Source organism: Apium graveolens, chromosome 11 (assembly GCF_009905375.1).
Source record: "Apium graveolens cultivar Ventura chromosome 11, ASM990537v1, whole genome shotgun sequence".
Taxonomy (NCBI): Eukaryota; Viridiplantae; Streptophyta; class Magnoliopsida; order Apiales; family Apiaceae; genus Apium; species Apium graveolens.
The window spans coordinates 143,985,223-144,057,311 of NC_133657.1; the positions used below are offsets into that span (position 1 = coordinate 143,985,223).

General features: G+C 35.3%; 1 protein-coding gene and 1 non-coding gene across 2 annotated transcripts; one reads left to right on the forward strand and one right to left on the reverse strand.

The window, feature by feature from the left end:
• The first annotated feature begins 25,806 nt into the window (after positions 1-25,806).
• LOC141696744 (uncharacterized) lies at positions 25,807-27,796 on the forward strand. Its single transcript, XM_074500874.1, has one exon. The coding sequence runs from the start codon at positions 25,867-25,869 to the stop codon at positions 27,556-27,558; it is 1,692 nt and encodes a 563-aa protein (XP_074356975.1). The 5' UTR covers positions 25,807-25,866; the 3' UTR covers positions 27,559-27,796.
• Positions 27,797-68,148: 40,352 nt separating this feature from the next.
• On the reverse strand, positions 68,149-68,255 carry LOC141699150 (small nucleolar RNA R71). Its single transcript, XR_012565633.1, has one exon. It is a non-coding gene; the product is annotated as a small nucleolar RNA R71 (small nucleolar RNA).
• Between the last annotated feature and the right edge of the window lie 3,834 nt (positions 68,256-72,089).

Below are 72,089 nucleotides of genomic sequence, written 5' to 3' on the forward strand. Positions count from 1 at the left end.
GCTTAAAAAATCTGTTCTTTTCAAGTTTTAGATTTATATCTTGTTGGATCAAGTTTTCTTGAATTTTATTCACCTTGTCATGAGTTATTAAGTGTTGACCTTGAAGGTGCCTTATACTCAATGCAGTAACTCTCAGCTGTGCCTTGAAATCATCATTTATCAGTATTTCATTAGCTTTTGCAAGATGCTTAGCAAGAATCTTTTCAGAAGGAATAAAATTAACTGAGTTCCATTCTTTAGTCCACTCCTTTCCTCTAGAATTTTCACTCCAAGGTACTGGTGCTTCCCCTATAACAAACTTCTTGACTAAATCAGCTTTATGAACAGTTTGTTGAGGTGCATGTCCTGATGGACCAGCTGCATCAACATCTAAATTACCAGCAGCTTTATATACTAACACTTTTAGTGTAAACTCTATGCCTATGTTTATATACTACACAGTTACAAGATAATCTTCTAATTGATATGGAATATAATTCTGCTTCCTAAAATATATCATCCACTTATCTTTTCTTCCAAGTATTCTATTCTTCATAGAATTCCTTCTTCATGCACAATTCTTTCTGTCTTAGTATCGATCTTCTTTCCTTTCAATCAGCCGCCTGCCTTATCTGAAAGTCATCTTAAGTCCTGATATTATCTCCTGATAAATATCTTCTGAACCTTAAGTTCTGATAACTTAAGTTCTGATATCTTGAGTTCTGTCTTCAGTATAAGTGCTGATTTCCATTTAAGTATTGATTTGTCCTGTAAGGTAAGATCTGAAAACTAAATACAAATCATATTACACATGACATTATCAAATATATCTAACATCATTCATGGTCTTGAAGTTTAGATGGGACAGCTTCTTGTGCCATAGCCAACTTTCATCTTGACTTGCTTTACTGAGAAGACAAGTAACAGGTTCTACATTTGATGAGTTGAAGTCAGCTAGGTGCACATTTCCTTTTCTCACTCTAGTGAGTGTTAGGCACAAAGCATGTGCTAATAATTTACGCAAGTATACGCGTTCGCAAGTAATATAGAATAATTTCTAGTTCGTTCCCACAGAGACTCAAACTAATTATATTTAATTAACACTTACTCACCAATGTATGATTACTTCTCAATGTCAAGACAATAACGCTTAAGGTTGATTAACTAATTAATAACTAAGATTAATTACGAGAATTCAACACTTAAATTAACACTTGAATTTAAGAATATTAAACACATATGATATCATAACTTCATTACTACTTCCTTCAATAGTCATTGTTATTACCCTTAGCATGTAACGGTGATGATATTAATCGAACAACACAAAACTGATAAAAGCCAACTTTTGTTGCACAAATACCATTCTACCAAGCATCCACAATTAAAATAGAAGTTGAATAGGCATCAATTATGTTGAGACCCTATATGTCTATGGAATTTGATAACATAATGATTTAAGCGCAAATTATTCATTATGATTACACAGGGCAAGTAAAACGGTTAAAGTTACCCACTAATCATGGATACAATACATGAACCTATGCTAGCATGGAAAGTTCTAAATCTCAAGATTCACTGTCGCTTCACAAGAGATTAACAGGCTATCTTATATGTTCGCGATACACATAAGACGAATAAGCACAACCTATACTAGATATCATACAACCATCACATACCAAGATATTAAACAATTAACCAAAGAAATCCATAGTAAATCCGCTACGACCCCATGATCACGATTAGCCCATGATAGAACTCACTGTCACCATGGGTTCATATGAAAACATGATAATAACATGACAATATAAACTAATAAAAATACTTATTAAAACCAGAGTACGTTACAAGAGTATTAAGGTTCAAAGTAAAGAAAACTAGCATCCACTGTTATAACGAATAAAAGAATCACAAGATAACATATGCTTCCTCTTATTCGTTGCGGTGTGCTAAAACGGTCTTCTTAATCTTCTCTACTTGCTACTTGCTTGCTTGATAAAATAGCAGTATGTGAGGCTATAGAGGCTTCAACATTTTCCTCTAAAGTCTGATCTGCATCTAGGTTCTGATCAACATTCAAAAGTGATGTTGTTGGTGGAGTGAGTTGAATTGGTAGAGCTTCCAAGTACAAAACCTCAGGCACAATCAGGTTATGAATATCAATTTCAGCACTTGTACCTGGTTTTTCAGTATGTACTGGATCAACTATAGGTGACATAGGAGGTGTGGGTATGTTAGCTTGAGCAGTTTCTGGTTGTGCAGGTTCTGTTTGTGCAGAAGGAAGTAATTCAATAACAACTGGTTCTGTTGAGATTAGAGATTCCTGATCCTCTTCCTTAACTGCTTCTACTACATCTTCTGAATCTGACTCAACTATGTCCCTATGAGCTCTCTATTTCTTTAATTTCCTCAAAGATGGAGACACTGTAGGAGCTTTATCATCAGAATTTAATTTTCTAATCCTTTTGAGGGGCCTAGAACTCCCAGTTATAGTATCTTTCTGAGAAGAAACCTTCTCAGCTTCTACAATAACAGGTTCCGATATTGGAACCTGTTCCTCAGCATCTGATTCACCTCGCAGAATAAATCTCCCTCTCTTCTGTTGAGTCTGAGGTACTTTCTTAGTCCTCTTGGGTTTGGAAGATGAAGGCTGCTCTGTAGGATCAGAAGGTTGAGGTGTTTGTGTAGAGGTGGTAGGTACTGATGGATGAGTTCTGATGGTTGGACATCAGGATATACTTCAGTATATTTAACCGGATCATAGGTTATTAAGGCTTGTTTAACAGATAAAGGAACTAGGAGGGGTCTTAACACAGCCTTCTTATTATCAGTAGATAATAAATCATTAAAAGCTCTTTTAGCTAGTCTGAATGGTGAAATTAATTCACTAGCAGATTGGGGCTTATCATCACAACAAAAACTATAGATAAGCTGACAGAATCTAGCAAAATAAATAGTATTTCTGTCTTCTGTCATTCTATCCCCAATAAAACCTAAAACAACACTTGCATAATCAAAATCAGTTTGATTAATGAGAGCATACCCGATTTGTTGGCTAAATATGGGGATTGCATCAAAATTAGAGCATTTGTTTGCAAAAGCCTTGGTTATGCAGTCAAAGAAGAAACTCCATTCCCTCCTTATGAAAGATCTCTTCAACTGACCCAGCTTTGCCAATGTCCTCTCATACCCCAGACCGTGTAATAACCCCAAAAATTTTGGACTTTTTGTAACCCTAATGAATAGTGATTTTGCCGATTATGCTAAATAAGAAAACTTTTCATGCCACACTTTGTAGAGGTTCTTTTATTGTTATTCTAAGATCTTATTAGTACTCTATATGGTATATAAGTGTATGTAATGATCGTTATAATCCAAATTCGAAACACTTTGATTTTTCCCGAAAATCCACCAGATACCGAAAGAATTGAGTATAAGGTAACAGGATAAAAAGGATTTAAATTCAAGGAGTATAAGAGAGGATCATAAAATGAATATAATGTATTGAGAAAGGTTAAGGAAACCCAAGTAATAAGATCCCGGGTATGATCCCTCAAATGATAAACGAGAACGAAAGTTAAGCGAACCGTATAACAGATCAGCGGTCATTAGCCAAGTAATTAGGAGTTAATCAAAGAGGTTAGTGATGATGATGTCATCACACCAACAAGAAGAGGACAAGTGTGGGAAGATGACATAGGAGGATGACATAAGAATAACCACAAGGGAAGGAAGTGTTAATTGATTATAAACCACACAAAATTTACCATGGTAACAATTCAATTAATCACAAAAATCAAAAACAACCAAAACAAACACATTTTCTTCTTCCCCCTTCTTTTTGCCTTGGCTTTTTGAAGAAAAGCAAGGAAGAAAATTCCAAAACCCAAGCTCCACTTAATCATAATTCAAGAGGTTTGTTTCTTTAGCTTCCATAATTCATAACTTAGATGAGCCATAAGTTTAAGCTCAAGATTCCATGTTTAACATAGCTAATCAATTCATCAAAGTTCTTGGTGAATAGTGTTTTCAAGAAACTAACTTTGTGTTTTCTTATATTTTCTTCAAGATCCAAGCTTAGTAGAGATAGTTAGTGGTTATTTAAGGCTTCCTAAGTGATTCTCCACTCTCCAAGGAAGGTATAACTTCTCAAACCCTTAGTCTTAAGTTTTGTTGGTTTGGATTTCATAATGTTTAGATGATGGGTTAGTGTAATGGGTGTGTACTCATGTTTAGAGCTTTGTTTAGTAAGTGGTTTTGTTGATTTTGGAGTTAGGAGTAATACTTGTTGGATTTGATGTTCTTGGTCACATTTTGACTAGGTTTAGATGAATAAGTTGAGATCTCGAGTTATAGTTAAATGATCTTGTATTGTGGTTGAATGATGGTGGAATGATGTTGATTGGTGGTGGTTTGATGTTGAATTGATTTGGTAAAAATTTGGGAATTTCTAAGTTATAGCCGTCGTAATGCCCAATTTTCCTTAAACTGTTTTGTGCTTAACTTTTGCACCCGAACACTCACTGCCATGAACTGAACATTACCATGTTTAGATAGTTCATGTTACGAGCTTTGTTTTGATATGTGGTTCGCTTGAATCCGATGTACGGTTTAGGAGAAACGACTGTTTTAAGTAACGGCGTTTCGCGAACGAACCATTACCCCTCGCCTTACTTTGAAACCTTGGTTAAGGCCCTTAAATGACTAATTGGAGTATGAAACAATTATTTAAAGTGGATTAGGCAGTTGGTAGGGTATTCGCGAAAGAATCGCCTTAAAATTCTTAATGGTTAATTTATAAAAAATGGTGGAGCCGAGGGTACTCGAGCGACTTAAGTGAATCGTTAAGCGCAAAAGTGAACGTTAGGGTCTAATTGGTTAAAGTATAGATTCTTAAGTGACTTTGGTTTAATTCCAACTTATATGTTGTTCATAGGTTACCAGACTCGCCCCAAGCCTTTCACCACCCCCAGTCGCTCAGGCAAGTTTTCTACCCGTTATACTGTTGTGATGTAAATATATGTATATGCATTATCTTGTGATAAGTGCATGATGGTTAATTAACAAATTTTGTGATATATTGGAGCATGCTTATATAGTATATATGCATGTCTGTTTCGTAATCTTGAAATCTAATTGTTGATTCAATTGCTTATAAGTTGCATAATACCTATGCTAGAGATAAGCAGTAGTTGCGTATACCCTTAGTATAGGGGACCCAAAGGTGAACATTTTTCTAAATCGGGAGTCGATGTTCCCGAGTATAATATATATATATATATATATTTATATATATATATGAATAGTTTTCAAAACCATTAATCGAATAAGGTTTATTCGATAACTTTATTTTAATTAATGAATATTAGTTTGAATATTCATTCGAGGACTTATGACTCCGTTTATTTTATTTAATGAATATTATTTTGAATATTCATTTGAGGACTTATGACTCCGCTTATTTTATTAAATAATATTCTTTATTTTATTAAAAAATAATGTTTCGATAATCAAACTTATTTTTGATTATTTAAATAAAGATCGTATATCTTTGGTTATTTATTATTTATTTCAAGTATAAGTTTTAAAACTTCTACTTCAATTATTTTTATAAGGATTATCCTTTTGGGAATATTATTTAAATAATAATATTCAGATATTTTCTAATATATCGGGACTGATTTATTTTATTAAATCAGCATTACTCCAAACATTCTTAAAAATGTTTTCGAGTCTTCAAAATGATTTTTAAAAGTTAGAGCGGATCCCAAAACTCATTTTTATATTTAAGATCTTCCTTTCGAAGGGGATTTAAATACTCGCTCAAAACCTGAGGGATCCGGCTCAGTGGTGTATTTTACATTCGTAACGTGGTTGCTGTTTTGAGAAAATATATTGATTACTTGCCCATCGTTCGGGAAGTAAGTTCATCTATTTGAGTCGGCATAAGCAACATGGGCTCAGCGGGCGTCCATAAAAGTGTAAGTGGCTCAGTGGGAGTCCATCAAATGCGTAAGTGGCTGAGTGGCAGTCCAGCATAAGGTCCTATTGCGGCCATGGTGATGACCAGTGGGGAATTCGTCCATCTACTAGTAGAAAAGGTTACTTATTGGTATCTTTGCCTGATCAGCAAGATATCAGGTTTATGCCAAGGTTTTCTCCTTTCCAAATTCATTGGATATTACAACTCTGTTTATAATTTTCATAACATAGGTATTCAAGGAGTGTATGAAATGTATATATATATATAGGTGTATATATATATCGGGACTTAATGAAGTATCTCGTAACTTTATTATTTATAATGATATTTCAAGGATTGAATCTATTCAAATCTTATCTTGTAGTCTCATCTATGTGATGAACTTTTGAAATGGATTATACCTTGAACGGTGGTAGTTCAAGTAGTATTCGGAAAAGATATAAGTATATTGGAGTATCTCGTAACTTCACCTTTTCAACTTATATCTGGTTAATGATCATCTTATACATGACAAAGATTTTCAGAAAAACGTTGAGACAAGGTTAGATATATGAGATCACCTTGCAACGATATTTTTATACAGTTATAAACTGGAACTATGCGTGTATTATGCATGGCAGAGGATTTCAAAGATTTTGAAAAGTATATATACATATATACTAAATATTTTGCGACTTGGTCGCATTAAGAGGTCAAACTTGGTTCATTTCTTCTTGACCAAGACTTTCATGAGTACTATGAGAATGCTCATATATTGTTAATTATTATACATATTATTTCGGTGGGTTTGTTGCTCACCCTTGCTTTCTTCTTTCATCACATAACAATAGATAGACAAGATGAACAGGATCAAGCTCCCAATTCGCGAGCGGATAGAAAACATTCCGCAGTTTCCTGTAGGCGTTGATGCCGTTGTAGCTGAGGTAGGATCTACCAATAGGCTAGGCTTTCAACTTTTGATGTACCAGACTTATGTATACTTATGAATTGTAATAATGGCAAAGAATATGTAAATTTATTCAGAAACCCTTTTAAGGTGTAATGGTTTATAATTGTGGAATAAAATGACTTGTGTTATTTTTGGGTATTCATCTCTGAGACTATAACTTGTGGTGTGTGTGTATATTGTGGGGTCACAGTACGCAGTAGTTGGTTGATTATTAAGATTACGTATTATTAAGGGAAACGGAACTCGTGACAACCCGGATCCCCGACCCCGGATTTGGGGGTGTTACAGACCGGCCATCATGTTTTGAAGAACTGGCTCTTCAACAGTAGAATAAACACAGTTCTCAGGCAGCTGCAGTGCTTGTCGGACCGTAGCCAATGTCATAACATACTCATCCTCCCCAGATAAAAAAATAATACTTGGGGACCCTTGAGCACCACCATCATCATATGCTCCGCTTCTCCAGAACTCCAGCACTTGAGTACTAGAGACTACATCAGGTGTGGTCAGAGCCTACCCAATATCAGAACTAACAAGAAAGTCTTGAATGAAATGAAGTTCTGATGGGGCTTCTGACTTGCTTAGAATAACGGAGAAGTTATTAGGAACAAACTTAGCTCCATCAAAAATTACATCTTTTGGTGCCATCTCTGTAAGAAATAAGTGAATAAGAGAATGTTTGCAAAGTGTTTGTAAAAAGTCCTGAGAGAAAAATGACTTCAAAAAATAAAAGAGAGAGAAAGAAAGAAAAAGAGATTTATAATAAAAAAATAAGTAAAAGATTAGAAAATCTTTTACCTATCATATATATACTCTCTCCACTCAACAGTCATATTTTTGAAGTATTGGATACACTTTACACCTGACACCATTTGAACAGTCAGTAAACGGTTAGAATGAGAGTTGATGGGCACGTAAAATAAACAATAATTACCGTACACATGCAGTTTTTCAGGACATACACGTTAACCACTAACCCACAATCATTGTGACTGTTTTATCTCACATTAAACAATATTCTGTAAAAATATTATCGTTCAAGTAATGACCAAAAATAAACCAAGTAAATAAATACTGTCACGTCAGCATTAAAACTTGATTATTATCAGGATTTAAAAGTCATCAGAATATGGTTCCTTAACTCGAAAGGTGAATGTGTATTCCTGTAATTCTTCACACAAATACTATATGATTTCATCAGAACTTAATCATCAGAACTTCCATCAGAACTTATCCTCAGAATTTATGAAAACTGACACATAGACTGTTGTAACGACCCGCACTCCCTGACCATTAAATCTAAATCAAAACTAAAAAAAAATACAATTTACTAATCGAAAATTCAATTACAAAGGAGACTATTACAAAAACGCAGCTAACAGAAGTCTAAAAGTCAATCTACTCCAAAACTAAGGTCCTCGAACTCCAATGCTATACAACTCGAATCTCGGACGAAACCTGAAATTGTAAGTAATGAGCTATACAGCCCAGCAAGAAAATAATCGATCCAACTAGTAGGCCAAGTAACACATAGCACATAAACAACAATAATTCAAAATCCATAACCCATGCCACGACCACTACAACCCGGTGATAACGGTCCTAAATTTTCATAAAACTGTCACTACAATCCGGTGACTGCGGTCCTAAGTTCTTATTCGATATTTTCACAAACCATGGCACAAATCAGAGATCTAAAATTATCGTCTACACACCACATATATACAACAATACGTATACTTGTAACACATAATACATTCAAAAATATCATCACTTAGCCCATATTTTGATAATCAAATATAAACGCATAACATACAATTTTGAAAACACTAGTAAGATCGATCGAAAACTTACCTTAAAATCTGACCAGATCTGAATATAGCCTTTTTGACCTACTAAACGACGTTATATTAGAAAATACGAAACACGAAAGTTGAAGATAACGAAAAGACCTCTCCGAAAAGTCCAGAATCACTGAATTCCGACTTACGATGAATTTTCTACGAATTTTACAAGATTGCTGATTTTTGAAGAAAAGCCCCTACGAATTTTAATAATTAAAACGAGGAAGACGAATAGGATGTATTTATAACGATACAAAACCCCATATCTTAACCTACAAGTTATCCATATTAGAATTGGATCCAAATTTTAGGCCCATTAGTCTAACTCAATTCTAAATCCTAGTCCTTGTCTAATTTTAATATATTTTTTTCTATTATTCTATTATTGATCGAATTCTAAAAATTACGGGATATTACATACTACCCTCCTTAAAAAGAATTTGGTCCCCAAATTCCCAACAAACCTATACGTCTACTCTCGCTAATCTCCTATAGGACAAACTTAAACTATGGTCCACAAGATCGAATCCTAGGGAATGTACTAGTCCCACAACTAACACACTCCGAAGAACAACCTGCTCTGATACCAACTGTTGCAGCCCGCACTCCCTGACCATTAATTCTAAATCAAAACTAAAAAAAAATACAATTTACTAATCGAAAATTCAATTACAAAGGAGACTATTACAAAAACGCAGCTAACAGAAGTCTAAAAGTCAATCTACTCCAAAACTAAGGTCCTCGAACTCCAATGCTATACAACTCGAATCTCGGACGAAACCTGAAATTGTAAGTAATGAGCTATACAGCCCAGCAAGAAAATAATCGATCCAACTAGTAGGCCAAGTAACACATAGCACATAAACAACAATAATTCAAAATCCATAACCCATGCCACGACCACTACAACCCGGTGATAACGGTCCTAAATTTTCATAAAACTGTCACTACAATCCGGTGACTGCGGTCCTAAGTTCTTATTCGATATTTTCACAAACCATGGCACAAATCAGAGATCTAAAATTATCGTCTACACACCACATATATACAACAATACGTATACTTGTAACACATAATACATTCAAAAATATCATCACTTAGCCCATATTTTGATAATCAAATATAAACGCATAACATACAATTTTGAAAACACTAGTAAGATCGATCGAAAACTTACCTTAAAATCTGACCAGATCTGAATATAGCCTTTTTGACCTACTAAACGACGTTATATTAGAAAATACGAAACACGAAAGTTGAAGATAACGAAAAGACCTCTCCGAAAAGTCCAGAATCACTGAATTCCGACTTACGATGAATTTTCTACGAATTTTACAAGATTGCTGATTTTTGAAGAAAAGCCCCTACGAATTTTAATAATTAAAACGAGGAAGACGAATAGGATGTATTTATAACGATACAAAACCCCATATCTTAACCTACAAGTTATCCATATTAGAATTGGATCCAAATTTTAGGCCCATTAGTCTAACTCAATTCTAAATCCTAGTCCTTGTCTAATTTTAATATATTTTTTTCTATTATTCTATTATTGATCGAATTCTAAAAATTACGGGATATTACAACTGTTCATCTAAAATAATGTTGATCACCACAGTAATTTTCATCATTCATATGGAGTGTAAGTGTGTGCATTAAGCTAAATATCAGACAAAGAGTAAAGTCTGATTCACTTCAATACATCTTAGAAATAAGGCATAACTAAGAACTTTGCTCAAAATCTGTCATTATTCTGAAGTCTACTTTAGAATGAGTTCATCATGAGTCCACCTCAACTGTTTTGTGCTCATTTTATGCATCTTTTGAAATTCTATTTTACAGTGGCTTCTCAGTGTAAGTGAGTCACGACTGCTTATTAGAATTTATGCTGTTATCAGAGTATTTCTCCAGTAATCATAGAGTGTGAAAAGTCACCAAGAAAATTTTATTTTGCTTTTCTAATGCATATTACTTAATACCAGCAATGCACTTGGGTCTTCCCTTCCACATTTTTACTCTAGATCTCAAAGGAGTACCTGATTTTTATTTCTTTTCTTTTCTTCTTTTTTTCTTTTGATAAGTGAGGTTTATCAGCACTTAATACATTCATCAGATTTACTAACATCAGAACTTAACAAATAAGAAGCACTATTCTAGTTTTTGACTTAGTAATAAGATACACAAAGTAAACTTAACTAAGCTCAATATCAGAATTTGCTTGTGTTAAAAGATTTCCACATAAATAATTACTTCAAACACGGGATCTTTAGTATATTAAAGACTACTAGGTCAGCATCTAGCACAGTTATCCTCATTGGATTGAATAGTCACAAAAATATTCATATCACTATCAGAGTTTAGAAATTCACATCAGACAACAATCAACACTTAAGTAATTTTCAATTTAAGCACAGAATACACAAAGATAGTAATATCTGTAAATACTGATCATAAAGTCTGATGTATCAGAACATAAACTAAGCAGATTTAGAGAAAGAACCTGAAACCATTCCAAGTTCATTTACCAATCTTGTAAAAGTAGCTTCACACAGTGGTTTTGTGAAGATATCTGCTAGTTGTTGATCTGTGGGAACAAAATGCAATTCCACTGTACCTTCATCCACATGTTCCCTTATAAAGTGGTACATAATGCTGATGTGCTTTGTCATTGAGTGCTGAACTGGATTATCTATCATAGAAATAGCACTTTAATTATCATAGTAAATATGGATTTTAGAAAATTCTAACCCATAATCCAGTAACTGATTCTTCATCCAAAGAATCTGTGCACAACAGCTTCGTGCAACAATGTATTTTGCTTCTGTAGTTGATGTGGAAATTGACTTCTGTTTCTTGCTAAACCAAGAAACCAATCTGCCTCCAAGAAATTGGCAGCTTCCACTTTCTTTGGTTCAGTCTAAGAAAGAAAAGAATGATAAAGACATTCATTTGATATAGCTATTCTAGTTCTGACACCTGCATCAGGATTTCCAATAATTAAGTCAGGTGTATGTGCTTTAGTCCACTTCCTTGTAGATGGAAGGTTTTCTCTAGAACTGGATGCTCCCCCATGATCCATGCTGTCTCCATCAACATTTTCTGATGCTCCCCCTGAAATTATGCTCTCTGAGTTGGATCCTTCATTATTTGAGTTTCCAGAAATATCAGAACATGAGTTTCCAGAATTATCAGAACTTGACCCATCAGAACTTGAAAAGCCTGTTGTAGGTTCTGATGCTTCTTGAGATGTGGTTGGATCTTCAATATGCTCCCCCCGCACAGGTGCATTTTCCTTAGGCGTAGTCACCACAGTTTCAATAACATCAGAGTTTAATCCATCAAAGTTTGCAGTATCAGGATTTACAGAATCAGAATTTAAAACTTCATTCTCGAATCTCAGCTGATCATGATCATTGAAATCTTCAAGTCCAGTAATCTTCTTATCATCAAAAGAGACATTGATAGATTCCATGACAACCCTTGTTCTTAAATTATAGACTCTGAAGGCTTTTGTAGAAAGTGGATATCCAACAAAGATTCCTTCATCAGCTTTTAGATCAAATTTGGATAGTTGTTCGGGATGAGTCTTAAGAACAAAACACTTGCATCCAAATACATGAAAATACTTCAGATTTGGATTCTTTTTCTTCACCATCTCATATGGTGTTTTTCCTTGCTTGTTAATGAGTGTTGCATTCTGAGTAAAACAAGCAGTCTGCACAGCTTCAGCCCAAAAGTAGGTTGGCAACTTTGCTTCATCAAGCATAGTTTGTACAGCTTCAATAAGAGTTTTATTCTTTCTTTCAACAACTCCATTTTGCTGTGGAGTTCCAGGAGCAGAAAATTCCTGCTTTATTCCATGGCCTTTGCAGAACTCTTCCATAATCAAATTCTTGAACTCAGTGCCATTATCACTCCTTATGATCTTGACAGAATCTTTGACCAATTTATCCAGTTGCTTAACATGATCAATCAAGATAGATGTAGTTTCACTTTTTGTGTGCAAGAAATACACCCATGTGTATCTGGTGAACTCATCCACTATGACCATAACATATTTCTTCTTTGCAATAGACATGACATTAACTAGACCAAATAGATCAACATGTAGTAGGTGATAATGCTCAAGAATTGATGATTCAGTCTTGCTCTTGAATGAAGATTTTCTTTGTTTTGCCTTCTGACATGAATCACAAAGGCCATCAGGAGCAAATACTGATTTTGGCAATCCTCTCGCAAGATCTTCCTTGACTAGTTCATTTATATTGTTGAAATTTGAATGAGAGAGTTTCTTATGTCAATCCCAGCTTTCTTCAATTGATGCTCTACTCAACAGAAAAATTGCAGAACCATCAGTACTTGTTGAAAGCTTGGCTTCATAAATATTACCATGCCTGTATCCTTTCAGAACAACTTTGCCTGTAGATTTGCTTACAACTTCACAGTGTTCTTCAAAGAAATCCACATGATAACCTCTGCACAGATTTGACTCACACTCAGCAGATTGTGTTTAAGTCCTGAGACTAGAGCTACATTTTCAATGATGACATTCCCAAGATTGATATTGCCATATCCCAGAGTTTTTCCAATATTGCCATCTCCATAAAAAACACCTGGGCCAGCTTTCTCCACAAAGTCTGATAGCAGGGCTTTATTTCCAGTCATATGTCCTGAACATCCACTATCCAGAACTAGGATGTTCTTCCTGTTGCCCTGCAATCACAAAGACTACTAATGATTAGTTTTAAGGACCCAGACTTGCTTGGATCCTTTGGCCTTTTTAAGTTTGTTAACATTTGTAGCGGATTTAGCATCAGAGTTTATGTTAACAGTTTTCTTATCAGAATTTGCAATATCAGACTTTGCATCAGAACTTATACTAGAAGGAATAATGCTAACTTTCTTTACAGAAGGTTTTATTTGATAATAATCATAGTACAAACTATGATATTCCTACAAGTATAAATGGAATGCCATAAACTACCACAATGAAAACAAGGATTTTTTGGCTTATATCTAACAGACTGACTCTTAACTCCTGATTTTGAAGGTAAGGAGTTTATATTCTTATTCTTCCTGCAGAAAGAAGCCAGATGGTTAGAATTTCCACAGTTATGACATGTTTTTCTAGGAGCATTAGGAACAGGCTTATAATTATTACTTTTGTTCACACCTTCCTTTCCATTCCTATTTTTCCTAGGTGGCTTTACCTTGTTTACATTCTTAACATCTTTCAGCTTATACATAAGCTGCTTCTTAGTCATTAAGCCTATGTTAACTTCAGTTGGCTTATCCTGTTTAGGTTTGTCAGAGGTTACTTTCTCCTTAACTTCTGATTTAACAATATCAGACTTTGCACAAACTTAACATGATTTACCTTTGGTTTTTGTTTAACAATTTTAGGCTCAGTTTCTACAGTTCCCTTACTGTTCTTGTCATCTCCATAACCTAAGCCCTCTTTCCAGTTTCCACTACTAAGAATATCCTAAGTTGCTTTACCAGAGTTAGTCCAAGTCCTGATAATCTCTCTTTCCTTTTCTAACTCAGTTTTTAGAGATTCATTCATTTTTAACACTTCATCCCTAATATAAAAGGCATCAGCTCTATCTTTCTGAGTTTGATGGAACATGACTAACTCCTTTTCTAAATAATCATTCCTCTTTTTATAAGCAAGATTTTCAGAAGTTAATCTTTCACATGTTAAAGTTTGATTTTTATAACTAATGAACATGGTTTTAAGATATCTTCTTAACTCAGCAATATCATCAGTATGAAATGCATAAGTAGTTTGAGGTACCTTTAAGTCAGCAGTATCAGAACTGCTATTAGCATTTGCCATCAAGGAATAGTTTTCCTCATCCTCAAAATCTGAAGCATCTGACCAGCTTTTCTTCTTTGTGACAAGTGCCTTGCCTTTGTCACTCTTCCCTTTTCTGCAATCTGGAGATATGTGGCCTTTCTCACCACAGTTGTAGTATTTAACATTTGAGTAATCTCCTCTGTCAGACTTTCCTCCTTTGTCTTCAGATTTTCTGAAACCTTTCTTTTCAGAACTTGCACCTTTCCTGGAAAACTTCTTTCCTCTTCTGAATTTCCTGTATGCAATCTTTGTGATTCCTTTCACCATAAAAGCACACAGCTTCATCATCTCCTCATCAAGGTCCATCTCAGGTATACTTTCAGTTTCTGAGTCATCATCACTATCAGAACTTGATGACTCAGTATCAGACTTTGTGATGAGAGCCTTTCCCTTGCCTTTCCTTGAGGCAGCTTCTTTGGGACTTTCCTCCTCAGCCACAAAGGCAACTGTTCTTGACTTTCTTCCATTCCTCTTGCTTCTTTGTTCCATCTCAAGTTCATGAGTCTTGAGCATCCCATAAATTTCATCAAGAGTTGTTTCATCAAGATTATAATTGTCTCTTATGATTGTGGCCTTCAAATCCCATCTTTCAGGAAGAGCTAACAGGAACTTAAGATTTGAATCTTCAATATCATACTCTTTGTCAACTAGTGACAAATCATTCAAGAGTTTGACAAATCTGTCATATAAATCAGTTAATGACTCATCAGGCTTTGAGTCAAAGTGCTCATACTCTTGAGTGAGTATTGTCTTCCCGTTCTTCTTGATTGAATCAGTTCCCTAACACCTTGTTTCCAAAGGATCCCATATCTCTTTTACAGTCTTGCAGTTAATTACCCTGTTTGACATGACATTATTAATGGCACTATGCAGCAAGTGTATTACCTTTGCATCCTTTGCAATCGATGAGATATCTTCAGTAGTGTAATCACTTTTCTCCTTTGGTACAGACTTTGCTGGCTATCCTGCAACTTCCACAGAGAGTTTGGTTGGCATATGTGGTCCTTCATAAATCCTGTCGAGATATTCTGGAAATGTAGCTTCCAGAAACATAGCCATCTTCACTTTCCATATGGAAACTCAGAAGGTTTCAACATGGGAACTCTTATAGTCTCACATCGACTATGAGTTATGGTTTTTGGAGGTTCTTCAATTTTGGTGGGCTTGGTTGGAGTTTCTTCTTCAGACATGATTGATTTTGGATCTTAAACTATTTGTGTGTTAATAGAAGGCTCTGATACTACTTGTTAGGTCACACACACTGTAGAAGGGGGTTGAATACGGTGTTTAGCACAATCAAATCGAATATAAGAACTCAAGTAACAGAAAACAGATTTTATTCAACACAATAAACTCTGTTACAATATGGAACTGTCCTCTCTCAGTGATGAACAAATTATCACGAGAGATGCTAGAGTTATAAAGAATAATAACTTTGATAATCGTAACACTTTTAATGTAAACTCTATGCCTGTGTTTATATACTACACAGTTACAAGATAATCTTCTAATTGATATGGAATATAATTCTGCTTCCTAAAATATATCAACCAGTTATCTTTTCTTCCAAGTATTCTATTCTTCATAGAATTCCTTCTTCATGCACAATTCTTTCTGTCTTAGTCTCGATCTTCTTTCCTTTCAATCAGCCATCTGAAAGTCATCTTAAGTCCTGATATTATCTCCTGATAAATATCTTCTGAACCTTAAGATCTGATAACTTAAGTTCTGATATCTTAAGTTCTGTCTTCAGTATAAGTGCTGATTTCCAGTTAAGTATTGATTTGTCCTGTAAGGTAAGATCTGAAAACTAAACACAAATCATATTACACATGACATTATCAAATATATCTAACAATCTCCCCCAACTTGTAAATTAGCATAATATACAAGTTCAACAGATATTTGATGATATCAAAAACATTAAGTACAAATGCATGAGAATTTGACTAGATAACTACAACTTACAGTCCTTTCAGCTTTACCATCTTTAACTTTTGATAACCGCTTCACTCTGTATAAACTTCAAAATTTTAGTAGTTGTAGATCTTTGAATTGGCTTCAACTTTCAATTTCTTCTGATCTCTTTGATATCAGGAGTTGTCCTGAGATAGTTCTTCAACAAACATCTCTCTGCATATTCAAGTTCATTGACCATCCTCCTTTTAGCATCTATCAATTCAGCTGTATCTTCTCCAGTTTGAAAAATAGCTGCTCTGAGATCATTTATCTTAGCTTTTCTTATCTCCTGATCTAGTCTAATCAGATATGCCTTGTCAGACTCTAGATTGAATTCCACAGCCTTATAACCCAGAAAAGTAGTTATAATCCTAGCAGAGTTAGGCTTCATATCGACAATATCACCCTTGTGATCTCTGTACTTGGGACAGTATCTGTTGTCAGACTTTACAGAATAAAGCTTCTTCTGTCTTTGAATATCACCCTTTCTGTCTTAGTATCGATCTTCTTTCCTTTCAATCAGCCGCCTACCTTATCTGAAAGTCATCTTAAGTCCTGATATTATCTCCTGATAAATATCTTCTGAACCTTAAGTTCTGATAACTTAAGTTCTGATATCTTGAGTTCTGTCTTCAGTATAAGTGCTGATTTCCATTTAAGTATTGATTTGTCCTGTAAGGTAAGATCTGAAAACTAAATACAAATCATATTACACATGACATTATCAAATATATCTAACATCATTCATGGTCTTGAAGTTTAGATGGGACAGCTTCTTGTGCCATAGCCAACTTTTATCTTGACTTGCTTTACTGAGAAGACAAGTAACAGGTTCTACATTTGATGAGTTGAAGTCAGCTAGGTACACATTTCCTTTTCTCACTCCAGTGAGTGTTAGGCACAAAGTATGTGCTAATAATTCATGCAAGTATACGCGTTCGCAAGTAATATAGAATAATTTCTAGTTCGTTCCCACAAAGACTCAGACTAATTATATTTAATTAACACTTACTCACCAATGTATGATTACTTCTCAATGTCAAGACAATAACGCTTAAGGTTGATTAACTAATTAATAACTAAGATTAATTATGAGAATTAAACACTTAAATTAACACTTGAATTTAACAATATTAGACACACATGAGATCATAACTTCATTACTACTTTTTTCAATAGTCATTGTTATTACCCTTAGCATGTAACGGTGATAATAGTAATCGAACAATACGAAACTGATAAAAGCCAACTTTTGTTGCACAAATACCATTCTACCAAGCATCCACAATTAAAATAGAAGTTGAATAGGCATCAATTATGTTGAGACCCTATATGTCTACAGAATTTGATAACATAACGATTTAAGTGCAAGTTATTCATTATGATTACACAGGGCAAGTAAAACGGTTAGAGTTACCCACTAATCATGCATACAATACATGAACCTATGCTAGCATGGCAAGTTCTAAATTTCAAGATTCACTGTCGCTTCACAAGAGATTAACATGCTATCTTATATGTTCGCAAAGCACATAAGACGAATAAGCACAACATATACTAGATATCATATAACCATCACATACCAAGGTATTTAACAATTAACCAAAGAAATTCATAGTAAATCCGCTACGACCCCATGATCACGATTAGCCCATGATAGAACTCACTGTCACCATGGGTTCATATGAAAACATGATAATAACACGACAATATAAACTAATAAATATACTTACTAAAAACAAAGTACGTCATAAAAGTATTAAGGTTCAAAGTAAAGAAAACTAGCATCCACTGTTATAACAAATAAAAGAATCACAAGATAACGTATGCTTCCTTTTCTTCATTGTGGTGTGCTAAAACGGTCTTCTTAATCTTCTCTCTTTGCTCCTTGCTTGCTTGATACTTTTTCTTTGTTGCTTGTTATTGTGAAACGTCTCCCAAGATTGCTTATATAAGAATCCACAAGAAATAGCGCCGTCAGAAGGCCACTAGAAGTCTAATTAGAAAATCCAGTATTTTAAAAACATGACCTCAGGCGGCCGCCCCAGGTTCCAAGCGGGCGCCTGCACCTCCAGGCGGTCGCCCCATATCCCAGGCGCCCAGGCGGGCGCCTGGACAGCTTCTGGAAAATTCCAATTTCTGGTCCTGATTTTGCTGATTTCTTCGCACAACTCCTCGCAACTGATTCCAAGTACTTCCCTAGGCTTATTTTGGTGAAATCCCCCTAATTACGCAAGTTATACCCTAAAATGCAAAACACTAGAAAAATACATCAAATACACAAAATACTTGATTTCAAGACATCAATTCAAGCCATTATAAGACTTTCTAAGTGGTATAAAATGCCGCTTATCAGTGAGAACAACTTTGTTGATCCTCTTGTTTGTCACAACACAGGCTTCTGAGTGGAATGTTACTGTGTTGCTCTTATCACAAAGTTGGCCGATACTCAACAAATTATGCTTGAGACCATCCACTAGGGCAACCTCCTCAATGATGACATTGTCTTTAGAAATCAAGCCATATCCCACTGTATAACCCTTGTTGTCATCTCCAAAAGTAATACTTGGGCCAGCTCTCTCCTTGAACTCTGTGAGCAGGGTAGAATCTCCAGTCATGTGTCTTGAATAACTATTATCCAAGTACCACATATTCTTTCTGTTTCCCTGCACACATCACATGTTATTCATCCTTAGTCATCTGAGTTGGACCTTTAAAACCAGTCATTAAAACAGAATTATCATGCACATTTTGATTAACAGGAAATGGCATGCTATTTGCAAACATGTTATTCCAGTAGGGCATGCTAAATGGCATTTGAGGCATACTAAATGCAGCATAATAAGGATTAGGTGCAAATGTCATATTAGCAAATTGTGCATTCATATTCTGTGTAGACGTAGCATTCATAGGCATAGAAGGCATAACACTCATATTGGGAAAAGAAGGTGGTACATATATGGGAGTAGGCATGTCAAGTTTGCAATTAACAGACAAATGATTAGCACTACCACACTTAACACAGATTTTTCTTGGAGCATACTTATCAGGTGTGTAGTTGTTATGTTTGTTAATTCCTACTTTCCCATTTCTATTGTTTTTCTTTTTAGCTTCTGTTTTAACCTCAATCTTTTCTAATCTGTCATTCAATTGCTTGATGGACAGATGACCAACATTCACTTTCTTCTCCTTTTTCACTTGACTTGATTCTCCTGAAATAAAGTTTTTGGAAACTGATCCATATTTTTCATTTAACTTGGCAAGTTTGGCTTTACTCAAAAGTTTGGTCACAGCTGACGAATGAGGATTTATGTCACTCGACGGATAACCTTTTTGATTAACCGACGGATGACTCTCATCATCCGTCGAGTCTACATCTGTTAGAAATCCTTCAACCAAATTGGATTACAGCTTCTCTTTACTCTTTTTCCAGGCTGCATCACAGAAGGACTCAATACCTTGAACTTTGGTGATTTGAGCATGGACATCTCTAGATGATTTCCATGCCTTAATCACCTCTTGTTCTCGTTCAAGCTGCTTCTTCAAAATCTCTTCTTTCTTCAAGGACTCGGTTAATTCATCCTTAGCAATCTTACATTTTATTCTCAATTTTTCAAATTTAATAAACTGAGACTCTAGCACATTATTCCTCTCACTTAAAAACAAATTGTTTTCTTTGATTTTAGCATTTTCCTTAGTGAGGGACTTAAGTGTAACACGCAAATGATATAATTCTGTAGACATTCATTTATTGCATCATTACACTCCGCTTTAGATAAAGGTTCAAGGTTAGTGGTGATTACCTGATTACTTGAAGAACTTGTCTCTGTTTCATCAGACTTGGCCATTTGGGTTAGATTGACATAGCTGACATCTTCATCCTCATCCAGACCATCTGTTGCCCAGTCATTTTCTTGTGTAATAAAAGGCCTTTCCTTTTGTTTGAGCAACTAAAAATACTTCTGTTTATAATCCACAGGCTCAAACTTCTTCTTGCTGGAATCTGACTTTCTACACTCACTGGCAAAGTGCCCTGCCAAGCTACATTTGAAACACTTGAATTTTGATTTATCCACCTTGTTTCTATTTGGCTTAGCTGCTCCAAAGTTCTTCTTGAACTTGAGCTTGGCAAATCTTCTGGAAAAAAATGTAAGATATTCATCAAGATCATCCATATCATCTTGGCTCAAAGAATCTTCATTTTCTGCTACTAGCCCCTTGCCCTTGTTTTCACAGACCTTTGAAGTAGACTCAATAGCTTCTATCTTCATCTCCTTCTCTTTCTCTAACTCAGCAACCAGTGTAATGGACCCTCCTTTCTTCCTCCCTTTCTCCATTCTTTTATCTTGCTCTATTTCAAGCTCATAAGTCTTTAGAATGCCATACAGTCTCTCTAGTGTAAACTCTCTGTATTTTTGTGAATTTCTCAAGGAGACTGTCTTTGGTTTCCATTCTTTTGGAAGGAATCTCAGGAATTTGAGGTTAGAATCTTTGATTTGGTAGACTCTTCCATGTAGCTTCAGAGCATTTAGTAGCTTTTGAAATCTACTAACGATATCAGTGAGAGTTTCACCTTCTTCACAGTGGAAATGCTCATATTGCTGAATTAATAATTGCATCTTGTTTTCTCTAACTTGTTCAGTTCCATCACATATTATTTGAATGATATCCTAAACTTCCTTGGCTGTCTTGAAGTTAATGATGTTATCAAACATGTCACCATCAACTCCATTGAACAGAATATTCATGGCCTTCTTGTCTTTCCTCACTTGTTCAATATCAGGATCTGACCATTCATGCCTTGGTTTAGGAACTGATGGCTCATTTCCAATTGTAGCTCTCATTGGTACATGAGAAACTCTTTCTATGCAATCCACATAGGCCTCATCTTGAGTAAGTAAATGAAGATGCATTTTTACCTTCCAGTGATGGTAATTATCTTTGTCCAGAAAATAAATCTTGACTCCAACATCCTTCTTGTTCATCTTGCTGTTTGTTATGATCTTTAAACTCTTTGTGCTTCAAGAGCTTGCTCTGATACCAATTGTTAGTCCCTAACAATGCAGTAAGAATTACAGAAGGGGGGTTGAATGTAATTCTAGTAAACTTTTTCTTGAACTATAAAATGTTCTAACTCAAACTATATATATAAGTGTTTTGATTTGCAAGGTGCGGAATCACAAGTTAAATAAATCAAAAACACAAAGTAATAAAAATACAAGTCTTTAAAACTTTATGGTGGATTTGAAAGTATCCACCAGATATATATATATATATATATAACAAATTAAGAACTCTGTAAAGAACAAATTGTCTCACAGCTGCTTTACAAGTGAACAAACAAACTATAGAGAGATTCTTAACAATTACAGCTTTTTCTATTTCTCTTCCAAAAGTGTTTGCTTGGTTGTTTGTTCTACTAGCTACACTTGGTTTATATACTACCAAGTTTACATGGTAATAAGACAGGATAATAAAATAAAAATATCAAGTCAAACTCCATGCTGCTTCACTACTCTATTCCAGCACCTTTGAAAATCTTCTTAACTTGCATGGAAATGATAATGCTTATTTGTTCTTCATTTCCTGTTAGACAGGCTGCCACAATCCTTTTACAAACACCAACGCATATGACTGTGTTATCACTGTCAACAGACATTTGAATTGATGATCCGCGGGTACATGCTTGTCATCCGTCGGGTAGCTTTGTCGATCATCCATCGGGTAGCTTTGTTGATCATCCGTCGGGTAGCTATTTGACACTTGACTTCATTTAACTTATGTAGAATTACAAGATATCTTATATTTACAATTAATCAACCTATTCTGCATATCTAATAAGAGTCAACATGACTTATATGCTACTACAGAATCTATACAAAGTTGTTTGCAGAAATGAGTTATAATACTTATTATTACATAAGCTACTCACTCAATGGAGGTCAAATATCATCCGTCGGGACTATATTTGATCATCCGTCGAGTGATACATTTTTCACTTAGTTAAATCTACTAAGGTGTTTTGTTAATGTAATCATCAAGTTCACAACATATTTCCAACACTTAAGTAAAGAAGTCAGTGACCCTCTCGATTTTAAAACGCTATGCTCTTCTCTCGAGAAAGTCAAGGAACGAACTTATATTTTTAAATGCCCCACTCCCTCAGGAGAACAAGGGTAAAATCTACATTATTAAAAAGTCCAACTCTCGAAAGGGGAGTCTAGGATATTTTACTTTATGGAAGGCACCACCAACCAAATTGGGGGCTCGGGACTTGACGAAGACACATCCTTATGAGGAGTCAATGGAACTTGAACAATGTGTACGCCAATTCGGGCAATATATACAAAACGCCAAGGTCCTAACTTGACAATAAAGACCGCAATGGATTTCAAAAATGATATTACTTATACTCGTACTTTTGAAAACCTTGGCAAAAATATATCCTATATTGGTTCTCGCACAAAGTCATACTCTAACTCGCATACGAATTATTAGCACTGTAGTACTCCATATAATTTACTGATATATTATTTCAGTTTTTTCCAGCGACTCAAGAAATTTGAAAGCTTGAAGAATGTTTAGTTCTCCAATGCAGCAAGCTACACTGAAGAACTGTGGGCTAGTTGTCATGCCATAATTTAGCATAGTCCAAATTTCTAATATTTAATAATTTTTAATTCTGATTAATAATTAATTATATAATGCTCAATATTATCCTCTCCCTGAAATGAGGAAGAATAAATCACAATGAATAAATAACGGAAAATATCCCGAAACGATATCTTTCAAATCAAGGAAGATATCACAACGCCAAAATTAAATCAAATAAAATCGGTAATTAGCACATTGACGAAACTTATCCCTAAGTCTCTCAGGGATAAACCCGAATTTTCCAGAACTGTGTAGTCTTGATCCAATATAAATTGGTATGCAATCATCTTGGCAAAGGGATCCGATACAATGAGACAAATCGAAACGCCTACCAACTCCAAACACCCAATTTTTTATAGACCCTAATCCCTAAAAACAACCATATTCATATACAAATTGCTCTATTATTCCAGTAACCCTCCGATTTCGTGTTGTTACGAAATTTCTCCAACAACATTAATCAATCGAAAATAAAACGCTTATTAATTTAGCTTGTTTCTTTGTTTTTCAACTTGGCCATTTGCGTAGTTGGTGGTCGAGCCGGCCCTCTGGCCAAACCCTATATGTTAATGAACGGTGATGTTGAAAAAATTGAATTTGTTGGGGGCACATTTTTTTATAAATGAAGGAACATACGAAAAAATAAAAAAAAGCTAGGCACAAAATAAATTTAAGGGAACATATTTTTAAGTTTTATTGTAAAAGATTACAAAAAAGGTATATATTTCTCGATTAGTTGGATTGACATATACATACACTATTGATACCTCGTAGATTTATGGGTAAAAAAAATTCATTTGAGATTTTATATATTTCAGGGCCACATCGTATAATAACTAATATCTTTCTTGTTGTTTTAGTTTTGTAAATATTACTTAAATTTCTCATGATTGATATACTATAAGAACTTTTTTTGAGAACTTTTTTTAATGATAGGCGACTTGGAATATGTTTTTCTTTTCGAACATTAAAATTATTGTTTAAATTTTCGGAAGCATTTTTGCATATCTATCGGTTAGATGATTTTTTTTTTAAATAAAATAAATCATATGGTGCAAGTATTGTATTTTTATACAATTCATGAACGAGTATAAGTTACGTAGACCCCGACAAAAAAAGGTAGGGATACCAAGTACCAACTATAATAACCAATATTTCTAGTGTTCTAAAAATCGACTGATTAACCGATTAACCTGAGTTCGGACGGGTCCCGTCTCGAGTAATCAGAAGCCGGGTCAAAATACGTTTTTTTAAAAAAATTGGTCAAAAAGTCGGTCGATTCTGTCAATGGGAGAAAATTAATAAAAAATATTTTTTAGAAAAAATTAAAATTCAAAATCATAGGTAATATTTAATAATAATATATTGAGTTATATTGATTATCGTATGTCCTAAATTCTCGTACAGTTATCCAAATATTTTGATAATTGAATAAGTTTATTTAATAAAATTATTCTTATTTCTCCCGAAAATTTGCTCGATCGATTCATTTATTTCACAATCTGTTATAATTGATTTGTTATGTAACTAGTTTTAGCATATCACGGATTTATGTGTAAATTATATATGGTATGTACTAATTTTCTAACTAATAATTAGTGAGTACTAATTATAATTTCTAAACCAATTATCAAAAAATAATATGTATGAATTATTTAAATATTAAATACGAACTAATGACATGTGCTATTATATTTGTAAATTTTATGAAATTTTAATGAAATATAAATAGAATTATATGTTATAATTTAATAAATTAAATTATTTCGATCATATCAATTAATTACTCTAATTACACATTAATTATTCGATTAATTACCGAAAGTTATTGTGCACCGCCGACTTGGAGGACCGAATTAGGAGTGAGCATTTTTCGGTTCGGAACCGAGAACCGAACCAAACCGATCAAAAATTGCGATTCTGGTTCGGTTCTTAACTAATACGGGTCCGGTTCGGTTCCTATTTTTCTAGAAATTTCGGTTCTTGGTTCGGTTCGGTTCTTAACATACTAGAACCGTAAGAACCGAACCGAACTATATATAAATGAATAAATACAAAAATATATATATATTACGTATTATATTTTCTTATTTATAATACTTTAATAAATTTTAAGAAAACTATGATTTTTATTGTATTACTCGTTTCTTTAAATAGTTATAGAGTTTTAAATATTTTTATAGATATTTTTTTTCATAAATATTAGAAAGTAATCAAATTCAAAATAATTCACCACTAATAAGAATCTTCTTTTACTAAGTTACCCTCAATAAATAATAAAAACTAGTCAAAATTTAAAAAGTTAGAACAAAAAATAATATAAAAAGTAAATATATATGAAATAAAATATAAATTTGGTTCTTTCGGTTAAGAATCGAACCGGACCGAAATTTACGGTTCGGTTCCGATTCGGTTCTTACATATAAACGGGTCAGGTTCGGTTCTTAAAATATTCCTATTTCGGTTCTTTCTGTTCCGGTTCGGTTCGGTTCTGACCCGTTGCTCACCGGAGACCGAATGTCTCGTATGAATACTGAAAAGAACCATAAGTTCGAAATATAACATCGGAAGTCGCGCGCCCAAACCCTTTCACTTGCAAACATTCCAAACCTACACACACTTGACCACAAACACATACATGGAAGAAGAAGAGGCGAAACAGCAGCAGCTTCTCAACATGGGCTTTTCTCCGGACTTAGTTTCTCAAGCACTCTCAGCCACTGCCGGTGACTCCACTCTCAAAGCCACCGAATGGATTCTCACTCACACTAACAAAACCCCTTCTTCTCCTCCTCCTTTATCTTCTCCTTTCCAACCCAAAATCAACCATTTCTTCACTAAACCAACTCCACCCCCTTCTCAAACCCCCACTCTAAAACCCCAAACAAAAAATACCCTTTCTCAACAACAAGAAATCATTAGTGCCCCCCAAAAGCGCTTGAAGATTCATCCACAATTTGAGTCACAAAATAAATATATTCATAAACCTCCTTTATATGAAAGAATGAGACCTCGTAGTGTTAATGAGGTTGTTGGACAAGACCATCTTCTTGCAAACAACTCTTTGCTTCGGTCTGCTATGCTTTGTAAAGTTATTCCTTCTTTTGTTCTGTGGGGCCCACCTGGTACTGGTAAGACTTCTATTGCTAGAGCTCTTGTTGATTCTAGTACTAGTAGTTGTGATGTGTTGTACAGGTTTGTGTGTTTATCTGCTGTCACTGCTGGGGTTAAGGATATTAGGGATGTTGTCGAAGAATCGAGGAAGTTGAAATTGAAAGGGAATAAGAGGACTATTTTGTTTGTTGATGAGGTTCATAGGTTTAATAAGTCTCAGCAAGATTCTTTTTTGCCTGTTATTGAAGATGGTAGTGTTGTGTTTGTTGGTGCCACTACGGAGAACCCTTCGTTTCATTTGATTACTCCGTTGTTGTCGAGGTGTAGGGTTTTGAATCTTAATCCTTTGCAGCCTCGGCATGTTTGTTTGCTGATTAGACGAGCTGCGGATGATCTGGAGCGTGGGGTTGTGCAGAGTTTATCAAATGTGGGATGTGGGGTTATGAGGGTTGAGTTGAGTGATGAGGCGGTTGAGTTTTTGGGTTCGAATTGTGATGGGGATGCTAGAGTTGCACTTAATGCTTTGGAAAATGCAGCGATTATGGCTGCGGCACGAGTTGGAGATGTAGGAAGTTCAGAGAAAAATGAGATTACTGGTTCATTTGTGCTTATGGTGACACTTGATGATGCAAAAGAGGCGTTGCAGTGCAAGCATCTTGCTTATGACAGAGCCGGAGATGAGCATTATAATCTAATTAGTGCGCTCCATAAATCAATGAGGGGAAGTGACGCTAATGCTGCAATTTATTGGCTAGCTAGGATGCTGGAAGGCGGTGAGGAACCCCTTTATATTGCACGTCGATTAGTTAGATTTGCTAGTGAGGACGTTGGATTAGCTGACCCAAGTGCAATCACCCAGGCTGTTGCCTGCTATCAGGCTTGCCATTTTCTTGGTATGCCTGAATGTGATGTAAATCTTTCCCAGTGTGTTGCATATTTGGCTATGGCTCCAAAATCTATTGCTGTTTATAGGGCACTAGGGGCTGTTCGGAAAGTCATAAAGGAATCAGTTGGACAGAATGAGGGAGTGCCTCTTCACCTAAGAAATGCCCCAACAAAGTTAATGAAAGATTTTGGGTATGGAAAGGACTATATTTATCCACCGGACAATCCATCATCTAAACAGACTTATCTGCCACCTTCTCTTCATGGTTATAAGTTCCTCCATTGGCCTGATACTGCTGGTGCTTTAGATGTCAGCAGACGGACAGATTGATGCTGATGAATAATGCCTCAGAGGTGCTCACCTTTTTTGCGCTAGTATCTATAATGGTTAGACCTTCTCATGCTCCATCCTCTTTATTGCATTATGAAGTCAGGGTAGATATGTTAAGGATTAAATAGTAGATAAAGGAACAATGGAACGGTATATAGCATCACATCATGTTTACAACAATTATCTAGAAATCAAGATGTAATATACTGCTATAAGATAATATTTGATTTTAATGACTTGCCTTTTTGTTAAATTAGATATGTTTAGAAATGCAACTTTATGAATCAGGTAATATAAGGTTGACTAGTTGGTGTAATTGAAGAAAAATAAAAAAGGAGTATTTCACATCCTCTAGTTGCTAGAGGCTTTTTGTACTTGTTAAGGGTAATAAAAATTTTAATTTTGCATTGTTCAGTGGAATTTTCACACTGTCCAGTATGCCATACATTCTTGAAAAAAATTGTTCTGTTTAAAAACCACTTTCAGGGATTAAATCTATAATCTGTAATTGTATAATTGTACAACAACTATTGATGGGAACTATTTGTCATGGATTAATCTCATAGCTTTTCTGGACCCATCCTCGGGCATGGTGTCCACTGCCAAAAAGAACATAAGATTTATGTTTATTGTACAAGGACTTGAAGACATAGAAGCATGATTTAGAGAGAAACAGATTATTGCTAATATATCGTTTGCACTTTGCATTGATGATTCGTTCTTCAAATGTGTTTATTGTAGAACGGATGTATCTTATAAATTGATTGGAATTTTCATGGTATGTTAAAATTAGCTGTTTAACTTGTCCATATTTCAGAATTACCTGTTTAGTATGACAATGGCAGAAATTTGCACTCATTCTTCTGCACTTCTGAATCTTAATGAAATGTTGCTCTGCTTCATTAATCATGATATCAGAATTTCTAGAATTACCCTTTAATCTTCTTTTGGTTAAAAAAAGTATATTTTGAACAAGTCAGAATTTGCACTATTAATTTGTTTCAGCCCTCTTCTGAAGATGGATTCTCTTTCAATTTAAAAGTTTGTTTGTTTCTGTTGTTTTTCTGTTTTGACTGTTGAGGTCTGGTGTCAAAGAAATTGACTCCCTCTTCATTTTAAAACAATAATTTGCACTTCACATTCCGCAGCCTCTCACTTCTACTTGCAGTGTTCTAAAAGTCGGCAATTAATCGGGATTAGTTGGCGATTAATCGCTGTTCAGTAGGAAATTGAACCGATCAAGCGAAAATCAGGTCAAATATTGTTTTTTTACGAAAATCAGTCAAAATCGGGAAAAATCAGATTAATTGGTCAAAAATCGGATTAATCGTTCAGAAATCAGCCTCATTGTTAAAAGTTTTAAAAAATATTTGGAACAATAAAAAAATAAAAATTTGTAAAAAATTTAAGAAAAAAATAACCTCGTATACATATATACTATTTTAAATGGTTAAATAATAAACTTTTTTAATTTTTCATCTTAAATTAATCTTAACTCATAAGTTAGATTTTAAGAATTATATTTACATGAATAATATTTCATATTTTATATTTATTTGTAGCAATATTTATAAAATTTTTATATGTATAATCAAAATAGTAAAATAATTACATGTATTATTATTTATAAATAAAAATAATATTAAATTTGTTCTGATTAATGACTCGATTAATCATTCCAGTTAATCCCCAATTACCCCATTAAGTCTAGAACGGTGCCAATATCGACTAAGTTCGATTCTCGCTTTTTACAGCCGTGGTTTACTTTAGCATACTCTTTTTAATTTCAAGCACTTTGCGAGCGCCTAGCTTCAGAACTCAGATCAATAGCAATATGCTCCTCTCACGTCCTAAGTTTTATGCTATCGCCTTTTCAACCGAAACCCCTATTTTTATTCTTTTATATCTTAGCTCAACTTCTATTAAGGGGGCATGTCACTTGCAATATAGACTTTAAGCATGTATAGTAAGTTCTAAATTAACAATTCTCTTACATCAAGCTTCACAGTAAAGCTCACATTCTCATCACATATCAACAAGATTATGATCAATGAATCTCAAGTAACATAACCTCTCTCCTCAACTAACTAAACTCCACCGTGTAAATAAGGTCTCACTTTTTCTTATCCATACTATATTATTATAAACAAAACATCCTCTATTTGGTCGTTGGTCATTATTCGGTACAGTTGTTTGGTACAGTAAATAACAATCGTCAGATCTAAATACAGATAGATGAGAACGTTTGGATGTAACAATAAAATAATATTATATTAAAATTTAAAATGCTCTCATAGATTCAGGGTTCGAATCCCTTCAACAGCATATTATAACTTTTATATTATTTATTTTTAACAATTTCTACGTGTTCAAGGTTCGAATCCCGTGAACAACATAAGGTTCGAGTCCCGTGAACAACATATTATATCTTATATTATTTATTTTCAGCCTAGTTTCAGATTATCATAAAACATATATTATTATAACTTATTATATTCTTCAATTTATTTTTCAATTATTGAAAATCTATATTAATATATTAACAATATTAAGATAAAATATATTATTAAAAATTATTCGAATATTAAAATCAATCCGTATATCGCACGGGTCGTAGGTAGTATGATCTTAAACATTGAATTTAATGGAATAACATTCTTACTAATCACCGAGGCTCATGGCCCCTAAAGCAAATTTTTTCTCAATCTTTAAATTTGTTAGAGCTTATCTTTAAATCTTTTCCATTGAACTTTAATCTTAGCTTGTATCTAAGTTTCACAAGATTATGCCAACACGTACCAAAAAAAGGAAAATATTAGGTGTAATTTAAGAATGTTTTAAGAAAAAACATATTGACCTTTTGGCCATTAAAATATTAATGTTTGTATCCATAAATCCCAAACCTAAGCGGACGTACCCTTTAACCCCTAATGTCCCTTTAACCATTTTTACTGTTACGGAGATAAAAGCGGTATAAATCGGAGGGACAAAAAAAAGTCATATCATCCGCCGAGTTGATTTAAGAGTTAAAAGGTATATTTTTTCATACATTGAGGGTGAAAAGGTATATTGTAATATATTTTTTACATTGAGGGTGAAAGGTATATTGTAATATACTTTTCACTACTACAAATTTTAACTTGCATATGGCTCATTTTTTAGTTTACACAGCTCCTAAGCTAAAATCTCAGATTTCTAAGTAAAAGCCTCGGCAAGTACATATTTTTGAACTCTAATAAAGCACCTAACAATGGAAGGAAGTACACAATTAACTAGAAATATAAAACTAATACTGTTAAGGGGAACAATCTAATTTTTTTTTGGTATGGACTTAATAGAACTTAGATGACATTTGAAACTGGAGCTAGTAGTATGTATCATTGAGGGCAGTTTCACCTACTTGTCTCTGAGCTGCAAAATGTACAATAAACAAACCATAGAAAAATAGATAATTATATTCACCCCATTGGAAGTCCTTGCCAAATTCAGGTCTTACCCTCACAAATGCTGATCAAACTTCTTAAATGTTGGTCATCATTTGCTGTTTCCTCTACTAACTTCTCAACCACAGTTGCTTTCTGCATTCAAATAAATAACAGACCTAGATTAGGTACTATGTCAAACAGATCAAAATTTATCCACAAACAACAGGTCTTGAATTTTACCTCTGGATCATCTAAAGACTGGAAGCATTAGATTGTGCCCAGACTCAGAATTCAACAAGTCCCTGACATTCTCATTATAGATTTTAACTCCTGGATTTTTTTTCCAGAAAATCTCTCTGAATTCTGTTTTGACAAAGAAATCGTAAAAGTCAAGTTCCCGTATTTTTTTTTAGTGTCACATATTCTGATCAAACGTTTCATTGGCTGCATATGATTCTATGTTCGATGCATATGATTCTATGTTCTATGCAGAAAAACGATATATGAAAGCAACATGTAGATCACCTTCATGTAATTGCCTTCTATTAACTAAGGTCTTGACACTACTTTGCAACAAATCTAGTCTGACAATATGCAAATATAGTTGCTGCTGAAGATAGGAGATCATTAGCCAAAGCTTTGTAAACAATAGTGTGATCTTCAATGCATTTCCACGCCATGTGATCCTTTGCCAATTGCTCCCTTTTATTCAATGGCAAAGGAAAACATAACTATAAATTTCATAAAATAATCCATACATAACCGTTAACCCTTAAAGTATATCGCGGTATACTTTTTTATCCTTAAAGTTTTATGGAGTGTACTTATGACCCTTATAACGACACAAATCGGAGGGTGAAATGACTTTTTTGTCCCTCCAATTTATACCGTTATTTTTACTGTAACTGTAAAACGGGTTATGTTGGAAATGTGATAAGTTTTTCACCTATATATATTCTTTTCTCTTTCAAAGACTCAATATATATAAATAGTGTATAACACACACTTGTTTATGTATTAATAATATTAAAGCTACGGCTTTCGTTTTCTCACCAAGAGCAGCTTTTCTCCTACAACATTAGAGCTTCGACTCTTTTTCTCAACTAATACTCTGTATATTATTTTCTTGGTAATTTCACAAATGAAAAAAATCATCTTATTTATAGACTACAGATTTACCATGTTACATCATGGTATACCTCATTACATAATTAATATAGCTAGCTACATGCATGCAACTCAATTTGTGCCACCTTTACTTTGTCATGCCGCCTACTTTTTATTTAGGCTTCAAACTTGAGTGTTTTACTTTTTCACATGTTCACCATCCATTTTCTATTATTCCAATTTCTAGTGGGTTTGACATTTGACGAAAGAATTATATAGTGCCAGCTTCTTGATTAATAACACACGTATTTGACCATGCACCACCTTGTACATAATATTGTGGCACACCTTATTTCCTCGGTATATTTTCTGGATGACTAGCTGCTGCCTATCTATAATCCAGCTATAGACATTAAAGCAGATTCTGGAAGAGTTTGAATTCTAACACTCCCCCTCAAACTCGACTTTGCATTCCCAACTTATTTTTTATTTTGTAAAACACATCCGACTTCAAAGGCTTCATGAAAATATTTGCTAAATTTTCTTCTGTTCTGCAGTGCACTAACTCCACGATTTTATCATTCACTTTTTCGCGAAGAAAATGATATTTAATATTGATGTGCTTGTGGCGACTATGTGACTAGATTTTTCGCGAGAGAAATAGCGGATTTATTATCCACATAAATTTTAACCAGACCTTCCTTCGCAATATTTAATTCGCCCAAAATGTAGGATAGTCACATAGCCTGACATGCGCATGATGCTGCTGCCATGTATTCCGCCTCACATGTTGAGAGGGCAACTGTCTGTTGCTTTTTTGATGACCACAAAAATATTGTTGAACCGATATGAAAAGCATATCCTGATGTGCTTTTCCCGTCATCCAAATAACCACCATAATCACTGTTTGAGTAGCCAACTAATTCTGAATTTTGAGAATGTGTATAAAATAGACCATTATCAAGCGTACCTTTAATGTATCTCAAAATTCTTTTAGCTGCCATGAAGTGATCTTGCTTCGGTTTCTCCATGTACCTACTAACCAATCCAACCGCATACATAATATCGGGACGAGTGAAAGTTAGGTACCTCAGACTTCCAACCAAACTTTTGAACAATGTCGGATTTACCGACTCTCTCATTGAATCAACTCGGAGTTTTATGTTTGCTTCTGCTGGCGTGCTCACTGGTTTGCATTCCTCCATTCTGAACTTCTTTAAAATCTGCTCCGCATATTTTTTCTGAGACATAAAAGTCCCGTCTTTGTTTTTCTTCACCTCGACTCCAAGAAAGTATGACATTTGACCAATATCTTTCATCTCAAATTCGTTAATCATAACTTTCTTAAAATCATCGAACATACCATGGTTATTTCCAGTAAAGATCATGTCGTCTACGTATAAGCAAACAATCATGATATCTCCCCCTGAATTTATTTTCATGTAGAGAGCATGCTCGTATGGACTCTTCAGAAAACCATTTTTCTGAAAGTATTCATCAACCCTTGTGTTCCATGCTCGAGGAGCTTGCTTCAAACCATATAATGTTTTCTTCAGTCTGTAGACTTTATTTTCCCGGCCTTTCTGAACATATCCGGGAGGCTGCTCAATATAGAATTCTTCTTCAAGATAACCATTTAGAAATGCTGATTTGACATCCATCTGAAATATCTTCCACTAGTTCTGAGCTGCAATTGCTGTAAGAAGTCGTATGGTATCTACTCTTGCAACTGGAGCGAATACCTCGTCATAGTCAATGCCATATCTATGCTTGTAGCCTTTAGCCACTAACCTCACCTTGTATTTCTCCACTTCTCCATCTTGATTCATCTTGGTTTTATAGATCCACTTGACACCAATTGCTTTGTGTCCTTCTGGAAGATCTGTGAGCTCCCATGTATCATTCTTCTTGATTGCGCCAATTTCTTCATCCATGGCTTGGTTCCATTTGCTTTCTTCAGAAGCCTCTTCAAATGAAACCGGATCACATTCAGCCATTAAATAAAAGAGAGAATAATCAAAGGATGTTTGTACCGGACTTGTTGCTTCATAGATATTATCCAGACTCCGCATTTTTCTCGGTGCTCCCCCTGAACTGCTGCTTCCTCCTATTGATGGTGTCGACGTAGGAGTTTGTTGAGTCGGACTTTGTGGAGGAGTTAGATCATCATCTCCATCATCTTCAATGTTAGAGTTATCACCGTTGTTATCATCATTGTTAAGGAATAAACTGACAACTTTTCTTTCTTCCTCGCTCCATCTCCAGTAATCTGATTCATTGAATTCAACATCTCGAGAAATAATTAAATTCTTTGTTAGGGGATTATAGAGTCTTGTAAGGTCCCGTAAGAGGGCTATTTTAAGCTAGAAGGGGGGTTGAATAGCTTAATTACCAATTTAAAAATTGTTATGGTATTTTAAAAATATTTTATCCCTTTTTAAAACTTTACCGAGTGGTTATGCAGGTTATATGTGCGGAAAATAAAGTGCAAGGAAAGAAAATACCACACAGTGATTTTATCCTGGTTCGCGATGGTGCAACCTCTAATAGATTCGCTCACCCCTACTCCAGTCCCCGAGCTCCTCTCCCGGACTCGGGATTTTCCCTTATAATAAACTCGCTCATTTAGTAGGCGGAGAAGTCTTTACACCCTTTACAAGTATTTATCTTGGTGCGTAACACAAGGGTCACCACCTCAAAATAAATATATTACCTACACAACTTATCTTAGACAATAACTCCCCGCTATTTCTTCAAAGTTGTTGTAAAGCCTTTGTGTGGACTTGGCTTCCTTAGCTTTTGCCGGTCTTGGATCTTAGTGATCCGGTCTTGGGGTCTTTCCTCTTCTTCACGGTTAGTACGTCTAGGATTTGGGTCTTAGAACGAGAATCACCTCACGTCACTTCACCTCACTACAAAACTAACAAGACAATCCACGAAACAAAACAAGTAGGAAAAGATTTGTTTTGAACTAGTATGTTCCTGTACTAGCCCACAAATAGTATAATATTCAAATAAGAATACTTGACTTAAGATAATAAATAGTAGTCCAAGTATTTTTATGATTACTCTTTTATAGATTAAATAGATAGGTGGAGTAATATAAGAAGTCTTTTTATATTAAGCACTTATGGCTTATGATTTCTTTAGTATTCTTCTTCTTTTGATTAATTATTTATAGAACGAAGAATACTTTAATTACAACCTCGGAGTTGTAATTTTACCTTTAAGTATATCAACTTAAGGGTTTAAGGTATACTTGTAAATTGACGTGTTGTGCATATATTGTGTACTTGATGATTACATAAACAAAATACCTAAGTAGATTTTACTTAGTGAAATAATGTAGCACTCGACGGATAAGAATTTTAGTCCCGACGGATAGCTGATTATAGTCCCGACGGATGATGACTTATTATCCATCGAGTGAGTAGCTTATGTAATAATAAGTCTGTAGCACATTTATGCATACACCTTTGTATAAATTCTGTAGTAGCATATAAGTCATGTTGACTTTAACTAGATATGCAGAATAGGTTGATTAATTGTACATAGATGATGTCTTGTAATTCTGTATAAATGAATTGAAGTCAAGTGCCAAAATAACTACCGACGAATGATTAACAAAGCCATCTACGGATTATCAAATAGCTATCAACGGATGTTCAATATAGCAGTCGACGGATGATCAATGAAGCCATCAACGGATGATCATAAAGTCGACGGATGATCATGTACTCAACGGATAAAGAATTCAAATATCAGTTGACAGTGACAGCATAATCACATGCGTCGAAGTGTATGCAAATGGAATGAGGAAGCCTATTAACTGGGTAACAGAGAACAAAGTAACAAAGCATTAGACCCGGTAGTTTTTATAATGATCTTGTCTTTTGACTTTGTAATCTTGGTAATATATAAACCAAGAAGTAGCAAATAGAAACTAAGATCTGAGATACAAAAAGTGAGAAACATTTGTAAGAAGAATTATTAGCATTTCTCTGTATTCTCAGTAGTTCATATTTGTAAGCAGCTGTGAGCATTCTTGCACACAGAGTTCTCTCGATATAATATATATATATCTCTGGTGGAATTGTTTAAATCCACCAGAAAGTTTTTAAAGACTCTTGTTTTTAATTACTTGTGTTTTGGTTCACTTAAGTTTTTATTCCGCATTGTGCTAATCAATACACTTATATTTATATTCGAGTTTGAACATTTTTATTTTAAGAAAAAGGTTCAAGAATTCCATTCAACCCCCTTTCTTTAATTCATGCTATATTGTTAAGGGACTAACAATTGGTATCAGAGCAAGCTCTTAACTTATAAAGAGTTTAAAGATCAAAACAATTCAGCAAGATGAACAAGAAGGATGTTGGAGTCAAGATTCCTTTTCTAGATAAAGACAATTACCCTCATTGGAAGGTAAAGATGCATCTTCATATGCTTTCTCAAGATGAGGCCTATATGGACTGCATAGAAAGAGGCCCTCATGTTCCAATGAGAGCTGCAATAGGAAACGAGCCATCAGTCCCCAAGCCAAGGCATGAATGGTCTGATCCTGACATTGAACAGGTCATAAAGGATAAAAAGGCCATGAATATTCTGTTTAATGGAGTTGATGTAGACATGTTTGACAACATTATCAACTGCAAAACTTCCAAGGAAGTTTGGGATACTATACAGATAATCTGTGATGACACTGAGCAAGTTAGAGAAAATAAGATGCAGCTCTTGATTCGGCAATATGAGCATTTTCACAATGAGGAAAGTGAGTCTCTCACTGACATTTTTAGTAGGTTTCAAAAACTACTAAATGCTCTCAAGTTGCATGGAAGGGTCTATCAGACTAAAGATTATAATCTGAAATTCCTTAGATCTCTTCCAAAGGAATGGAAACCAATGACAATCTCATTAAGAAACTCACAAGATTATAAGGAGTTTACTTTGGAGAGACTGTATGGCATCCTGAAAACCTATGAGCTTGAAATAGAGCAGGATGAAAGGATGGAGAGAGGAAAGAAGAAAGGAGGATCCATTGCACTAGTTGCTGAGTTGGAAAAGGAGAAGGAAGTGAAGATGGAAGCTGTTGAATCAACTTCAAAGGTCTGTGAGAACAAGGGCAAGGGACTTGCAGTAGAAAGTGAAGATTCATTGAGCCAAGATGACATGGAGGACATTGATGAGCACCTAGAATTTCTTTCCAGGAGATTTGCCAAGCTCAAGTTCAAAAAGAACTTTGGAGCAGCCAAGCCAAATAGAAACATGGTGGATAAGTCAAAGTTCAAATATTTCAAATGTGTCTTGGCAAGGCATTTTGCCAGTGAGTGTAGGAAATCAGATTCCAGTAAGAAAAAGTTTGAGTCTGTGGATTATAAGCAAAAATACTTTGCTCTACTCAAGCAAAAGGAAAGGGCTTTTATTACACAAGAAAATGACTGGGCAACAGATGGTCTGGATGAAGATGAAGATGTCAGCTATGTCAATCTAGCCCTAATGGCCAAGTTTGATGAGACAGAGACAAGTTCCTCAAGCAATCAGGTAATTACTACAAACCTTGAACATTTATCTAAAGCTAAGTGTAATGATGCCATAAATGACATGTCTACAGAATTATATCATTTGCGTGTTACACTTAAGTCTCTTACTAAAGAAAATACTAAAATCAAAGAAAACAATTTGTTTTTGAGTGAGAGAAATAATGTGCTTGAGTCTCAGTTTATTGATTTTGAGAAATTATGAATTGAGTGTAAGATTGCTAAGGAGGAATTAACTGAGTCCTTAAAGAAGGAAGAAATTTTGAAGAAGCAGCTCGAGCGTGAACAAGAGGTGATTAAAGCATGGAAAACATCCAGAGATGTCCATGCTCAAATCACCAAAGTTCAAGGAATCGTGTCCTTCTGTGATGAAGCCTGGAAGAAGAACAAAGAGAAACTAGAACCTAATTTGGTAGATGGACTGCTAACCGATGTAGACTCGACGGATGATGAGGACTATCCGTCGGATAATAAAAAGTGTTATCCGTCGAATGATGAAAATCCTCATCCGTCAGTTGTGAGCAAGCCCATTAGTAAAGCCAAACTAGTTAAGCTGAATGAGAAGTATGGGTTTGTTTCCAAGAACTTTGTTTCAGGAGAGTCGAGTCAAGTTAAGAAAGGGAAAAAGGCTAATGTTGGTCACATGACTGTCAAACAGTTAAGTAATAGACTTGAAAAGATTGAGGTAAAAACAGAGACTAAAAAGAAAAACAATAGGAATGGTAAAGTAGGGATAAACAAACACAATAACTACACACCTGATAAATATGCTCCTAGAAAAATCCGTGTCAAGTGTGGTAATGTAAATCATCTGTCTGTTAATTGCAAATCTGCCATGCCTACTTCTATGTCTGTGCAACCTCAATTTCCTATCATGAATGCCATGCCTCCCATGCCTGTTAATGCTATGTCTACACAGAACATGAATGCACAGTTTGCTAATATGCCATTTGCACCTAATCCTTATTATGCTGCATATAGTATGTCACAAATGCCATTTAGCATGCCTTACTGGAATAACATGTTTACCCATAGCATGCCATTTCCTGTTAGTCATAATATGCATGATAATTCTGTTGCTATGAATGGTTTCAAAGGCCCAACTCAAATGACTAAGGATGAATCTGAAATTCCCAAGTCAAATGAGATAAAGCCTAAGAAACAGAAAAAGAAAGCTAACAAGGCAGGACCCAAGGAAACTTGGGTACCAAAATCAACTTAATTTGATTTTGATGTGTGCAGGGAAACAGAAAGAATCTTTGGTACTTGGATAGTGGTTGTTCAAGACACATGACTGGTGATTCTACCCTGCTCACGGAATTCAAGGAGAGAGCTGGCCCAAGTATTACTTTTGGAGATGACAGCAAGGGTTTTACTGTGGGATATGGCTTGATTTCAAAGGACAATGTCATCGTTGAGGAGGTTGCTTTAGTGGATGGTCTCAAACACAATCTGTTGAGTATCAGCCAGCTTTGTGATAAAGGCAATTCAGTAACCTTCAACTCAGAAGCCTGTGTTGTGACTAATAAAAGAAGCAACAAAGTGGTTCTCACTGGTGTGAGAAAAGGAAATGTGTACCTAGCTGGTTTCAACTCATCCAATGTAGAATCTGTAACTTGTCTTCTCAGTAAAGCAAGTCAGGATGAAAGTTGGTTATGGCACAAGAAGCTATCCCATTTAAACTTCAAGACCATGAATGAGCTGGTAAAGAAAGAACTGGTCAGAGGCATTCCTCTAGTGGAGTTTTCAAAGGATGGACTGTGTGATGCCTGCCAAAAGGGGAAGCAGATTAAAGCATCATTCAGGAAGAAACTTGATTCAACAATTGAAGAGCCTTTGCAACTTCTTCACATGGATTTGTTTGGACCAGTCAATGTATTGTCCATCTCAAGGAAAAGATTTTTCCTAGTAATTGTAGATGATTTCTCAAAGTTCTCCTGGACATATTTCCTAAAATCTAAAGATGAGGCTAGTGAAATCATCATCAATCACATAAGGCAAGTCAATAATCATCCCGATTTCAAGGTTAGAAGAATCAGGAGTGACAATGGAACCGAGTTCATGAATTCTGTCATGAGAGCATTTTGAGAGGAAAATGGGATTCTGCATGTGTTTTCAGCAGCAAGGACTCCATAACAAAATGGAGTAGTGGAAAGGAAGAACAGATCACTTATTGAAGCTGCAAGGACAATGCTTGAAGAATCTAAACTGCCAACATATTTCTGGGCTGAAGCTGTAAATACTGCATGCTACACTCAGAATATTTCTCTGGTTAATCAAGCAAGATGCATGACTCCCTACCAATTGTTCAAGAACAAGAAGCCAACTTTAAACTTTTTTCATGTCTTTGGCTGTAAATGCTATGTTCTGAGAAATCAATCTGACCAAAATGGGAAGTTTGATGCTAAAGCAGATGAAGGAATTTTTGTTGGATATGCTGTTGGTAAAGCATATAGAGTCTACAATCTTAGAACCAACATTATTGTGGAATCAATACATGTTGTGTTTGATGATAAAAAGATTGAAGGACTGAAAGATAGAGATTACCATGAGAGCCTCAAATTCGACAATGTGGAGATGGTTAGTGATGACAGTGATGATGAAAGTGTTCAAGAAACAGTGTGTAAGGATAATGCAGATAAATCTACTACCAATGAAGCACAAAACTCAACATCTGTCGAGTTGTATAATGCTTCATCCGTCGGAAGACAATCTGCGCTATCCGTCGGGAGACAACCAGCTTCATCCATCGGTACTCAAAATTCACCATCCGTCGGGTTATCAAAAGGAGCAGGAAGTCATGATAAATCACCTATAGAAAGTTCCCCTTTCTCAAATCAAAGATCCACAAACTCAGGGGGAGTTTCTAACAATCAAAACTCAATCACACATCAAGACAACAATAAGGTTTCTTCATCTAGAGCTAATCTGCCTCAACAAAGGAAATGGACAAAAGATCACCCATTTGAGCTTATCATTGGTGATGTTTCTTCTAGAGTTCAAACAAGAAGAACAACTCAGGAAGAATGTCTATACAGCAGCTTTCTTTCCAAGGAAGAACCAAAGAAGGTAGAAGAAGCTTTGTTGGATCCTGATTGGATTTTAGCTATGCAGGAGGAGCTAAACCAATTTGAAAGGAACAATGTATGGAAGCTGGTACCCAAGCCTAAAGAAAAGAACCCAATAGACACTAAGTGGGTATTCAGAAACAAGATGGATGAAAATGGCATAATAGTCAGGAACAAAGCTAGATTGGTTGCTAAGGGCTATTGTCAGCAAGAAGGAATAGATTTTGATGAAACATTTGCTCCTGTTGCAAGACTTGAAGCCATCAGAATCTTCTTAGTCTATGCAGCCCATGCCAATTTCAAGGTCTATCAAATGGATGTCAAAAGTGCCTTTCTGAATGGAGATTTGGAGGAAGAAGTTTATGTCAGTCAACCTCCTGGTTTTGAAGATCCAAATTTTCCAGAATATGTCTATTATCTTGTGAAATCACTTTATGGACTGAAGCAAGCACCTAGAGCCTGGTATGACACTTTATCAAAGTTCCTTTTGGAAAATCACTTCAAAAGAGGTACTGTAGATAAAACTTTATTTTTCAGAAATGTTAATGGCTCTAGTATACTTGTTCAAATTTATGTAGATGATATTATTTTTGGCTCTATAGATGAGAAACTTTGCAAAAAGTTTGCCAAATTGATGCAAAGTAAGTATGAAATGAGTATGATGGGAGAACTAACTTACTTTCTTGGTTTACAAGTTAAGCAAGTTAGTGATGGAATATTCATTAGTCAAACTAAATATATTTTTGATCTTTTAAAGAAGTTTGATCTAATGGATTGCACATCTGCAAAAACTCCCATGGCCACAACAACTAAGCTTGAATTAAACACCACTGAAAAGTCTGTGGATATTTCAAGTTATAGAGGCATGGTTGGCTCACTTTTGTACTTAACAGCTAGTAGGCCATATATAATGTTTGCTACATGTTTATGTGCTAGATTTCAGGCTGATCCTAGAGAATCTCACCTAATAGCTATTAAGGGAATTTTCAGATATCTCAAGGGAACATCAAACCTTGGAATTTGGTACCCTAGAGATTCTGGTTTTGATCTAACTGGTTATTCAGATGCAGATTATGCAGGTTGTAGAATTGATAGAAAGAGTACTACAGGAACCTGTCAATTTCTAGGAAACAAGCTTGTGTCCTGGTTCAGTGAAAAGCAAAATTCAGTCTCTACTTCCACAGCTGAAGCTGAATATATTGCTGCTGGCAGTTGCTGTGCACATATTTTATGGATGAGAAATCAATTGCTAGACTATGGTTTGCAAGTTGAGAGGATTCCTATTTTCTGTGACAACACAAGTGCAATTGCCATCACTGAAAATCCAGTACAACATTCAAGGACAAAGCACATAGATATCAAGTACTATTTCATAAGGGAACATGTAATGAATGGTACTGTGGAGCTATATTTTGTTCCAAGTGAGAAGCAACTTACAGATATCTTTACCAAGCCACTGGATGAATCCACCTTTTCAAGGTTGGTAAGTGAGTTAGGTATGCTTAATTACTCTTAAATCAATCTGAGTTATTTTGCAAGTTGATATGCAGCCAGAAATTTAATTAATTTTTCAGTCTTGGATGAAATTTTGGCTAAGTCAAAATTTACATCTCGACGGATGACCCTTATCCATCGAGTTTGGTCATCCGTCGATATACGATTTGCTAAATAAAAATCAATTACTTTTCTGGAATATTTTATGTCTCGACGGATAACAGTCTATCCTCATCCGTCGAATTGTCTTAATCTCAGCCGTTAATTCCCTGTACATTATCCATCGAGTATACTTGCAGTTTATAAGCATTAAACGACGGATAATGGGTGGAATTTTTACATTTTATTTTTTAAAACGGCTATTTTAGGCAATTACTATTGGTTACTTTATTTTACTTTATCATTTTTATCAGTTATTTTTGAGACAGTATAAAAGCTTATTTCATTGCAATTGCTTTTCTTTTATCATTCTCAAATTCAACTGCTCTAATTTCATTCTCTCTCAAGCACCTACTCTCCTTCTCTTCAAGTTCTTATTCTCTAACAATGGCACCTGTAGTAAAGATCATGTCTCAAACTGGGTTCATTTATGAGAAGAACAATTTCATTGCACTAGTTAACAAGGGTATCCAGCAATCAGATGACTATCACAAGATGATGGAATTTGTGAAGAATTGCAAGCTCAATTATGCCATGCTGGAATCACCCACAATCTTCTGTGAAGTTGTTGAAGAGATGTGGACCACTGCTACCTACAACTCTACAGATAAGACCATCACTCTAACCATCAAAGGTAAAGAATTCTGTATCAATAGTGATGTGATAAAAGCATGTGTTATTATTCCTGATAATAATATGACTTCACCACACAATGACACTGATATTATAAATATGCTTAATTCCATGCACTATGCACTTCCTACTTCTAAACTAAGTGATATTAGGAGAATGGGTCTTAGGAAGGAATGAAGTTTCTTGTGTGATGTAATTACAAAGGTCTTCTCAGGAAAGATCAGTAATTTTGATTCAGTGAATATTTCCATGCTTAACATGCTATATATGCTAGTTACAGATAAATTTTATAATTTCAGTGACCTTGTTTTGTTTAAGTTAGGTTTTAAATTAGGTGAGTTAGCTAAAAGAGGTAAGAATGTGTATTATGCTAGATTTCTTATGTTATTGGCTAACCAACTCTGTGAAGAGATTGTGCTTGAGAACCCTAACAAAAAACTGGATTGTTGGGTTCAAGAGAGAAGGCTCATTGCATATTTGAACAGGGCCAATCATCACAAAGATGTGCCAATGTTCTACTTCCCTGTAATGCAAGCACCTCAGGTAAGTGAGGTAAGTTCATCCATCCCTACAACTCTTCCAACCTCCACAATTTCTTTGAGTTCAGGAGTAGCTATGGCAACTGTGACAATGACCAAACAGTTGCCTACCAAAGCTGCCAGACCTACTGCTATTTCCAAATCCAAATCAAAGAAAACCCCCTCTGGTGTCTCTCAAAAGATGCCAGTTGAAAAATCCACAAAAGCCAAAGAGGGGAGTGTGAAGGAGGGTAAGTCAGGTGAGGGAAGGGGTGAACATAAAAGAAACCCCAAGAATAAGGTTGGAGAGTTGAGTGAATCCCAGCCTAGCCACACTGCAGTTTCCCAACAAACTGCAGTGCTTAAAAAGGACAAAAGCTCACTTCTAGCTGCATCCTCCCAAAAGGATGTAGCTATTGAACAAAGCTCTCAACCAAGAGCACAGGCCAAGAGGGTTAGGGACACAAGCTCACCCCAAACTTATGCCAGAAAGAAGAAAGTAAAAACCTCTGGGGATGCACAAGGTACACATACAGTGCAAACTGGTGCTAAAGACACAATCAGTGCACCTTCACAAATTCAGCTTGATGTGGCTCCTAAAATGTGGAGTCACAGCCAAAATCTTTAGTTATAGAAGCACCTCAAAAACCATACTCACCAACAAATTCTATGGATGTGGATATGATAAGCACATCAATTCCTGATTCCCCTTCTTTAACTCTGTTGGGGAAGCCAAAATCTAGTGCAAGTAAGCATCATCTTTTAGATTATTTGTTGGCTCACTTGCCAATTCTTTCAGGAACTGTTGTGTCATCTGTGCCTAAAATATATTCAATCAGCACATAGTCAACAATAGTTTCTATTCCCACCTCATTCATTTCTACTCTCTCGACGGATATTGCTCATCCGTCGAGTAGTGATTGTATCCCGACGGATAAGCCTAACAGCAGTTATCCGTCGGATAGCAAAACCACTCACTCGATGGATATCACTCATCCGTCGAGTATCTCTGCACAACTTCAAACTTCAATTATTTCAAGTGCAGAAGATTTAGTGGTTGTACAGTCACTCTTAGGATTGAGAGAGCAGAGTGTTTTGAGTGAGAGGCTGTGTTGCTCCCAGGCAAAAGGAGAGGAAATGAGTGAAAATCTGCAATCCATTTCTTCAGGATTGGCAAAAGGGAGTGAGAGGAGTCCCACCTTAGTAGGTGAAGGTGAGGGTGTGAGGGTGGGGAGCCAGGGTGAGACCCTGATGCAAGAAAAGAGAGAACATGAGAGAAAAGCAGGTACAGAGGGTATAAGGGTGGATCCAGCCATTGCTCATGAGTCAATGATTGTGGATGATGCTGAAATGGAAAGACAATTTCAGCAACATTACAAAGCTGTAATTGATAACATTTCCTTGGATGCTGACACTTTTACTCATCCTGTGTCAGCCTATCAACTATTGGATGCTCAAGGCAATGAGGAGGAAGAGAAGACTTTAAATCTAGTACATACTTCAGAATCTCTACAAAGGGATAAAGTTGCTGTCAATTTGATGCCTTCTACAGCTGGTGAGCCATCTGAAGAATTTGGATTGAATTCTAATGATGATGACTCTATTTCATTTGATGGAAGCATGAACTTAGGGGAGATGAAGGCCCAAGTTCAATTCCAGATCTACCTGAATGGGCATTGACAAAGGAGTCTACACCAGGACAATTCAATGTATCCTTAGTCAAACAAATCATGTCTATCCAAAAGGCCATTTAGAACACCTCAAATGCTGGTACCAAGGCTATTCTTCAAGCACACCTAGATTCTCTACATCTCATGAAGCTACAACAATTAAGACAGAATCTAAGTATGGATGAACTCAAAAAGGATATAGCTGACTTGAAGACATAGAATTCTGAGAAGCTGGATTCAATCATGCCCTATGGTACCATGCGGGATCTGCTACTGAGATTGAGAAGAGAATCAGATGCTGAAAAGAAGCTGGCCAAATTGGAGGACAGAGTTCAAGTTATTGAACACTCTGTGGTCACCATTCTTTAAAATCAACAGTCTCAGACCAGTCTTCTAATGCAACTGGCTAAAGCACAAGGCTTGACCCCCAACTTGATGATAACAAAAAGGGGGAGAAAGGACCAAGTGAGGGGGAGAAGCTTCAAATACAAATTAGTAAAGTAATTGTGCCTTCAATTACTGTCTCAAAGCCACCAGTTGTAGATGGTATAGATCTGATTAAAGCAGCAGCAGCTAACTTAAAAGTTGCTGAGAAAGAAAAGTTGAGTTTGATGAACTGGGAGAAGATTGATGAGGAGATACAGAAAAAGTTTGAACTTGTCAAGGAGCCAGTTAAATCAGCCATCCATCACTCTCAAGTCAAGCAAATTAGTGTGAATGAGATGAGCATGAACTATCTGGAAAGAAGATAATCTTCCTGCATCAAGTCTCCAAAGGCTGAAATGATTCTTAAACCAAGGGCAAACTACTCAAAATCATCCTTGAAGAACCCCTTGGACACTGTGTATGAGACACCCAAGCCTGATAAAAAGAAGCTTCTGTCAAGATTAATTGTTTTCTATAAAGATCCAACTGATTCAGCTTCCAAAAGGAGGATTGCTAAGATATTCAGAAATAGGAAGGAAATTTGTGTGATAGCTGGACATCCTCAATTTGCTCAAGCAAAGAGAGAAGAAAAAGCCAGATTGAAGCAGGAAAAGAAGCAAGCTGCTCTAGATGCAAAGAAGTCTAAACAAAAGAAAGAGAAGATTGCTATCCTGGCCAAGCTACAGGCTGTGAATTCATCTCAACAAATTCCCTCTCAACCATCTGAAGCTACTGAATCAAGGGAACAAGTTGAAGAACAGAAGAAATCTCCAAGAAAGAAAGAACTGGCTAAAAGAACTAAAAGGAAACTGGATATTGTTGACAAGGAATTGGAAGATCAGTTTCCTAAGGAATCCACACCAGCTACAACTCAAGCATCAAAGCCCTCTGTGGTATTCGAAGACATAAGGTGGTGGATCCCTACAGGAATATTCATGGTGAACCTATTGTGCCCAAGGATGAGCCAATAGAATGGGAGAACATACCAATTCCAGACTTCAATCTACCAATCCTTAGCAAGCCAAAAAGGACAAAGTCAAGAGCAGTCAAGCAAGTGAAGCTGTCACCTCTAAAATCCAAGTATGTAGTCAAAGCTCAGCCCAAAGTCAATAAGGGAGACTACTTGTACTTGTGTGACATCAAAGAATTTTCTGATCTAAATCTCTATCTGGATGAACTAGATGAAGAAAGAGGTATTGATGCATACAGGAACCTACCTGAAAGGTTAGTGTTCAAGTACAAAGGAGGAAAGGAGATTCAGTGGCCACTTTACAGGATTCTTCAAGAGAGCCAAGCTATACTGATTAAAGTTTATTCATCCTTCAAGAAGAACTTTGGGTTCAACATCACTGCAAGAAGACTAGTATTGAAGAAGATTGAAGAACTAAGGAGTGTTAGAGCTAAAGATGAACTCCCAAAGACTCTAATCATCCCATACACAGGGAAAAGAGTGCATCTAAGGCCCTACTGGCTGATGGAGTTCATAGATGACAAAGGGGTGAGAAGATTCTTCAGATTAGAAGACCAATTGAGCATCTCCAGTAATGAGACTCTCTTGGAAATGCAAGGAAAGCTAAATCTCTCAGGATCTGATGAACTGGAATTCCACAGGCAGCTCCAAAATCAGATTGATGAAAACAACAGAAAGCTTGGAAGAAGATCCAGACCTTCAAGAAACTAGAAAAATCTGCTCAGGCTAGAGGATCATCTTGAAAATGACTGTGAGCTAAACTTTGTACATTTTGATTAATTGAAGCACTTTTCAGTATTATCTACTTTTCTTTAAAGATGTATGTTTAGGGTGTTTTGTTATCATCAAGTATATCTTAATTTATGGCTATAATTCTAGTATACATAAATTGGGGGAGATTGTTGTGCATATGTTGTGTACTTGATGATTACATAAACAAAACACCTAAGTAGATTTTACTTAGTGAAATAATGTAGCACTCGACGGATAAGAATTTTATTCCCGACGGATAACTGATTATAGTCCCGACGGATGATGACTTATTATCCATCGAGTGAGTAGCTTATGTAATAATAAGTCTGTAGCACATTTCTGCATACACCTTTGTATAAATTCTGTAGTAGCATATAAGTCATGTTGACTTTAACTAGATATACAGAATAGGTTGATTAATTGTACATAGATGATGTCTTGTAATTCTGTATAAATGAATTGAAGTCAAGTGCCAAAATAGCTACTGACGGATGATTAACAAAGCCATCGACGGATGATCAAATAGCTATCAACGGATGTTCAATATAGTAGTCGACGGATGATCAATGAAGCCATCAACGGATGATCATAAAGTCGACGGATGATCATGTACTCAACGGATAAATAATTCAAATATCAGTTGAAAGTGACAGCATAGTCATATGCGTCGAAGTGTATGCAAATGGAATGAGGAAGCCTATTAACTGGGTAATAGAGAACAAAATAACAAAGCATTAGACCCGGTTGTTTTTATAATGATCCTCTCTTTTGAATTTGTAATCTTGGTAATATATAAACCAAGAAGTAGCAAATAGAAACTAAGATCTGAGATACAAAAAGTGAGAAACATTTGTAAGCAGAATTATTAGTATTTCTCTGTATTCTCAGTAGTTCATATTTGTAAGCAGCTGTGAGCATTCTTGCACACAGAGTTCTCTCGATATAATATATATATCTCTGGTGGAATTGTTTAAATCCACCAGAAAGTTTTTAAAGACTCTTGTTTTTAATTACTTGTGTTTTGGTTCACTTAAGTTCTTATTCCGCATTGTGCTAATCAATACACTTATATTTATATTCGAGTTTGAACATTTTTATTTTAAGAAAAAGGTTCAAGAATTCCATTCAACCCCCCTTCTGTAATTCTTGCTATATTGTTAAGGGACTAACATGACGATTATAAGGTCAAAGTATACTCTCTTAACTTCAAGCACGCTTATAAGATTTATGAGTCTTAGATAAGATCCAATTAAATAAGTGCAAGTAATTGGCTTAAGATTGTGCTTTCAAAGTTTGGACGAATAATTACGAGTATTTTATAGATATCGTAGTATAACCCCACGGAACACTGAAAGATGTTATAAGGGGCTTATACGATATGACTCGTAATTGTTTATATACACGATATCTGTTAGCCAAGATCCAATTAAATAGCATAAATTAATTGGCTAACTCGTGGATTTGATTTGTCCTTAATTTTAATGGATGATTACGAAGTAGTTTATATGGAACAAGCTATAATCCCCCGGAATGCTAAAGATGTTAGAAGGGATTACACTTTTACTTCGTAATATTTTATATGTACGTTATTAGTTAGACAAGATCCAATTAAAGAGTGTTAAGTAATTGTCTAACTCGTACGATCCGTTTAAGATTTGACAAATTACGAAGTGTTTAAATGAGACAAGTAATAATCCCCCGGAGAGCACTAATGCTAGAAAGGATTACACTTAAACTTCGTAATTATTTTATGAGCACGAATGAATCTTAGCCAAGATCCAATTAAAGTGAAATAAATAATTGGCTAACTCGTACTTGTGTCAAATATAATCTCCCCTTGGAGATAAAGTACTTTTCTTCTTAGATCTTCTCGTTGGAATGATTTATGTGAAGACCAAGTACTTATTCCAATTCTGAGTTCGAATCTAAGTTCTCCCCGAGAACTTCCTTTATAAGAGAGCTTGTATTAGAGCTTAAGATGAAGTAGAGAAGTTAAGTACAAAGCTTAAATACAAAGAACTCAAATAAGAAGCTAAAACTAACCACTTTTGGAAAACGGTCGGAAAAGTTCGCCGGAAAAATTCGCCGGAGGTTCGGCCGAATTTTGGCACTTTGGTCGAACTTGGGAAGCCCTTCGGGAGTCCGGGAAGTGGTAGTGGATGAGATCACTTGGTGGGATAAATCTTGGTTGGGTGAAGCTAAGCTTGGGTTTCAAAAACCTTGTCTATATGTAAGTATATAGAAGATAGAGAAGGTTTTTGAGAAGAAGTGTGTGTATAGAATTTGAAAGAGAAGAAGAGAAGCACTTCTTGAAAAAATCCCAGCAACTTTGTGGCTCTTTAGCCTAAAGAAAATGGGTTGGGTTGGGGTGGGGGTTTATTTATAGGAGGTGTTGGGTGGATTGAATGGTTGAGATTTGAGAAGGAATGAATGGTGGATGTAGTGTATCACATGGATTGATGACATGACAAGTAGGTTGTGTTTATTTGCAAGTGGGAAGGAAGCACAAGCTAGTATCCATTCAAATCTCAGCTGATATATATATATATATATATATTAAATATATATTTTCCTTTTCTTTTAATCATTCTTTAATTACTTTAATTATGGATTAAACACCATTAATTATGACCACCCCAAAAACTCTTAAATAAATATCATAAAAAATATGATAATTACCTAAATATTATAAAATGATTCCCTGTAAGTTTTGGTCAACTTTAGTCAATGGTAACTAGGTCAAACGTGGTCAACTGTGGGACCAACTGCCTCGATTTTTGTGCCCGGACAAAAATTCTCTGAATGCTACAAAATTTTTACCATACTTATAAAATACCATTTAAATGATCCATACCAAATTTCAAGTCATTATAGCATGTGGAAGTATTTTATTTAAAAATGAAACTGTTATGTCAGCCTTTCTTCCGAATAAAAATATCGTTGGTCTTGAAATAAAGGAGATGGATCTTTTGACCAAAGTTTTGACTTGTATAAATACTTAAAATATATTTTCTAATATATAAAATATATTTGAGTGATAGGAAATGTGTTTGAGTATTTTTGAACAATTTTCTCCGAGAAATGCTGATTTTACGAAATGAGAGAAAATTACTGTAAGTATACAGGAATGAGTTGCAGAACTGGATATTAATATTCCAATCATGAATATTAATAATATTTGAATAAAAAATCTTTTGATATATGTAGAGATATTTTGGAGCGAAGAGTTAAATATTTTTGATATAGCACGAGACCTCTAAAGAATATTTCCGATATATTCCTTATTCGAGCTTGCTGCCATATTCCTGTTGCAACACAGATCTAAGAAATATCATATCTTGATGTTTATTCTTTGATCATATTGCCTTTAGAGATACATTCCATAAAGATATAGTTTTGATATTTTGCAAAAATGGAATATCTCTTTTATCTGTTTAAAAGACATGATTTTGCTAGTTTGACTTTTTGACTTTGATTTGGATCAATTAAATTCATGTCCTAATGGAGAGGATCTACGTATTCTTAATTTTATGTTTAATCGTACAAATACCAAAATAAATAATATATCGAAGATATCCTTTCAATCTTCCCCTTTTTGGTATTTGTCAAACAAACATAAAATTAATAGTGTGTGCTTCCCCTTGGTGTATGCATGAATTTTTGAAAAAAAATATTTTGCACATAAAGCATTTATGTACTTAGAGATTAAATCTCTTTCTTGAGATCCTGCAAAATACTTTGTTAAATGTATCATATAATAATAGAAGCACAGATAGATCCTTGTATAAAAAAGATAACAATTTTCTAAAAGTTGGAAATTAGGGGTCCAAATCTCTTATACTTGTTCAAATTGATCATAATTTCTCTTCCCCTTTTGTTTGGTATATGCCAAAAAGAGTGTATATTTATGAGGAAGAGTTGTATCTAAAAGTATTGACTAGGTAAGCATGGAAATTTGATCATAGATCTAGTCAAGTACGTGTATTTTGATCATGTAGGAATTAGATGCATGATATTGTTGATCTATTTTTGCAAGTATTGAAAGAAAAACAGTTAATGTAATACTGTTGAGATATAGTCAATTTAGCAGATTAGAAATAGAAGAACTGTTTTAAGCATTGATGGTTTGATTTAAAAGATAGGGTGTATTATTTAATAGCCAATATCTATTAGTAGTTGATCCCTTTTCAATTTGATTACCAAATATTGTAGTCAAAACAATTTTTATAAGAATAATTTCATGATCGTGTGATTTAGCCGCCTGTTTGAACTTATATTTAAAGATTAGTTAATTAAGATTTAGCAAGTTCATTTCATTTTGACAGATTGCATGTAACTTTAGACAACTTGTACTAAGCCAATTTTATTCTTTTTCAGTCTGGAGTATATCTTGATGCATAAGAACAAGGCCTTAGTATTTTACAATCTAGAATACATAATTTTGCAATCTCAAATTACAATAACTGTCACTAATACAATCTAGTCTTTTTGGTACAAAATCTGATACTAATACAATCTTTGTCTATTCTAGGTCTAAGTAATAGACTACATAATTTGAGATCTAATACAGTCTAGTTGATGACATTACATTTAACAAGGTCTAATACAAACTAAAATTCTGTCTTGACCAATTTAACAACAGCAGCTAAGCACAGATTTTACAAAGTTGACCAACTAATACAATCTAGTATGACTGATTGACTAACCAGAGACTATACTTAACACATCAGACTAATAGTGAAATTGAGAACAAGGTGCACATACCTTTAGAATGGTAACTGGGATGGTTTGTGCATTGAGTAGTGTGAATAATATAGATAAAATATATAAAGGAAAATGTTCTTCTCACCTTTTATACCTTTAAAGTGAGCTTTCCTGGAATGCATTGTACTGGACTTTGTCAAATTCTATATATTGGTAGATTCTCAGAGATGTATATTTCTTGCAAATTAGTTTGACATAGAAAGCAATTGCCAGCAATTTTTATAACTGTTAGCTGTATCAGAATACAGTACTGGAGTATCTGCAAGAACATAAATGTTCTTTTCAGTTAATATGGTTTACTGTTTCAATACAAGTAAATATATATCAGATCTAAATCCTACACGAGAAACAAATTTCACGAACTTATATTTTTATGCCAGAAAACATAGAAATGTTTAAAATCAGATTTGACTTTGATCCTGCATAGAATGGTTAGTGAGTTTAAGAGGAAACTTGTAGTATAATAATGATAGAGTATGCAACACCAGAAGTAACAGAATGCAGAGTATATTACATAGAACAAAAGTGTTCATATCAATCAGTGTGGTTCACTGATTAAATAGAACAAAGTTCTGCACCTGTGTTAAGAGATTACAAAGCCTAAGGAGTGCATACACTCCATCAAATCCAAACAAAGTTAAACAATTCAAGATTATAAACAACAACCAACACAAAGTATGATAATTTACAAATACATCAAATAATAGCAAAATAGGTACATAACATCAAGTACCAGCACAACATCACAGAGCAGACTTCATCACATAGCAGAATCAGGTAAGTTAACCAATCACATTTCCAGCAGCATCACAGATATGAACCAAATCAGGCAAATTATCAATCAGTTGACCTTTAGCACCCACATTAACCTCTTCTAACTCATGAATCATAGCAGTATTATCATGCATAGGGACTTGAAAGGAAGAGACAATGTCATGATCATTCATGCAAGGAGTTCCTAGAGTAGATGCAGCCAAATGCTCTAAATATGCAATCCTATGTTTGTAAGAGGCAGTGAGACTCTCTAGTGCTCCTACTTTTTCTTTAATCTCATTATTTTCTTCCTTAACCCTCTTAAGTTCAAGTTTTAGTTCATGAAACATGGTTTTGACAGACTCAAACTTAGACAGAAACACATCTTCCTCTCTAATGAATTGAGGAATAACTGTGGAAGTTGCCTCTTAAGGCTCACAGTGCATCAGGGGCACTTGTGGCCTAATGTATTCATTAGTGATTTGAGAATCAGCAAGATTAGAAAATGCTTCAGGCATGTTAATGTTGCAAAATGCAAAGAAAGATGAGATTAGCATACCATAAGGCATTTAATCTACAAGATGTGCATTGATCATGTTTAGAAGAATAACATTAGATATGCTGAAATGGATTTTGTTTGTGCATAAAAGATACATGATTTTCATATCAAAGAAATCAAAGTACTTACTTTGATTTGGTTTTGGCATAACATTTGCCCTAATGATTAGAGCAATATGCTGAAAAGTGCCAGTGAAGTGTTTGAAATGAATACCACAGTTAACATCACATAAACCATCAGGAATGTCAGATTTACAAAAAGTGCCAAGCATTAGTTCAAATTCAGATTTGTTAAAAACAAAGAGAGAGAAGATATCCTCACAAGGCAACTCACACAAATGCAAAGGTAAATGCAGTGCCCAATTAATGCTTTTGTTATCAACACAAATGACCTTTTTGTTGACTGATGTAGTGAAATGTAGTATGCCATCTACCCCTTTTATGATATTCATGTTACAATAGAACTCTCCCATGAGGTGTGTGCAGTAGTGCTTACCTAAGTTATACATGAGACCATACCACCTAGCCCTTCTAATTATGAACTCTAGTTCACCCTTCACATCAACACAAGTGCCAGGTTGGACATTTTTGACAAGTTCAAGAAACTTTTTGGAGTTTGAAGGGTTTGACAGTTTTGGTGGAGGGGGTTTTGGTGTGTTCATAGAGGTGTTTGTGTTTTGTCTTAGGTTAGCTTTTATGGTGTATACTTTGGATTGTAAGGGTTTAGGAGGTCTAGGGTTAGGGGATTTAGGGTTTTGATATTTTCTGCTATGATAGAAAGGGATGGTATGATTTTTATATCCCTTTCTGAATTGTCTTGGAGGGAGGTGTCTTTTATTATAGTGTTTAGGTTGTGAGGTTTGAACAGGTTTGAAAGCAGAGGCCTTATGGTGATGAAACTGATTTTTCTCCATATCTTCAGGAAGATATGGGTTTTCAATCAGTGGTCTTGGTGTAGGGTAAAAAGGGTTAGCATTTGGGTTCATGTTGCAAGTGAAGTGGAGTTTATGCAACTAGTGTGTGTGTGTGTGTGAATGCAGCATACAAGATATGCATATATATATATAACCATTTAACACAGATGCAGAAAGAAAAGATTTTAAAAATTAAGATTTTTAGAAATTGTTTACTGTTCATGAATAGTGAAAAACATTTAATGTATGCATGGTTATGTTACATAAAAGTCCAAGTTCTTTATTAATAGATACTAGGATGATGCATATGAATGAATGATGTAATGCATCACATATACACAGATTCATAAACTTTTACAGCAGAGAATAAAGAATTGTATTAATTCTTTGTCTTTGTGTCTTCTTTAGAAAATAGCACAGTACATAAGTACAAATTTTGGAAACTGTGTGACATAAAGTTGATATCCTAGCTTACTCTATTACGCATGAACTGTACTTTTAGTGCAGAAGCATTTAAGGATGAGCTGTGTGTGAAGTGAGTTTAAAAGAAGAACTTATTTTTAATGCAAATAAAATATGTTACATTTATTTCTCAAGAAACTATGTTATTAATGAGATGCAACCAAAGGAATGTCATGCACATTAAACACATAACAGGGCATACACAATCAATGTTCATTTAATTCATCAAGCATTCAAGGCAATACAATACTCAGATCATTTATATCAGATTTAACACTTTAAATGCAGTAAGTTAAAATAAAATATCACCTTAATTTTCTAAGTGGCCATTAATCACAGCAGTGATCCAGATACAGGGATGCTCAAGGCTCCCCTACCAGGTCTTACTGTGAGGGCTGGTGTGTGAGTATATTTATTTATATTACACAACCCAGTCTACACAATACCTTATCTGATTTCTTATAATTGCTCAAGCATAAACAAACACAGACTGGTAAACAGTGTTGCACTATAAGTCCACATATTATTAATTATCCAAGCAAACATCATGCATAGACTAAGTACATTTTTATTAGATAGGCAAGTAGAGATTGGAGACAATAAGACTTTTCTTAACCAGATTCAATGTATAAGACTTCAGTCAGGACATCTTGCACATTCAGTTGATCACACATTTAAACATTTCATTAGTCTTAAATCAATTAGGTAGATCACAAATAATTATTATTAACATGTAAGTAGTCCAAGTAACCAAGATAATCAAGTGTTAGCATGTTCAGGGTCCATTTTACACAGATTTTATCATTTAAAGAGGTAACTGACCATGTTCAGTATTTTAACCTTGATTATTCATTTTGTTCTTGACAGAAAATGAAGGCAAGATTCTGTTTTTCTTTTTAAAGGAAAGTGCTAGCAGAGAACTTGGTAAAACAGAACTGAGACTTATCAATCTAAGAAAAATTACCTTTTAAAATATTATTTGAAAACTAATGTATATAAGTTGTGAAAAAGAGACAAATAATATCCTTTAATAGTACATAGATCACAAGCTCATATATTTATAGTTCTACAGAAATCAACAGGTACTCAGAGCACAAATATATATAATTGTTTTTAAAAAAAACAATCCAACAACATTCTTTAGCACACCTAGGTAGTTTTATCATATAAAAAATAGGGATTCATGAATTACACAGAATCATCAAGGGACTAAAAATTCAAATTAACCAGAACACTGACTTTCTTGGATTAAGTATATCAACAATCAGATGTTATCAGTCAAACTTATACCAAGAATCCATAATTAACCAAGCAAATTTTTAGACTTCATTTTTAAGCAGACAATTTCTCAGAGGGTTTAATTCAAACAAACAATCTTACAGATTTTAAATACAACCAAGCAGGTTCTGTTGATTACAAGAATACTATCAACTATCAAGCTCATATTTTACACTTATATTTATAGTCCAATTTAAGCTTAAAAGAAAGATTGTCCTTAACTTAACCAAGTGATCATTTTAAGCAATCATACATTCCAGATTAATCCCCAAATTTCTTGACTAAACTTTATTGCAAACAAACAATTACCAATCCATCCGATAACAATAATTTCAAAAGATAATCACAAATCCACCAGATTACACAAATCCAACATATAGTCACAACTTCAACAGATAATAATAAATCCATCAAATAATAATAAATCCATTAATAATTCGAACTTTCTACTTTCAACTCGATCAAACACAGAATAGAATTAACTCATATCTTCACAAAAAACATATCACCGAACATTCATCTTACATGGATACAAATTAATCAGATAAAGTTCGATCACCACAAATTCAATTGAGTAAGACTGAAATATATACGAAGAAGTCTCACCTAAGCCTAGAGTCTGGCATGACTCGTAGGTCTTACATGGTTGACTCAGTCGTGGACTGAGTCAACTTCCGAATTACTCTTCTCTGTCGCATGCAACCATCGAATCTTCTTTTCCCAGAAGATTTTGCATTTACCCGTCTTCTCCTGCTATATACCTTGAAATCGAGTTAGGTTATTGCTAAAACAATGATTTAAATCAAATAAAATTGAGTGTATATATATAAACTATCAATTTGATGTCCGATTTGATGATTCTCGTTCGATTTATGTATAAATCATCGATTTTTATCATCGAAAATCGATTTAATTTCACCAACCCAACCAAGATTTATTAATCGTATGTTCTTAACTACGATTAATGCACTATACGTAAGATATCTAATGAATTTCATCAATAATCGAAGATAAAAAATGAAGAAATCGATTTAGGGTTCTTCGGAAGAGAGGCGGAGAGAAGAGGAGAGAGAGAGAGAGGTTAGAGATTGGGGTTAATCGCCAGACTAAAAGTGTGCACTGTACAAACAGTGTATCGTTTTTATATTTTATGGACTAAACGAACCAGATTAATTAGGGTTAGGGATAGATGGTTGAGATTAAAAGATGTATTTAGAATTTGGGCTTTTGATTAAATGGGCTGGGCTGTTTTTGAAACTAAATAGATAAACCTTTTAAAAAATATTTGGGCAGGGTTTATTTGATTGGGCCGGATAAAAAAATCCAGAAACTATATTAAAAAATATTTATTAATATAGCTGGATTATTATATATATTTATCCTTATATAATTTTTCAAAAGTTTATATTCATATATAAATATTACATAAATGTATATATACTATGATAACATATATTTAGATATATATCAAAAAATGAGACTTAAATATATATATATTTAAGAACAATATATATAGGTATTTATATATATATATATGAATAATAATCAGTTTATAAGAAGGACTTCTAAATATTTACAAATCTCATGGAATAATAAATATTCACTCGATTCAGTTTATTTTCTCGGTTAATCTGGGATATTTAAGTTTTCTTAACCCGATCAATGAATTTCTTTATTGACAAATCAGAGTTTCAGATAAACTTAATAACCTGATCTGGAGAATATCCTTTGAGACTTCTTTATAATTCTCAACTGTTCTTTATATAAACCATTATTTCGTAAATTCTAACATTCCTAAATCCAAGCGGAGTTTAGTGAATCTTTCGGAATTTAATGGTTTTGTGAATATGTCAGCGAGATTGATCTCAGTATTAATATGATTCATTTTTATATCGCCTGTGGCGCCCTCCAAACCCGGGTCAGAAGTTTGGGGTCCACACACACACCTTAATTATAACCTGCTTATAACAATAATAAAGATAATAATAATGTATGCAGTGACCCTACTTACCAACCACCACGGACCGCAACAGGTTAAAGTATGCACACAAGCCAAACACTCTAATATATTATAAACCGTTCAAATCCCAACTATTTCAAACTCAAACTGAGTATTAAACATTATTACAAACTTTTACAAATTTAAATTATCCCAAAAGAAGCCTACTAGCTCAGCTTTCTCAACCTGAACCCCTAGCTCTCGCGTTGGACTGGGGATCCTTGCTACCAACTGGTTCCTTTTTAACTGGAAAGAATATAAACAACATCGCACAAATGAGCTAACTAGCTCAGCAAGTCACAATGATAAAACTGAGAATAATGATCATCAGGTGAATATGATTATGATATCAAGTGAACAATGGATTATGATTTAGAATTGGATACTATACTTTTAATTTAAAAACCAAGGTTAGGCTGCTGATCAGTCATGCACTAACCCCGAGCAAGGCACACAGCATTGCTCTAACTACTGGATCCAAGGCACACATTGGCCTAACTTGACCATTATATGGTCTGACCACGAATCTGGTCCACAATTTTATAAAGACAATCCAATTCTAACATAATAATAGAATATGCAATAATAAACAATAACCGAAATCATTAACAATAATAAATGTTTAACAATGAAAGGGTTTCAATCCTTGTAAGGATCAATAAGGCAATTTAAAAGCTTGGATGCTGGGTAATGAAATAATTGGATAACAAAGGAATCAACATTTCAGGGTTTCAAAGATTTGGGCTTTCAAAGCATAGGATACAATGATTGAATGTACAAGTAATTCAGTTCAGTGTTTGCGATTTTGTTTACATGTATTTGTGGAGTAATATCGTATACTTGAGATTTGTGTTTAGGTATACAACAATCAATGGTCTAGAAAGAATAAGGTTTATGGCCCAAGAACAATAACTGGAATCAGAGTTTAGGTATCAGTGCTTCAAAGCACTTGCAATATCAATCTGACTATCAAATACTACAATATCTCGAGAAAGTTCAGAACACTTGCCTGATATTAGCTTACTACACTGCACTCGCTTCCAATCACAAGCGTCTTACTCCTCAACTATCTGTTTCCCTTTCCTACGTCTTGCCTCTTCTGCTCATATATCATAAGCATCTATCAATAATTTACTCATGGAATTCTATTCAACACATACTTCTATCTACCCTTCGTTTTACCCAAATCCGATTAACGGATTGAAAGTTATGCGATAATCAAGTAAACACCGAATATATAGACCGATAGTCAATTAACAAGTCACATATAGCACATAATACATCACGTAATCAATGATATATTATTTATAAAGAAGTCTCGGGTCATAAATAGGCTTTCTGGTATTTAAAATGATTTTTAAAATATTTTTCGGAATTAAAACGGGTCGTTGGATCAATTTTGGGTTAATAAACAGGGTTCGGTTGGCCAATTCTGGCTCCGAAATAATTTTAGAATAATTATCGAGCCTTGGAAATAATTTAGAATAATATTTTAAAGCTCGAAACTATTTTTCAGAATTTTTAAATCATTTTTAAATAATTAAATCTAATTAAATAATTAATTAAAATCAATTAATAATTAATTAAATCAATTAATCAATTTATTTTCGAATTAATTGACCAATTAATCAATTAGAAATTAACTGGAATTAATTAACTAATTAATTTAGATTTATTTGTGAATTAAAAATAATTTTCAGAATTAAAATAATAATTTTTAGAATTTTCAGAAATTAAAAACGAATTTTTATAATAAAAATAAATAGGAAATATGATTTTTAAACATTTTTAAAACAGAAATCCAATTTTTGCAAAGTCTGGAAACTACATGGACCAAACTGCATCGTTTTTAAAACTGCAGGGACCAAACTGCAATTTTGCTGGCCAGTCGCCGGAAAAAGTCGGGATGGCCGGAGAACACGTTCCCGGCGTCCTCACCCCACCAACACCTCCAGATCACATCTACAGGTTACCAGGAACACAACCATGCAAACAATTCATCCTAACAATCCCTGAGTTGGCCGGAATTCGGCCGTGAAATTTTCCAGTTTCCGGCGAACATCGAAAAACTTCAAAACACAACTCCCTTCTCTACAGACCTCGTTGGTTCATGAAACTTATACGACTAGATTGCAAATTTCACAGAGAACACAACCCACTATAACACAACATCAATCTATCACAGAATAAGAAACCCCCAAATTTTTAATTAAGAACATTCATACGGGTTATAAACCCTAATTTTAAAATTCGAAACTCAAACTCAAATTTGAACATGTTATTGAACTCCAAATCAGACGTATGACATATGAAAATCATCAGGAAAACAAGCTCTACAACATGCAATCATCAAATCAAACAAACAATCATCCGAACAAAAATTCATATTTTTAATAAAATAAATTCGAAAATAAATAAATTTTTAGAAAAATAACCTTGATTTCTGCAGGTGTATGGATTTCAGAATCTGGTAGAGCTCTTCAAGACCTTCAGATTGGTTACTCGAGCTTTCCAAACCGAATTCAATAACACCTCCAAATGCTTGTTTGATTCTTAGAACAGTTTTAGGAAATTAGGGTTTTTCTCTGAAAATTATATAATTATCTGTCTGCAAATGATTTTGATACGAAATAAAATACGGTAAAAGGCTATTTATAATTACGGAAAATTAGGATCCCGTTGGATCATTCCGGATATAAAATGGTACGTTTATTTGTAAAAACTGATCCAAACGGTATCGGTTTTCGGGATAATTATCCAAATCAGTACAATTTTTACTGCGGTCTTGGTCTCAGCGCCTGGTTACACGTATTACGAAGTGATAATTGTGATAGTTTAATAAAAAGCTCCCGTTTATCGAAAATATGGGTTTTATTGATTTACCGAAACGAATATTGTATCGAAAATGTTGCGCCGGGACCCGCGCAGGACAAACCGTACGCCGGATCGAAAAAGTCGAAACATGGAATATGCTCGGAATATTACAATTAGGTTAGGAAGGAGTTCTCGAAAGAGTTTCGGGTTCCAAAAACGTAACAACGGTTGACGTCGGTTGGTTCCCGTTTTTATAAAATAGATTTTAATTACCCGGAAAAAGATTTTAGAAATTTCATATGATTCTTATAAATCCATAAACCAACATAAAAATAATTAGGAAGATATGACAATTATCTATATTTTATTTTGGACATATACAAATTAAAATACTCAATTAATAATATTTTTGAATATTCAAGTACATATAACACTTAACAATTAGCTCACAGAATAGATACCGAACACACATAATAATTCTATAATAGGAAAAATAATTACACGATACATCCCGGATATTACATCCTTCCCCCCTTAAAAGGATTTTGTCCTCAGAATCTCTAAGAAAACAAATGAGGGTACTTTTCTCTCATATCACTTTCTAACTCCCAGGTTGACTCTTCAACCTTTGGGTTTCTCCACAATACTCTTACTAACTTTACCACTTTATTTCTCAATACTTTCTCTCTTTCCTCTAGAATCTCTATCGGACTCTCTACATATGATAAATCTGCTTGAAGTTCTATTGGCTCATATTCTATTACATGCCTGGAGTCTGGATTATATTTCTTAAGCATTGATATGTGAAAAACATTGTGAATGTGCTCCATGTGCGGAGGTAACGCCAACTCGTAAGCTACTTTGCCAATACGCTTTAGGATTTCAAAAGGTCCGACATATCTTGGGTTTAGCTTCCCTTTCTTCCCAAACCTTGTTAGTCCTTTCCACGGTGATACTTTCAATAATACCAAGCTTCCTTCTTCAAATTCCATGTCTTTTCTTGACTGGTCTGCATATTTCCTTTGACGATCTTGTGCGGCTATTAATCTTTTCTGGATAATTTCAACAACTTCCTTTGTCTGCTGCACCAATTCGGGTCCGAGTATTTTGCGTTCTCCTACTTCATCCCAATATACTGGAGATCTACATTTGCGTCCATAAAGGGCTTCATAAGGTGGCATCCCAATGCTGGCCTGATAATTGTTGTTATAGGCAAACTCTACCAGGGGTAAATGCTCGTCCCAACTTCCTTTGAAATCAATAGCACAAACACGTAGCATGTTCTCAATTGTCTGGACCGTTCTTTCACTTTGGCCATCCGTTTGGGGGTGATAGGCCGTACTCATATTCAATCTTGTTCCCAAACATTCTTGAAAACTCTTCCAAAATCTTGAATTAAATCTTGGATCTTGATCATATACAATAGACACTGGAACTCCATGACGAACTACGATCTCTTTCAAGTACATATGAACTAACTTGTCGAGCGAAAATCGTTCATTTATAGGCAGAAAATGAGCTGACTTGGTAAGTCTATCTACTATAACCCAAATGGCATCATGATTAGCCCTTGTCCTTGGTAATCCAACTATGAAATCCATGGTAATATGTTCCCACTTCCACTCTGGAATCTCCAATGGCTGTAGCAATCCGCTTGGTCTCTGATGCTCTGCTTTAACTCTCTGACATGTATAGCATTTACTAACCCATTCCGCAATTTCCCTCTTCATATCTGGCCACCAATAATTCTTCTTTAAATCTTTGTACATTTTGGTACTCCCTGAATGGATGGAATATCATGAACTATGTGCCTCTTGTAAAATTTCATTTTTCAGCTCCGTCACTGGTGGAATCCAAATTCTTGAAGAAAACCTAAGAATACCTTGATCATCTTGTTGCGTGCATAATTCCTCACCTACCAAACTATTTATATCTTGATCCATTACCTCTTTCTGGCATTTCTTTATTTTCTCCAATAACTCCGGTTGGAAAATCATACCGTACACTTTTGCTTCCTCAGGCTTGCAAATTCTAATCTCCAATTCCAATTTTTGAAATTCTTTATATATCTCTTCAGGTACGGATAACACATTTAACCTTTCCTTCCGACTTAACGCATCTGCTACAACGTTCGCCTTACCGGGATGATAATTAATCGAGCAATCATAATCCTTGATCAATTCTAACCATCTCCTTTGTCTCATATTAAGTTCCTTCTGGGTAAATATATATTTCAAACTTTTGTGATCCGTGAAAATCTCACACTTTTCTCCATAAAAATAATGTCTCCAAATCTTCAAAGCGAAAACTATAGCTGCTAACTCCAAATCATGAGTAGGGTACTTCTGTTCGTGTGGTTTCAATTGCCTTGACGCATACGCAATCACCTTATCGTGCTGCATAAGAACACATCCTAATCCTTTGTAAGAAGCATCGCTATAAATTACGAAATTCCCTTGATCGTCTGGAAATGACAAAACAGGTGCTGTGATTAATCTCCACTTCAATTCCTGAAAACTTTCTTCGCACTTGTCATTCCATATAAACTTTTCATTCTTTCGTGTAAGCTTTGTCAATGGTGTTGCAATTCTTGAGAAATTCTGAATGAATCGTCGATAATATCCTGGCAATCCCAAGAAACTTCTTACCTCAGTGGGTGTTCTCGGTCTCTCCCAATTCGTAATTGCTTCGATCTTTGCCGGGTCCACTTTGATCCTTTCGTTACTGACTATGTGTCCTAAGAACTGAACTTCTTGTAGCCAAAACTCACACTTCGAGAATTTAGCATATAACTTCTTTTTCCTTAAAATTTCCAAAGCCGTTCTCACATGTTCCGCATGATCCTCTTCCGTCTTTGAATAGATTAAAATATCGTCTATAAACACAATAACAAACTTATCCAAATACTCTTTGAAAATTCTATTCATCAGGTCCATAAACGCTGCTGGGGCGTTGGTCAATCCAAAAGACATTACTAGAAATTCATAATGTCCATACCTTGTTCTGAAAGCTGTCTTTCGTATATCTTCTGGTTTGATTTTCAGTTGATGATATCCTGATCTTAAATCGATTTTGGAGAAATACTTGGCTCCCTTCAATTGGTCAAACAAATCATCAATTCTGGGTAACGGATACTTATTCTTGATTGTCAACTTGTTGAGCTCTCTATAGTCGATGCACAGTCTCATGCTTCCATCTTTCTTCTTGACAAATAATACCGGTGCACCCCACGGGGATACGCTGGTACTGATTACTCCTTTCTCTAACAGCTCTTGTAATTGCTTTGCTAACTCTTTCATCTCAACGGGCGTCATTCTATACGGGGCCTTGGATACTGGTTCGGTTCCAGGTGCTAAGTCGATTACAAATTCAATTTCTCTATCTGGAGGAAGTCCTGGTAACTCGTCGGGAAATACATCTGGAAATTCCTTCACAACTGGAATATCTTCAAGTTTTGCTGGCTCCTGACTTCTGTCGATCACATATGCTACGAAATGCTCACATCCTTGTCGTAGTAACTTCTTGGCTTGAATCATCATTAAGAACTTCTTTACCTGCTTCTGTCCCTTGAACGTTACTATTCCTTCGTCTGGCGTTTTCACCATTACTTTCTTATTTCGACAATCAATCTGAGCATCATGCTTAGATAACCAATCCATTCCTAATATAACGTCAAATTCTCCTAACTTAAACGGTATCAAATCTACACAAAACTTACTACCAGAAATCTCAATCTCATAATTCCCACAAACTTGGTTAACAGTTACATGTTCTTGATTTGCTAATTCCACAGTCATTATTTCATTTAAGCACTCAACTGGACAATTTAATTTACTAACAAAATCTTGTGAAATAAACGATCGAGTTGCTCCCGAATCTATTAACACTTTGGCGAATAAAGAATTCACATTAAGCGTACCTGCCATGACATCCGTATCCTGGATCGCATCCTTCACCGACATGTCAAAAACTCTAGCCCTCGGAGTCTCATTCACTGTTGGGGTAGATCCCATAATCCTTAATGCATTACTGACTGGGGCTGGTGTCTTGCAATCCCTGGCCATATGTCCTGGCTTCCCACATTTAAAGCATGTAAATCCAATGACTAGAACCTTCACTGCTGGATTCCGGATAGGCTGATCCTTATTTCCTGTCTCTCTTGCTGGCTGATTTCGGCACTCCCTCGAGTAGTGCCCTTTCTGGTTGCATTTAAAACATACCATATTCAACTTGTTACAAACTCCTCCATGCTTCTTTCCACATACTTGACAATCTGGAAAAGTTAATCTTAACTGATTCGGCTGATTCACATTAGCTGGACGATTGCCCTGGCCTCCGTCTCCTGCATTTTGTCTCCTAAAATTAAAATTTCTCCCTGGCTGAAACTTGCCCTTCTTAAAATTTGGAAACTTCCCTGTTTGTGACTGACCCTCACTTCCCTCAACTTTCCTTTTCTTGCTTTCCTTTTCTTTCTGGAACATCTCACTCTCTGTCTCTGCGATCATAACTTTCTGTACAACCCCGACATAGGTATCCAATTCAAAAATAGCTACCTTCCCTCTGATCCATGGCTTCAAGCCTTGCTGGAATCTCTTAACTTTCTTTCTATCAGTATCAACATACGACGGCATATACCTTGACAATTCCTCAAACTTCCCCTCATAATCTGTTACCGACATGTTCCCTTGCTTTAATTCTAAAAACTTCAGCTCCATTTGATCCTGAACAAACTGAGGAAAATACATTTCTAAAAACAATTCCTTAAACCTTTACCAAGTAATAACATTTGTGCTTTCCAATGACTTCACCATCTCCCACCAATAGGTGGCCTCATTCTTCAGATAGTAACTTGCAAATTCAACCTTCTGCCCCTCTTTCACTTTTACCAAGGCAAATGCCTTCTCTATTTCCTTTAACCACACATTTACTTCAATTGGCTCTAAGGAACCCTTGAATTCTGGTGGGTTTACTGCCTGAAAAATTTTGAAAGTTACTTGGGGATTGGTCTGTCTCTGCTGTTGTTGTGCCAGGTGAACTGTTTGTTAGGCCAAGATTTGAAGAATCTGGGCTATTGCTGGGTCCATGGGTCCTGGGTTCATATTCTGGTTTGTATCATCTTGGTTGTTATTGTTGTTGTTGTTGGTTTCTTCATTTTGGGTGTTAGTGCAGGTATTTCTTCTGGGAGGCATTTTCTGTAAAGAATCAATCAATTTATTTAGCTTTTGAATCAAATCTTTGTATAAAAGAAAAGTTTTGTAAAACAGGAATATCTCTTTTTGAAAACAATTGTAACTAAGTAAATTGCATGCTGATAAGTGGATTTTATATCCACTTGAAATGCTTTATTACAAGCTTAAATTGGTGTTTTGGACTCAAGTTGTTGGTATTTTGATGTGTTTTTGTGTTAATGCATTTCAGGTATCAGTTAAATGAAGAAAAGAGCTTTTAAAGAAAATATGATTAAAAGTGATCAGAATTGGAAGCCAAGGCCATTGTCAAGTTGTAGAGAATCTCAATAGCTTCGCGTGGGCAGTTGAATCGCCTAATTCTGACGAGTAGAACTCAAGTTATGGCCAAAACAAGATTCATCAGAATATTTTTCCCAGTCAGTAGCTGAGCGCCCGCTCAGGAGAGCTGAGCGGCCGCTCAGGGCGCGGCTGGTCGCTGATTTCGCTGAAAAAACCTTTTTTGAGTAGAATTTGATGATTTTAAGGGTCCAGGTCCACTAGGAGCATATATATACTTAAAAAAAAGGGTTTTCATCATCCGGGAAGATTGGGATACCAAGGAGAAGACCTAGAAGCACAGAACAACTCTGAAAAAGAAGATCTTGTTTTCAACTTGTGATTGTTTGAATTAGTTGTAACTTTGGATGCTCGTTTTCGTTCTTGTTGAACCTAGATCTCGTTTATTCGTACTTTGATTATTATTTAGTTTATTAAGACCTTGTTTATACCATGCTTTCATTGGAACCCATGGTGACGATGAGTTCGATTATGGGCTAATCGTTGTCATGGGATTCTAGCGGATTTACTTATGGATTTCAATAGTTAATTGTTTCGATATCTTGGTGTGTGGTGATTGATTGATATCCTAGTATGGTTGTGCTTATTCTTCTTATGTGCGTAGCTAACATATAAGATAGCGTGTTAATCTCTATTGAAGCGACAGTGAATATAGAGGTTTAGAACTTGCCATGCTAGCATAGGTTCATGTATTTGTTATATATGATTCGTAGGTAACTCTAACCGTTTTACTTGCCCTATGTAATCAAGATAGATAACTTGTTCTTAAACCTTTATGTTGTCAAATTCTATAGACATATAGGGTCTCAATATAATTGGTGCCTATTCAGCTTCTATCTCTTTTGTGGATGTCTGGTAGAATGGTACTCGTGCAACGAAAGTTGGCGTTTATCAGTTTCGTGTTATCTGATTAGTGTCCTCACCATCACATGCTAAGGTTAAGAATGAGAAGGCTATTGAACGAAGTATTTAATGAAGTTAGGATCCCATGTTTGTCATATATAGTAATTCAACTTCAATTCTCTTAGTTAATGTTATTTAGTATAATCTCTTAGTTTAATAAAAACCCAATTTGTTATTTGTCTTAGCATTGAGCGATAACCATACATTGTTGCATAGGTGCATAAATTGAACTTAACCTAAACCAGTCTCTGTGGGAACGAATCTGATTTATATCTTATACTACTTGCGAACGCGTATACTTGCGTGAATATTAGCGTGTATTTTCACCCTAACAAGTTTTTGGCACCGCTGCCGGGGACTCGGTGTTAATTTTTAGTTTATATGTTTGTCATCAGTGGTCGTTAAAGTTCACTGACTCGGATTCTTTTACTTTCACGGTTTATTTGTTTGTGTTTCAGGTACTCATTATAATGGGAGATCCAGCAGCACGAACGAAAGCCTTGATGGATTTTTCTCAACCCAAGATCAATGACATTCAATCTAGCATTGTCCAGCCAGCTATCACAGCTAATACCTTTGAGATCAAGCCTGGCATAATTCAATGGGTACAGACTTCAGTCCAGTTTGGGGGTTCTCCAACGGAAGATCCCAATACACATATTAGGGATTTCATTGAAATATGCGACACCTTCAAGTTCAACGGTGTTTCTGAAGATGCTGTGAAGCTGAGACTGTTCCCATTCTCTCTGAAGGACAAGGCTAAGAGCTGGTTACACTCTCTACCAGCTGGTTCGATTACTACTTGGGAAGATCTTGCTCAGAAGTTTCTTACTAAATTCTTCCCTATGGCGAAGACAGCTGCACTCAGGAATGCTATTACTCAATTTACGCAGCAAACGGGAGAATCACTAAGTGAAGCTTGGGAGCGCTACAAGGAGATGCTTAGGAAGTGTCCTCATCATGGAATTCCTGATTGGATGATCATCACTTATTTTTACAATGGGTTGGGAGCACAGTCCAGACTCATGCTCGATGCAGCATCAGGCGGAGCATTATGGGCAAAGAGCTATAAGGAAGCTTATGATCTAATTGAACTGATGGCTGCTAATGAATATCAGTATCCAACCCAGAGATATCCACAGGGCAAGGTAGCAGGAGTTCTTGAAGTGGATACAGCTACAGCTATCACTGCTCAACTAAAGGCGTTGTCTATGAAGATCAATTCTCTGGCTAACTATGGTGTTAAGCAGATAATTAGTGTTTGTGAGCTGTGTGCAGGTCCGCATGCGACAGAACAATGCGCTATATCTAGCGACTCAGCTCAGTTTGTGAGCAACTTTCAGAGATCGCAGCAACCAGTTCCAGACACTTATCATCCTGACAACTGGAATCATCCTAACTTCAGCTGGAGCAACAATCAGAATGCGATGCAACAGCCATTCCAGCAGTTTGCAAATAAGCTATTTAACCCTCCTGGTTTTCAGCAACAATTTACACCAAGACAACAAATCCAACTTCAACAACAAACTAATGATGCAGGTCTATCTTCGAATGAAAAATATGAATTGGAGGAGTTGAGGCTTATGTACAAAAACCAGGCTCTTATATGCCAAAGCCAGGCTGTTTCTATCCAGAATCTGGAGAACCAAATAGGGCAAATTGCTAATGCCTTATTGAATCGACCACCAGGAACGCTTCCTTGTGATACAGAAACAAATCCAGGCAAGAGGGAAGTTGAAGAACAGGTGAACGCCATCACCTTAAGGTCTGGAAAGGTCGCAAGCCCCCAAGTTCAGCAAGATGAAGAGCCAGAAAAATCTCAAGATTCAGAAAATGCAGTTGTGGCTGAAGAAGATGTGCATAAGGAAGTAGAGGTGGAACCAAGGAAGACTAATGTGGAACACACTCCTCCTGAGGGTAATACAGGGGAGAAACAGATTTATCCTCCACCTCCTTTTCCTAAAAGGTTGCAGAAGAAAAAGTTGGATAAGCAGTTTGAGAAGTTTCTGGAGGTGTTCAAGAAACTTTATATCAACATACCTTTCGCTGAAGCTCTTGAACAGATGCCTAGCTATGCGAGGTTTATGAAATGTATTCTCTCTCGGAAAGTGAAGCTCGATGACTTAGAGACCGTTGCTCTAACGGAGGAATGCAGTGCTGTGCTGTAATAGAAGTTGCCTCCGAAGCTTAAAGATCCTGGAAGCTTCACTATTCCTTGCACCATCGGAAACTTATCGTTCGACAAGTGTTTATGTGATTTAGGAGCTAGCATCAATCTGATGCCCTTATCTATCTTCAAGAAGCTTGGTCTGCCTGAGCCGAAACCAACATACATGTCATTTCAACTAGCTGACCGTTCCATCGCTTATCCACGAGGTATAGTGGAGGATGTCTTGGTCAAGGTGGATAAACTCTTCTTCCCTGCTGACTTTGTAATTCTTGATTTCGAGGAAGATAAGAAAATTCCCATTATCTTGGGAAGACCATTCTTGGCTACAGGCCGAACTATGATCGATGTGCAAAAAGGAGAGCTTACGATGAAGGTTCACGATCAAAAGGTCACTTTTAATGTGTTCAAGGAAATAAAGTTACCCACAGCTAAAGAGGAGTGTTTTAAAGTAGAGCAACTGCAGGTTTTGAATGCACCTCCGTGGAAGAGGAAGTTGGATGTGCTATTCGATTCTCTTGGTTTAGCAGAGCTGAAAATTTCTCAGGAGCGTCTCGAGCCGTCTATTGAAGATGCTCCCACATTTGAGCTCAACCCACTACCAGATCACTTGAGTTATTCATTCTTAGGTGCACCCCCTGACAAGGGGTTGGGATATATCTTTGATGATGTAGAGGGTAGCCGAACGGATCCTGTAGTGTCTACAGAGGGTTCTTCTCATGTGCAGCAGGTAGTTGATAGGACTAGTGTTGATGATGAGCAGTACAGGCGAGTAATTAGGCGTATGGAGGCCATGCACGACATTCACCATCATTTTACGGAAGATTTGACACACACTTTCGTAACTATTATCCGAGACACTAGTGGCGAGATTGATTGGCCACCTGATCCTCCACCCGATGAGGGTGAATCTCCCGCTAATTAGGTATGCCTGAAATCCTTATTATTGCCTTCAATGAGGATATTGAAAATTTTAAGTTTGGGGGTGATAATGTAAGGATTAGTAGTGTGTGTCCATATAGATTTATGTTGCATGTTTAGTTGTAGTTCATTCATATTTTTGCATGATTGTTCATTTAGGACATATTTGTTTGTTTTTATGTAATTTCATATAGTTGCATTTGCATGCATATTTAGCATGATCCCTTAAGATGAACTATGATATTTGATAAGTTGATGTTGATTTGAGCGTGGTGATGAGGAATAGAGGGATGTTTAAGTCTTAATGAATTGATTTGCATGCCAGAAATAAATATTTTCATAAAGTCTTATAGGGTTGCTTTTGATCTAGATCATGATCATACTTGTTTGTTGTTGAGATTTAATCACTTGGTTATATTTAGAATTTGTGATATTCTCGTAATGACGTAAAAACACTGATTTTTTTTTATCTGGAGAAAAACTTGGATTTCATTGCTAGTTGTTGTAAGGCTAGGCGTCAAATGGCTAGTAGTCGGCTCATATTTTTATGAGTAGTCTAGGGTTGAATGAGATGGAGCGAAACGCACTCATTCAGAAATTGTTGAAAAAAAAAGAGAAAAAAAAGAAAGAAAAAAAGTATGTGTTTATGCACAATTGATCAAGAATGAGCTCTTTAATACTCGAGTTATTAAGTTCTAGGGGACTTTGTGCCTAGTGACCTAAGGCTTTTATAGTCTGGGATCCGCTAACCTAACGCTCGCTACATGGGTATCAAATAAGCATCTTTGATATGTGTTCAATAATAGTGTGAATCCTTGTATAACTCTAGTAGAAAGGAGGTGTTGTGAGTCATAATGTGTTTATTGTCTATTCTGTTTATAAACTTTTGATTGTTTCAATGATAGATAAGTTAGGGTTATTGATCTAGTATCGAGAGTATATCTGTTAAGCATCCACACACACACGTTTCTGGTTTGTGAGTTGGTTTGTGGGATTTATTCAAACTCTGTTTCAAGTTATTGCATTCTTAGAGGCATTGGCTTATTCATTTGGTTATGGTTATTCTGAGGGGATCGATTGCATTGTCATTTAGTTACATTCACGTAGTTGCATTCATGCATTAGGTTTGTTTTGTAGTTTTGAGTCTGTTTATGCTTGAGGACAAGCATCGATTCAAGTTTGGGGGTGTGATAAGTGGATTTTATATCCACTTGGAATGCTTTATTACAAGCTTAAATTGGTGTTTTGGACTCAAGTTGTTGGTATTTTGATGTGTTTTTGTGTTAATGCATTTCAGGTATCAGTTAAATGAAGAAAAGAGCTTTTAAAGGAAATATGATTAAAAGTGATCAGAATTGGAAGCCAAGGCCATTGTCAAGTTGTAGAGAATCTCAATAGCTTCGCGTGGGCAGTTGAATCGCCTAATTCTGACGAGTAGAACTCAAGTTATGGCCAAAACAAGATTCATCAGAATATTTTTTCCAGTCAGTAGCTGAGCGCCCGCTCAGAGAGCTGAGCGCCCGCTCAGGAGAGCTGAGCGGCCGCTCAGGGCGCGGCTGGTCGCTGATTTCGCTGAAAAAGCCTTTTTTGAGTAGAATTTGACGATTTTAAGGGTCCAGGTCCACTAGGGACGTATATATACTTAAAAAAAGGGTTTTCATCATCCGGGAAGATTGGGATACCAAGGAGAAGACCTAGAAGCACAGAACAACT

Bases quoted from the DNA above. Each gene is read 5' to 3' on its own strand.
- LOC141696744 (XM_074500874.1), top strand. From the start codon at position 25,867: ATGGAAGAAGAAGAGGCGAAACAGCAGCAGCTTCTCAACATGGGCTTT.